At 41.2% G+C, this 71,654-nt stretch overlaps 1 protein-coding gene across 2 annotated transcripts; it reads left to right on the top strand.

The window, feature by feature from the left end:
• The first annotated feature begins 12,243 nt into the window (after window positions 1-12,243).
• Window positions 12,244-45,400, top strand: SPAG9 (sperm associated antigen 9). 2 transcript variants are annotated; one of them, XM_010184880.1, is made up of 27 exons: window positions 12,244-12,542; window positions 16,170-16,323; window positions 19,923-20,133; window positions 20,638-20,737; window positions 21,844-21,965; window positions 25,072-25,129; window positions 25,687-25,839; window positions 25,922-25,973; window positions 26,407-26,537; window positions 27,793-27,849; window positions 28,719-28,892; window positions 29,584-29,713; window positions 29,981-30,073; window positions 30,339-30,506; window positions 31,197-31,368; window positions 32,329-32,553; window positions 33,316-33,511; window positions 34,282-34,404; window positions 34,948-35,028; window positions 35,529-35,596; window positions 36,801-36,949; window positions 38,116-38,287; window positions 39,242-39,355; window positions 41,115-41,153; window positions 42,017-42,193; window positions 42,839-42,976; window positions 44,796-45,400. In XM_010184880.1, exons 1-27 carry the CDS (start codon window positions 12,382-12,384, stop codon window positions 44,909-44,911), a joined length of 3,534 nt encoding a protein of 1,177 aa, XP_010183182.1. In that variant the 5' UTR covers window positions 12,244-12,381; the 3' UTR covers window positions 44,912-45,400. The 2 variants fall into 2 exon arrangements, with proteins under 2 accessions (XP_010183182.1, XP_010183184.1); XM_010184882.1 differs by lacking the exon at window positions 41,115-41,153.
• Window positions 45,401-71,654: the final 26,254 nt, after the last annotated feature.

Here is a 71,654-nt window from a genome sequence, read left to right as displayed (position 1 = left end):
GGCTTCCACTCTTTGTGTGCTGGTGGAATAAATTGGAACTGGCAACAATTCAGCTTTAAATGTACTTCTGGGTGCCAGTAGAAGGCTTTTATTTTTGTCTCCTATTTAGTTTCCTGTTACTGCTGATGGGAACATACTTTTAATTGTGACTTAATGAGTTTCTCCAAGGTTTTGGGGCAAGGATCTAGTGGTCTTCTGGCTCTTCTTCACTAGGTTCAAGCATCATCTGTGTTTAAGTATGTGGTGATCTCTGATCCCCAGGGAATGTCTCCTCTCTTTTATGGTGTTTAATTGGAAAAGGGAAGCGTGTTCTGATGGTTGTTTTGTCAAGGTCTTGTATTTGATGTGAGGCTTGTTTGGGGTAGAATAGATTTCCAATGCTGAGTATCATCCTGCTGATATTGGAAAAGCCTTTTTTGAGGGCTGTTAATGTGGTTTCTGTTGTATAAATTAAGTGTACACTTGCTTATGACTGAAACTTCCAGCTCTAGGACTGTAACGTGTTCACAGCTGGAAGTGACTCCAGAAGAAAATGGTCAATCTCAATTGCAATGTCTTTTGGGGCCTTCATTTTTTTTTAACCTTTGCATGTAACTAAAATAGTTATCAGATTTAATGGAGATATCCTCCCTGACTATGCAGTACCCATATCTATGTGTGTTTGTCTTCTGTGACTTGATTTAAGGACCTATTTAAAATTGTGCCATAGAAGGAGAAAATAGTGTGCTTTGTTATGGAACCTCAACTGCTGTGAGAGTGTTTGTTGTATCCGTAACAGTGAGAAACACTTCTGTGGATTTCATGAAGGAAGGTTACGAAGAAGAGTGTTTGTAACACCTAATGTGGTGTTAATCTTCATGAAATGCACTGTGTCAAGTACTTTTCCCAGATAAAATTAACCTCTAGGAACTGGTGTTGGCTGCACTATGTAGACACAAGCATACCATACAACCTCGGGGTGCATCTCAGTGGTTTCTGTGCAAGTTCCTGGTGAGGCCATCTTGAACTTCACTGTCTGATGTGAAGCAGCGGTGTTTTGCAGGAGGCAGCGTGGATGCTCGCCTCTTGTGGGGCACTTGGACACTGTTGCTATGAGAGGGAGCTGGCTCCACAAAACATGAAGCCAATTAGTCATGCAGTTTGCACTTTCTGATTTGCAGGCTATTTGTCTGTCCTAGAGCAGGCTTAGCACAGTGGAAAGGTTACCAGGCCCTTGGTGAGAGATGCTGGGAGCTGATGGAAAGCCCAGTGATGGTGGATTCACAAGCGAGTGCAGCCATCGCTGAATGGGGTGTGGGCAGCTGAAGCTGCTGAGCCCTGCCTTGCCCACTGGTTACTGCTGGGATGTCCCTGATGGTCCCCTGTTGTAAAATGTTATTATTTCTGACTAGAATGCTGGTCAGTCTAAGATAGTGTCTAAATTTGGTTTGTCACGTCAAGCTTTGTAACTGTAAATTCTGACACTTGTTTCTGCAGGCACTTACCACAAGCTTCCATATAACCTCCCTTTAAATGCATGAGGAGACTTAAAACTTCTGTTGCCTAAAAATAATAAACTAAAATCTTCCATTCATTAGATTTTGTGTCCTGTATTGCATCTCAAAAATACAGTTATCTATGTTTAATGCTGTAAAATATATCTATGTTGTGCTGTAAACACTTGTACATCTCTTCCTCCTGTTTGACCCAAAGAGCTTTTGTTCAGTTTGATTACAGAAGTGTCCAGTTAGTATATGTAAAATTGGATGTAATGCTTTTGTTCCGATATTTTTAGGTGGAGTGCAAAGGTGGTGTCAAGGAACTTAATGTTCTTCTAAGAACAAGATTAGATTAGGAGTTACGAATGCTTACACAGATTTGGGAGAACAGACAATTATGTGTTTTGGTTCCAGCATTTGACTCCAACAGAGTTGTTTTGGATGGAAACACACATACAATAAAATACTGTGCCAAAATACAGAGGTACGGAACAAAATGAAATGGTATATTGAGAATTAACCGTCAAAAGACCCAGTTGGCAATATGAAAATGTGCAAATGGCAGAAGAGATGCTGGCATTTGGCTGCAGATTAATGTATGTTTGGCAATGACTCTCTGGAGATGGGTAACCGTAAATTTGATGTTTCCCAGGGGTATTTAAACATGGCAAGTGGAATAAGAGAAGCTCAGTTACAGAACTTGAAACACGTGTGTATGTCACGTAAATATTGTGCTCAAAAATACCTGAACAAAAAGGTGGGATTAACACCTAAGCAACAAAAGATATTTTCTGTTTGAATGGAAGAAGTTGTGTGAAGAAATTTATGAATTCTTTTAGTTTTTCTGCAAATTAATTACACAGGGATATCACAGTTTGTTCCTGCTCATCTCCTCTTAGTATGAATTGTCTAAAGTTCTTCTAAATCTGCTTGATGTCTTCTTAATTTCTTGGAATACCTACAGAAATATTCAAATGCTTTTCTTTCCCTGAATCTATTGCCTTAATACTCAGTGGGATATGAGTGAATACCAGCAGAAGGCTTAATTTCTCTACCACAATAAATGACTTGAAGCTATTTTAAAACATGCCTTATTTATGTTTGTCCAGGTTAAACACTTCTGGAGGTGGTGTGGTTATGTTCTAGAAAACCCATGTAGAGCCTGAATTGGAGCTCACAGCTCTCGTGCAAGGCTCAGTCTAGCGATGTGATGTGGCTTCTGCCTCTTCCTGCAGTTTCCATGTGCACGTGTGAAACCATCTGGATTGGTGTGAGCAGTCAGCTGTCTGGGAACATAAAAATCCCCTCTCAGTGGACTAGCAGTCAGCTAGGGAAAATACCACTTGGTCTTTTTATGAGGACTGCAAATTGTAGGATTGTGCTGCTGTTGGTGTACTTGGGAAGCTCAAGTGATGAGAGTTTAACAACACTGACATACTTTTTATCCTGCTCTTTGCTATTCACTACTAAGAATACTCTCATCTCTGATCTGATTGCCTAGTCCTAGGCAAGTCAGTCTCATTTACTAGAACTCTGAATTTAATTTTAATTCTTTTTTTCTTGCAGTTAGCAGACTTGAGGAGAGGGAGGCAGAGCTCAAGAAAGAATACAATGCACTTCATTCAAGACACACAGAGGTAGGTCGTTATGTCGAGATGAACTCAGGGTATCTGTAAAAAATGTAGATCTATGCAAAACTCTGTGGTGAGCAATTGGGAAAATCATTGGATGTTTTGATTTGTTCACTGCTGCTTGGATGTTTGTATTGCTAATGTAAGTTGTAACCAGGCTTTGTTGGGCTATGTAGATTTTCTCATCACGTCTAAACTTCATCATATTCAGAAGTTTTAAAAAGCAGGAGTTTGCTTTTTCAAAGTTCAAAGGCAATTCTTCAAAGCATGCTAACAAACTTCAAAGAAATAAAAATGAAATTGCAATTGCAGTGCTCTTCCCAGCAGTTTTCTATGTTGGTTTTACGTGTACCAATGAAGGAATACCTTCAAGAACTGGCTCATTACTGAGATGCGTGATTAAGAGAAGTCCCAGCCATACTTATTGATAGCTATTAGAAACAGTATTTGCTAATGGAGATGGGACAGGTTTGACTTTGTCAAATTAAACAAACAAGAGCCATTCTTCTAAAGTTGATTCTAAAGCATGAAAGGACTTGGAATGCTTTGGTTTTTAGTAGCAGGTTGTCTTACACGTGCAGGGATGCTTGCTGCTTACTAGTTTACTTATTGTAGTGAGGAAATCACTAGATTCTCTGAATAATTCTGATTAATCTGACATCCTGATATTAAGCGCAGTTCTCCTTGTGTTGCCTTTCTTTGAAAGGTCAGATAGCTGATTTCAGGTCATCAGTAACAAAGAGAGGAATGAAATACCCACTGTTCCTAGCCCAAAATACCACATGTGGGGAAAGGGAAAACAAATGCAGATGTCAGATTTGGTTACCCTTAGTACTTTCTTAGCCATCTTTAGATGTGTATGTTATACTGACAGCAGCTGAAAGTGGCTTGGAACCACAACCAGCGAGTGGCTCTTGAGCATCGCATGGCAAGACTTGTGCAGCTCTGAAATAAAAATCTTCATATGTCTACTGAAATCCTAATGTATTTAAGATGCTGTTTGTTACTAAATAGTCACTTTAGAATGCTGCACCTGCTGAAAACTGGAAATTTAACTAAAATGAGAAGTGACAAACCTTAATGTTGCCCACTTAAATTTTACATCGTTTTGAACTGGAAGTACTTCAGAGTACTTGCAAAGTTCTTGTTTATTTTAGTTAGAACCTATGGGTACTATCACAACAGAAATGGCACAGATTTTTATTGATTCCTGTTTTGCAGAATTCAAGATAACTAAATGTGTTGGGCACCATTTAATCAATCAAATGCTAATGAAATGTTCTGAATGTCTTTCTACGTAGGTTTTTCTCCAAAATGGACAACAACCTCTGCTGGTTTGATTCCAATTTATTAAATGCTTTTATATCTTAAATTCACTTTCTTTGGTGTAGGGAGAGGTGTTTCTTTGGGCTTTATTATTACTGAGATGACTGTCCTTTCTTCGTAAAGAAATAAGCAGTAATGTAACACAGTATATTCATACCTCTGTGCTCCTAAAATCACGTTGTGGGCTTTCTATGCCCCTTCCTTTCAGCATGTTTACTTCCTCCTTTCTTTGTTTCCCAGTCTCAGCGTTTTTGGTTGGTTTTTTTTTTTTTGAATGTTTCACCTCTCTCCCTTTGTTTCTAAAACAAAAAAACCTTTACCTTAGGTTATTTCTGATTTTGTCTATGAAGATTTTGATCTGTCTTTAGGTGATTAGTGTGTGTACACATTACTAGAGGCACCCAAAATTCTCGGACCACCAGCTAGCAGCTGCTGAAATACAACAGTATATTCAAGATAGGACATGGAGAGCTGATGGGGTAATGGTTTTGTGGGCTGTGAAAGCTCAGCTCTGGGCTGGAAAATAAGGGCAAAGACCAGATACCAGCAAGGTTGTTTATAGAAGGTTGGGAGCCTTTTTAACAACTGTGTGACTAACCTCAGGAAGTTAACTAGATACTCCTTATCTTCATTTGCAAGGGCATTTTTGAGCACAATTAGAGAGACCATTGTCAACCTTGCAAAGTACCAACTTCCTGACGAGCCTGGCTGTAGTCATAGACTGTCTCAGCAGGTCGGCCTTTTAGCACTGATGTCTGGTGGGTGTTTAAGACTCAGGGACTGAAATCTCTGGGACTGGAATGGACTGTCTGATAATAGTTCCCATCTTCCCATGGCCGCCTTGTGATTTCCTTCCCTCTCTCCCCCAACAAATTCTGGTGTTTTAGGTCTGTATAGTAGCTTTTTTCTATTAATGCAAGATATTTGGGCAAATATCCAACCTACTTTAAGCATTAAGTTATCACGTTTGTTGGCTTAAATGCTTCCATCACAGTACTTACTTCTGCAACCTTTCTTCCGTGTTTTTTCTAGGAGGATATACTATGACATCTGTTTTTCTTTCAATTGACCAAATACTGAACAGAGCATTTTTGTTCTTTTTCTGTAAGATGTTGGCAGTGATTACTTTGACAGATGTCTCATTAAAGATGTGACTTGACAGCATTTTCTGCAATCTTAATTTCTATCAATTTTTCTCTATTTTGTCTGTCTGGTATTTGCTTCCCTCTATTCCTCCCTTTATTTTTTAAGTGACAGCTCAGTATTTCAGCCTCAGATGGCTTTCTCTTCCAACTCCTGCCTTCACTGAGGCTCTATAACCACATCTTTCAGCACTACCCCTACCTGCCTGTGGCTTCCTCTTGGCTGGAGCTCACTTCTCAGCAGCTCATGGGAATTTGACTTCAACAGTTACAGTCAAAATGGACCGAGACCTGCTTAAACTGGTTAAGTCGTGGGAAGTTATGCCCATGATGTGAAACAAAGAACTGAATCCCTCACCTGCGGTGTGCGTTGTGATGAGTGCTCCTTGGAGCTCAGCCTGCCAGAGACAGGGCTCTGCATTGCAGCTCCAGGGTACCAGCCTGCCCTAGCAACAAAGTGTCTGCAGCTGCAGAGACAGCAGGGCTGCTTTGGCTTCTTAAAGCTCTGGGAAGAAGCTTTAGCCTTCTTCACCCTTCTGTTAAATTAGCTTCTGCCTTTCTTGCTGCTCTCTGTAGAGTGGGAGATGAGCTAATGGGTGTGAGTGGAATATATCCCCTTAAGCTTCCTCCCCCTGTAGTCCGTGCGTGAGCTAACCGGCTTGATTTTAAATGGATTAGGGTATGATAACCTGAGCAATTAAGGTGGCAGATTGGAAGGTGGAGTGTAGCTGGTCACTGGTAGCAGGTAGTGACAAGGATAAACTGTTCAGTCAGAACTGAATGTGTGAGCACAGCCTCAGCATGTTCTGACAACCATGTCACCATTCCCTGCTTCGTTGACATGCTCTAGTCCCTTATCTTTCCTCTACTTGCAGTGTATTTTGATCTTGTACTGATGCTCAGAACAGATAAGCAATAAAGCAGGATGCTGGAGTTCCTGAACCTCTGCAGTCTAACTGTGCAAAGTCTTGTTTCCATCTTTCTCTAGCTGTGCAGGATGCAGAGGTAATCATACAGCTGCAGCATGCTAGAAAGTGGAGTGGTTGACAGTGGTCTAATCCAAAAATCTTCAGACCTTTGCTCTGTGGACTTAAAAAGGAATTTTGTTACTCAGTTATACCTTTTATATCAAATGTTCTGTTGAGTAGAAAATTGTCCTGTTATATTGGCTGTATAAAAGCAGTCCTGTCTTCTATACCTACCTGTTGGTGCTTTTTTGCCTTTGCTGCCAACGGATGATGCACTGTTAGTGACTCTATCAGAACAAACCCCCAGAGTAGAAGGTAAGGAGTCTTACTTTCTTTTTCTGCATAGTTAATTGAGCATACTTCATAACTATGGCACTGGCTTCTAAAAGGCTTGGCCAAAGGCTGTTATACGTATAAACTCAGTTGGGAAACTGAGACAAAGTGGCACTTAGTCATCTACTTGAGAGTTGACCAACACCTCTGGCACTTCTTTACACATATTTAAAAAAAAAATCCACTTTTTTTTTTCCTGTTTAAGGAAGTGCTTCTTTTTATCCTTTAGGAAGCACAGGGCTAAGATGGTTCAATATATCTTTCCCTGACACACAGAATATGGGCTTAGTTTAATGAAGCATAATTGGGCCATGGCAGTTTCTCAGTGTGGTGCGCTGATACAATGTGACAGAACAGCGAGCCTGTCTCTGGCATTGGGAATGTACTTTGTCAGGTTCATTTGGATAAACAGATATCCCCAGCAAGTCTCTGTATAGGAAAAAGGAAGAGAAGGCGAAGTGGAGATGTCTAGTGACAACTGTGGCTAGGCATGAGTACCAGCCACAGTGTTTTTGGAGTTAGACTTTAGATATCTGTTCAATCAAATAGTCTTTTTAAAGCCTTATGCTAAACTTTAAGGGCTTGATGTATAAAGCTTGGATTTTACATCTTTACATACCATTGTATCTGCCAGCCGCAGAATCATCTATGTGGATAAAGATGGGTCAAGCTCACCGGTGGGAATGATGCTTTTACTTAGGTGACAAGCTAAGGTGAAAGGTAGTTACATGGAAGTATATTTAGGACTTCTGTACTGAATCAAGGAGATTCTAGAAATGTCTGTTACCTTAATAAATCTAGATTATTTGGGACACAGAGATCTATATAGGCAGAGTTGGTTGCGCATTCCCAATGGGGGAGGATCTGCTTGTGCCAAGCCTGATTGGATCTGCAGGATGAACAGTGAGGGCTGCAGCACAGAGCCTGGTCTGACAGCAAAAGAATTACAAAAACCTGTCCTGGGGGAGCTAAAGCATTGACACAAAAAGGAAAGAGGAGTGAAAGAGAAAGGAAGGTATAAAGGAGATGCTCTCAACCTGGTTAAGCAAAAGGTGCAGGTAACAATAACCACAACATGGTATATGCACATTTGTTTGTGACACAGGAACTATAAGGCTTGTGTACATCGGGAGTGGTTGTATTTGTAAGGGTAGGAGTAGACACGAATGACAGGATGTTCATTGTCTTTCACTGAATGCTGAAGTTTAAGATGTAGAAAAACCTGTAACACTTTCTGCAGTTGTAGAATTTGTCACGTGCTGTATAAAGAAACAGATCTGAGGATTTTTGAGATGGAAAGGCATTGCGTTGCTGCCACTTGCATTCAAAGGGAATGACTTTCATAGTCATGCTGTAATGTCTTTGAAAGCTCATTATAGTCAGTTTTTACATGTAGTGTCCTAAAATGAGCTAACGCATGAATTGTGAAACGCTGTTAACTACATAAGATAATTCTTCAAGTTCTGAGCTTATCTCTAATCCCCTCAACTAATGGTAATTGAGCAATGTATTTAATTACAGCAGTGGTGAAGACTTGTCAGTATTTATGATGTCTTCCTTGAAACAACTGGTCATATTCACAATACTTGTGGACTTCAGGGGCAGCAAGGGGAGCTGCCAGTAGTCAAAGGTTATGGATGATTAAATACTGACTGTAACTCTTATTAAAGAGAAGGGTAGTAGATGTAGTCCTCTATTTATCATCTGTCCTTTAGTGTAATTTCAGGAATAATTGTGCTGAGTAGAGAGCAATTATTTCATTTATGTCTATTTTTCAATTTTTTTTCTTTGGATAGCTGACTAATCTCAAACCAGCAAACCTGATCAGATTTTGGGCGCTTGAGATTTTTAGTGTGTTAATCCATTAGACTTTTGTGGAGCAGGATGGCACTTTGAGGGTATGCTGAGACTTGGAGTAACTTAGATTGGAAAGATCTCTGGAGGTCATCTGGTTCAAATTCCAGTGGTTTTGGATGGAGTCTTCAAAACTCTGTTGTAGATGAGCAGTTAGTAAGCTAACTTCCTGAGTTACAGCTTTTAACAGTATTTGGTAATATAAACAATTATTTATGTCAGTGTTTCAAGAAATGATGAACTGATTTCTAGAAGCTGAGAATCCATGTGCTGTATCTCATGACTGCAGCACCAGCTGTGTAGTGCCCCTGTCCCCTGGGGAGGGAGGGAGGGTGGCTGAGGAACTTTACTGCTTGTAGACAATACTCCAGTATTGTCAGCTTTTATCCTTGGGACCCTGCATTGAGGCAGTGTGGACTTCGCATGGTGGTACTGCTGTTTTACTGATTTTTTTGGAGCACTGCTGGCGTGTATAGCCTGGATCTGTGGACAAATTGCCATGCTGCAATGCACATGGACATGATGCACACATTTGGTTTTTCATTGTATTTTTGTGTTCCTATGGCTTATGCACTTTATGCTGCAGTATGTGACCTTCAGTTTTGCTTATTTTACCATCAGCATTATTTTTATCTGCAGGACAATACTAAACTACGTAGTCCTTTGAATTGTCCTGCCCTCTAGCCTCTCTATGAGTAACAAATATGATGAGACATTTCAGTAAACAAAATAGACTGAGGGGAGGGAAGGATGTGGGTTAAACCCTGTATCTTGCAAATCATGAAAGCTGTGCAGGTTTTACTGACCCTACTTCCCCCCCCCCCCACGTGTTAGTTGTTCCCTAGAAAGGTACTCGTTACTCAGCTTCTGCTCACTAGCTAAAAAGCACCATAGATGTTCTGCTTCAAATTTTACTCAGAGAAACCAGTTGCTGAATTCTGTTCAGTAATGGCTTCCTCCCATGATGAGGGGATACATGAATAGGATACAGAACGGTCTAATGTGCATTTCAAAGTTATGCATTTTTCCCCTGGATTTTTCTAAATTACGTTAGATTGTAATAAACTTTGTTGTGTAAAACTATGCACAGGAGCCCTTGGAACACCTAATTTTGGTTGCCTGCTGGAAACAGAAAAACCAAGAAATGTGGTTAGTTGAAGATGGAGCTTTCAATTCTTTTGATTGCTTCTGTGTATGAGCAAGCATTAAATAATTCAGAAAGCAAGTGAGGTGGTCCTAGTAGAGTGCTGCATTTATATCATTTTGTTGGAGGATAAATTTTGTAAGCTTTCCACAGCAGTTAAAGTCTATTACATAATGTTTCTCTAAAAATAGCGAGATTTTTTTTCGTAGTCTGACTTGTATTAATGAGTTCAAGTGAATGCTGGGAAAACCAGGATCTGTGCATAACCAGTACTTACCATGTAAGTTACTCACTTATAGAATGTCCATCAGTCACGATACCTTAAACCAGTTCACTCTAACAAAAAACTCTCATATTAATAATACAGATATTAATATTAGTATAATGCTGGCAAGCAGTGTTTGTGGAGAAGCTGATATTCGCTGAAGTCAGTGGCATCTGAAGGTCGAGCTCACCAGCCTTGGACACGTCAGCACTGACTTGAAAGTACCACATAGATGGAGGTTTCTGAGTCCTGCTGAATTCAGTCCTAATGTATGCAACTGCCCTCAAAGTAAAAGGTTATGTTATATTGGTTGTACAAATGCCTGTTAATAACACTTTTCTAAAAGTCTGTGTATGCCCTTTCTAGAATAGCAGAAGAAATTACAGTTTTACAAAACAGGTATTTTTTTCTAGAGGAAGCCTTTGAGATGCGACCTGAATATGTCTCAGGAAAAAAAGTACACGGAATTCTTCTGCAGTACACCTATGATTTTTCTTTCTTTCTTTTATTTTTCTTGTTCCGAGTGCCCTATTCATCAGTGAATGTGAGTGTAGAAATGCTAAAAATACCAAATGTCATGTAGGCTTCTCTTCAGGCTTCCCCAGTTTTCATTTCAAAGAGGTATGTCCACATTAACCTTTAGGAGCGATGCAGCAATACCTGTTACTTCTCCACATGCATGTCCCAGATCAGTTACCTGCTGAGTAGCATCATCCTTTGGCTGATTGGCATCGGGGTTCGTTAAATAAGTAATGACTGCAGGCGTCAACGTGTTGGCCTGTGGCTGTCTCTCTTAAAAGAGAGCAAGTGAGCAAAGCCCTTCTTGAGTCCTAAAAATCTACAGGCACTCGGTCATTTTTATGAGATGTTAGTCTGGATAATTTAAAACCAGACTTCACTTCTAGAAAATCCAGAAAGTTAAAAATTATTTGAATGTTAAAAAAAAAAAGGGGGGGAGGGGGGGAAGGGATGCTGACTTCATATTTCTGACTACAGAAATAATCTGTTTGTTTGTGGTTTCATAATGTTTAATATTTGAGGTGCACGTTGTTTGACCTTCATGGTACTTTGGGGTTAGGCTGCAGTGAAATGTATTGTGTCACATAATACATTTTAATATTTATTGGATGTAGAGGTCTGAAACAGCCTCCAAAATGGATTTGAACATGATTCCTCTGTTCAAAACTCTTGTTTGTAGTACCACCTGCACTCTGTGTGGCTGTAGGATGTTTCCTGTGCACAAGTTTGTTCTCCAAGTGCTTTTATTTATTATGGGCTTCTCTTCTGCTTTGTGGTTTTACACACTGTATAATTTTGCTGCTTTCTTTATCTGTTTCTTTAATGTTTCTGAATGCTCTCGCTATTTTTAGCATTACAGGGGAATATTATATTGTATCGGTCAAGAATTACGCACTTGTAGTAAATGCTGTTAAGTATTTCTTGCTGTTTCTCTGTCATTTTAAACAGATGATTCACAATTATATGGAGCACTTGGAAAGAACCAAACTTCATCAGCTAACAGGGGGAGATCAGCTAGAATCCACAACACACAGTAGAATTAGGTAAGGTATTTATTATGCTCTCACCCTGAAAAAAAAATCCCATTCATTTGTGTTTGCAAGACTTTGTTCTTTAATCCTACAACAACGGTTCGGCTGAATCGGAAAGATTTGTTGCATGATTGGAATGCGGTAAGAGAATAGTGTAGAAATCGGTAGAAAGAGGCTTTTGCTGTTGTACTGCTAAACATTGAGATATACTTTGTATGGTAGCCTTAAACGATTTCAGCTTTTTTGAGTGTTTGCATTTGGGCAGGCAGGGAAAAACGTCAGCAGTTGTCCCAAAATAATTGATATCTTGCTACGGCTTTGTGTACGGGTTGATGAAGGTGCGTGTCTCGGTACCCATTTGTTCCGAGGGCTCGATGTGAATAGATTATGCAGATTTGGAAGCTTTCTAGCCTATGAACTCGGCGTGGCAGGAGGGGAGGATAACTCCGGGGCTGGCCGTGGCTCTGCGTTGCTGCATCGATGCTGCGAGGAGCCCGGCGGCCGCCGGCGCGAGGGGGAGGAGAGCGGTGATGTCATCGCTGTGGAGCTGCTGCAGAAGAGTGCAAAGCTGCTGCTGATGGCATTGTTTTTGTGGCGGCGGCTGAATGACAGACTTTGCCTACAAAGATACCCCCTCGGCCCCTCTGTAGCCTTCTCGGTTCCGGCGTTTCACCATGCCAGCACAGCGCCATGAATCCTGGATGCATGCTGCTATTTGTGTTTGGCTTCGTTGGCGGGGCGGTGGTCATTAATTCAGCTATCTTGGTGTCTCTCTCCGTTTTGCTGCTCGTGCACTTTTCTATTTCCACTGGTGTGCCAGCTCTGACGCAGAACCTACCAAGGATACTCAGGTACTCTGACCTACTGAACCTTGGCTTCCCGTGCTCGCTCTTCTTCCCTGCTTTCTGTTCTCCTTTCAAACAAAGAACAAGGATAAATTAGATGTAAATTATGTATACGTTTCAAATTCTTTTGTAAACCTTCAAGGACTGGGATATGGCAATCTATTTTTCATACACTCAAATTTCATTGCCTTTTATTTTAGCAAGTACAAGGTCAGTTTATATATATATATATTTTTAGAAAGCTATTACCTTGGTTTACTGTAACCTGCAAAAAAAGCTGTGATAATAATGTGAATAAAGCTCACATTCAGTGTATTGTCAGGTACTTGGCTGATCTTGTGTAGCCATAAATGTATGCAGTCTGAGGCTTTGTACTACTACATCTCACTTTTTTTAATCAAAAGAATTGTATCAGATCGGTTAATTGATGATCTGCTCAAAACCACAGTAATTAGTTGATCACATTATTTAAAAAACATCTGGTTATTGGTTGGTGGGAAAAATCTTTCATTATTTAAGTATTAGAGGTCTTAAAGCCTATTCACTATTGTTTAGCCAAATGTTATCCTCTCCTCTTTTTCTGTACTTGTATGGCAAGCGGCCAGCTCTGTCTGTCCCCCCCTCAAGTTATGTTCTGCTTGCTGCTGCCCTGGGCAACTAGGACAGAGATGCATTAGAATATTGTGACCAAAAGTAATCTTGATGTGTTTTAGTGCTACAATTAAAAATGGAAAATAGTTGGAAAAGTTTTAAAATGTAGCTTTCTGACCCCAAAACTTGACATACTTTAACTGTAGTCGTAAAGTGAATAGTATACTTACTTTAAAGAGGGAAAAATGGTGGAAGTAGCGTGCTCTGGAAGAAGTGTGTGACTTTTTCCCTTAATGTAAAGTGTAACTCTACAGACTGATCTAGTTAGTAAGGCTGCCCTTGTTTAAAAGGGAAAAAAATCAAAACCAAAACAAATAATCACCACCTCTAAAAAAACCCCAGCAAACTCAAAACAAAGCAAAATATTGACCTTCATGTTCAATAACTTTTATTAGACTTTCTATATTTAAGCAATTAAGTGGTTGAATAAATATATATATATTTTTTTTTTGGTCATTTGCTTTTGGTTCCCTGGAGAACATTTAATGGTTTTGAGGGGTATGGGGAAGCTGTGCTTTTTCACGCCCCAGTAATTTGTTGGTTTAGGAATTAGAGGAATTGGAACTGAGTTCCTTCATCTCTTATTCATTTTTAAAAGATAAAAAAATAGAGGATGAAGGAATCTAATTGTAGAAGAATTATTTCTATTTTTTAACTCTAGTCGGATTTTAGAACAGAGCATCTGGTTCCTTATCCTAAAGGTTCCTGTAAATGCTTCGATACATCACTTCAGAATATTAGTTCAGGCTTTTAAAACACGCGCCCACCTTCTGCTCACTGTTGTCTTTTCAGATGTTTCTTGGACGCTGTGGGAGTAGAAGGGGTTCTTTGCTTTCTGGTCAGCAACCACTGAAATAAGATGAAATTGCTTCAGTCTAATCAGAGGATTTCTTTTAGTGCAGGCATGCATATAATAGCCTTCATTTCCAAAATAAGCCCCCTTTTCAGCTTTCATTTACTATGTAGTCTTGCAATGCACCTGAGCTGTGTTTTAGCACATGAAAACAGGTTGATAACGAACTATTCCGCAAAAAAAAACCCCAGATGTCAGTTGTGAACTTTTTTTAGTACCCATTTTGTTTAAATTCTCTCTCCTGAAGCCTGCAGAGAAGATAAGCTTTGTGGCATAACCTGCAGTAAGCATATCTGTCAGCTCTGGGAGGCCTTTTCTGAAGCAAAGGGCCCTTCACAATGCAGGCTTTATCACAGCTTGCTTCTCCACTGAAGGGCTGCCTTTTTCCCCCCTTTTTTTTGTTGCTGGACTTCTTAACCAATGAAATGGCCTCAGTCCGTCTTTCAACATAAGCTTAGCTTATGTGGCGTGTCCTTTGTTCCCCACGCACATGGGAGTTGTGGGAAAGCTAAAGAAAAGCAGAACCTGTTACAATAGCAGGAATCGTTGAAATTGAATTCAGTTTAGTTCTGAGGCTATATTTCATGAAGACTTTTCAGCACAGTTTGCAGATACAGGAACAGTACCTGATGCTTTTTATTTAACCCTGACTGACTTTGCTGTACTTGCTTTGCTGCCTGCTTTGCTCTGTTAAACCACTTCTGAATTAGCGACCTAACTTGGAATAATATTTATGGAAGGCCAGTATACATGTAATGTGAGGATTAGTTGCAATGGTTTTTGTGATAGGGAGCATCTTTTGTACACCTGTGCTGGAAAGGTTTATATCAATTAAAAATGTTTGCTCTTTGAATGTTGTTTTTTTGACAGTGTAAAACTTGCCATTATTACCTACCTGCAGGTGCTAATTCTGCATAGAATTCTGCCCAGGTGATGTTTAATTTGTGAAAAGCCTTGCAAAAGAAAGTATACATGGTTATGATTTGACTTTTTATAATGCTAAAACTTAATATCTCTCAAATGGTAATATTTTGTCTGGATTGTCTCTGCAGGGGTACTTACAGGCCATGCGTTCTCTCAAGAGGCATAATTTTCTGCCATCATTTGTGCATGCTTTTATCTTCTGTCTTTTAAAGCTGGGCTAATTGATTACAGTCTTTTCTTCTGTATTTCATTGTTCTAACTGAACAAATGCTTTGCTTTATCTCAGTGCTATGCCTGGCTGATATTTTTCCTTTTCAGGGCTGGCTGTAGCATCCGATGAATTGTGTTCTAGACAATGTTTTTGTCTCTTCCTAGCAAGAAGAATTAATCTTTTTTTGTTCACAGATCACACTGCCGATGGCAAGATTGACTTGGGGATTTTTTTATTTTTCAAGGGTCAATATATGAAGCGTTGGAATTTCCAGATGTTGTTTGCCATAGGGAAGTGATAAATATAGCAGAGGTGGTGAAGAGCTGGCATGGAGTTATTTGCCTTATTGGTACAAACTTTTGTACAACTTTAGGGTAAATTAATGTTGAACTGATCTTGGTTAAAACTATGCAATTTTTGGCTGGGCTGGTTTTTAACATCAGTAATTCCTTGACCCAGTTTTTTTCAGTTATACAAATCCATGTAATTCCTGTGATCTTCAGAAGAAAAATACCATACATTCTGAGAAGAGTGGGACTTTAAGCTGGTTGTTTACAACTTCTGCAAATGCTTCAGTTAATGATTTAGCTGTTTTAGAAGTTATGTGGTACTGTATCTGGTAAAAAACGGAGCATAATGGTGTTTTTAAGAGTGGATGCTGAAAACTGTAATTTAGTCTGAAATAAGGAAATATTTTAATCTCAGACTCCTGTTTGTATTCCATTTCTGTAAAACTTTTGTTTACTATAGATTAGCTACAGTGCAATCAATAAAGCCATGGAATAGACTATTCGCAATCAAATATTGTGAAATGAGGAATCGTTAGGTGCTATAATACAGACTGTGTATGCTGCATTGTGTATTTAGTAGAGCATAGCGTATGAATGTTTCAACCTATAATTTTACCACTTCCTGGCTGATTTCAGAGGCGTACAGGAAAATAAATCGTGTGACATCTGAAATGGCTGATGAATCCTGTTTCTCTTTCAAACAGAAAGGAGCGTCCGATATCACTGGGCATCTTCCCATTACCTCCAGGAGATGCACTGCTTACGCCTGAAGCCCAGCGAGAAGCGGGGGAGACGCCTGGGTCAGAGCACTGGAAGTTCCACGAGCTGAGCCAGCCGCGGTCCCACACAAGCCTAAAGGTGAGCACTCGGCTTGGCTGCCTCGTGTGTCAGGAGAAACTCCCAGAAATGGCTTATGGACCCTTGGTGGGGAGAAAAAGCAAATTGAAGAGGAGGGAAAACACGAAACTATCTTTGTGTAACCCAAGTATGTTGCGCAAATGAGCTTTGAGGGAATGTATTTACTGGAAGAAATAGAGTTCGGATTGTGTTTTCCGAATGAGTGGCACGGGAGTGGGTTTTTTCTTTCTGAGGACCCTTTCCAAAGGTCATTCACTTGTTCTTTACACTCTGGGTATGTAACTAGGCAGTGTAAACAGGTCCTGCTGGTTTACTATCCTTTTAGAAGGAAAGCTTTGATTACTACACAGGCAGTACTCTTAATACAGCCTCTGCCTACTGTCAGGCGTATAGCGTAGGTATACCACAGAGTTGAGAATGACCTAACTTTCCGAAATTAGCCTGTGATGATGATTTCCCTTACGTGTAGCTTGGCTGTAATTGCTGCAATTGTTCTGTGTTCCAACAGTGAGAGGGTGGCACAGAACAAGCGGCAGAAATGGAAAAAGGGGGGAGTGGCGTTGGTGTGTGATGAATCTGGCAGTCGAGACCAGGGTGCACTGACAACACAGCGGGAGGAGATGTCTGCAGGGTGAAGAGCTCCAGAATGTGTGAAGCCTCCCTGTATCTTTATGTAGATGAGGTTTTTTGGAAGGCTATGAATGTACTGTTATTTCTGAAAAGGAATACAGATGAGGGAGTTTTCCTCCTAAGCATGCTTAATACCTAGCAGGGGAATATTAAACTAATAATAAATAAAAAGCTCTCCAGAAATAATTGGAACCCAGACTTTTTTATTTTCCTAGAGGTCATATGGAGATAATGGAAAGTGTAAGTAATGGTTAATTATAAACATATCAAAGTGACAACAAGAGTTTGGATGTAAAAATTTTCTGTTAACAAACTCTTGGCTAGGACCATCTTTGGATCTTAAATTTGTCCTATTCCCATTGTCCTATGCCAATTAACATCAATAAATTGACAGAGTTTACCAGAGCTGAATGAAATACACCTTGAAGTTATGACTAAGAGTAAGTGGAGATGAGGTATAAAGGGATGTCTCTGATTCCATCTTGTCCTCTCAGAAAATTATATTGGTTACTGTATATTGTCACAATAGGCTTCTTGGTATAGTTCTGAAAATAATGCACTGCTAAAAGAGAATTTACAAAACAGCACGAACTGTAGTTTTTCAAACCTAGTAAGTCAGGGTAAGTTCTTTAGGTCCAAAGGAGCATCTTTGCTTTTTAGCTGTGCATGTGAAGCACTTCTGAAGTGAACCTGTTGAAGTCAACTGGATTTTGAAACTTTATCTAATACTTTCATTTCCTCTAAATACTTTTATCATCAAGTCCAAGACACAAGCAAGATCCTGCTGCTTTCAGGCATCTGTGTTCCATTCATGCATGCACATTTCATTAATGGTCAGTGTTTCCTCTAAAAGTATCACAAAGAGCAAGTGTCGGAGAGAATCCCAGTCTGAAATGACAGGGTGTCCTGTGTAGTGGTGGCACTGCTGGATGTCATTGTAAGACAACATACCGTGATGTACCATTCACTCTCTTCTGCTTATTTCTGCAAGGCGTTGCAGATGAGCTACTGCTTCAGATTTCATTATCTATTTTTTTTCAAACTATTTTTTCCTTTTTCAGGAAAAGTCTTTAAGCATCATTGCCAAAAAAAGTCAAATTTGCTAAGTCAACTCAGCATTGACTTTGACTCTCAAATGCTTAGGCTGTGAGATGTTCTGATTAATTCATTGTCACTTAATGGAATTGCATTTCATTTTCGTTAGCTCTAGAACAAACATTCATGGTAGTTTAATCAGTGTAGTTTCTGAGAGTTAGCTAAAAAAAGAGAATTAAATAAAATCAGAAATGTAAAATAGATGGGATTTTTTGAAATTCCTTTAAGTAAAGGACCGTTCTCTTCACTGTTTTCTCTTGTGCTGTCAAGCTGCTTTTCTTGAGCTCTGTGTGTGGAAGTCAGCAATCAGTCTGTGCTGCATCAGTTAGTGGATGCTTTTGGAATACAAAGAAGTAGAAATGCTTGAACAGAGCCAACAGCTTTGTTGGGGTTTTATTCCCTGTTTGTGTGAACTCTGGATTCCCTTGGTAAGGGGTACCATTTCCTCCCTTCTGTATCTGCTTGCTGAAGGATGAATCATTATCCAGTGGCTGAACTTCATCAGTTCAAAAGGCAGTTGGGTAAATTGTGAAGCTTTTCTTCTTTTGATGGACACAATATGTCATATAACACTAATATGTCAGTTTTGCCTTGTATTGCTATAAGTAAGTGTACATGGTTTATTCCTTCAGAGGTATCTGTTAGTTGACTGTGTTTCTGAATAATTTTGTCAGAATATGAAATATTAATAACTAGTTATTTTGGAATTTGCTAGAAAAGGATGAAAACTGACAGTAATTGATAGGGAGGTCTGGAAAGTGCTGAAGTTTTGTTAAAGGCTTACAAATTCCACATGGGGATGTAACTATGGGATGCAAGCTTTTCGTTTATACTGATACACACAAATGTGTGCTTTCCTCCCTGACCCCACAAATGAAAATCTTATTCTGCCAGGAAGTTCTGAAAGAAAAAAACCTTAGAAATTACAGTTCTTGGTAATCTTATAGTAAGTAAAAACTAAGTATGTGTCTGTATGCAGGTCTTTGTTTTCTTTTTTTTAATGACCTTAAAATTCAGTTTCAGTTCCTTCTCAAAAAGGAATGCTAACCGTACAGTGAACTGACGCTTCACAAAATCTAAACTTGCTTCATTCTTGTCAAGTTTTGGTTTCCTGAGCTAACAGATTGTCTTCTTTAAATGTGTGCCTGATGCAGCCCTGTCTGAGCAATGATCTTAACCTTGACTCCAGCAGCTGGATTCATATCCACAGTTCTGGTTCCTCATGCAGTGTCACTGTTTGGTAAACTGTTGCTAGACATGAACTTCATTTACTGATGCTTCATAGTTGATCTGAAATGTAACTGGACAGGCAGTCACTGCAGTTCAGTGTCTCGTTCCCAATGTCTTCCAGTTAAGACTAGAAAGTGTGTAAAAACAGTCCAAGTTGCTTGCAAATAATACGGTTTTATACCAGTTTAATCCATGTTCTGCATCAGTGCTTCAATGTTTGCTTTTTAAGAAATTGTGTGTATTTAGAACAATTAAAAATTTAGAATAGCTTTGGGAAGACTCAGCAATTCATTGTGCAGCTGGAAGAATTATTAACATGAGAATGCTGCCTGTTGTCTTGAAGTCTGAACAGAAAACCATCCTAAGGTTGTGACTGTACTTGATCAACTGAGATCAAACATTAGTATTAAAAATAAGAGGATATTTATGTAGCTATAACCTCCTTAGCAGAAGTGAAACCATAGCTATAGTCTAAAGGTGAATTTGACAGTACTGGCTTAAAGTATTCTTTCCATGTCTGCTTATTTGCATCTTCCTCAGTAAAATACGGTAATTTTGGTGTTTGTTCTTCAGTTTATGTGCCTGACTCTTCTAATAAAACTTCAATTTGTCTTCTTTTTTTTAACGGTAATGTCCCATTTTAGGATGAGCTCTCTGATGTTAGCCAAGCAGGTTCTAAGTCTACTACTCCAGCATCCACAGCTGCTTCAGATGTACCTGTACTGCCTGCTGAAACTCCTCAAAAAGAAGATGTTGAAGGACTTGCTAAGGGCACAGATATGCCAAATGAGAAGCTGGACGCAGGCAAGAATATTGAAGTACAGGTAGCTCAAGAGACAAGAAATGTGTCTACCGGTGAGCTGCCTTAACTTTATTTAGTATATGCTTTCTCATATTTTATCTGTTATGACATTAATTGTTGTGCCACAAGTGAGAGATGTCTTTTTTTACTAAATATTTTTAGGAATACAGAATATTGGTAAGAGGTACAAGTCTGCTATTTATAAGTGGCTTTAGTCCTTATTTTTGTAGAATCGTGATTATTTCTGACTTTTTTTGTAAACAATAGAAGTGGCTCTCGTCTAGACAGTCATGAGATGAGATAGACGTCTACTTGGAAAAGTAGAAGTGATGAAGAATAATTACTGTTGGATAACTTCAGTTAAATTCAGGAGAGACCTACTTAGAAATTCCGGTGTCTGCACTAGAGTATCAAAATCCATAGGGTGTCTCATTTTATTGCCTTGATAAGTCTTTGAGCAGAAGTCGGCTAAGTTGGTGACTGATTAATAACAGCTACATGTAGGCAGTGTCTCAGTGATTTTGTTTTATGGAGATGTGCCACTTGCTTTTCCTTAGGTGGAAATGAAAACGAAGAAAAATCTGAAGTTCAGGCAATCATTGAGTCAACTCCAGAGTTGGATATGGATAAAGATCTCAGTGGGTATAAGGGTTCCAGGTAAGTTGTGTGTTGTGATTTGAGTGGGAAGACCAATTTTGGAAAGTTCCAGACTTCAGTTTTGACCTCACGACTTGTGTAGAAATTTTACCAGACTGAGATCGTGCATTATACAACAAACCTACTACTACTGTGACCTTACATCCTCAAAATCCTCAGTACTTAAATGCAACAGCTGTTCTTTGTTCTGTTGCTACAACTGATGAATGTTCAGGGTACTTTATATTACAACTGACTTAAAAATGCTTAAATATTCTTCCCATATTTCAGGCGAAGGGTCTATACCAAGAGGCCTTTTCTCCCTAGATCTGGGTTTCAAGGTACTGGCATTTTCCAAGCTGGGCCCTTGGGTTTCCACCTATATCTCTAAAATTTGGACTTAGGACTGACTTTGCAAGTGTTCCTGCATTCATTTATCGGATTCAGGTGGTAGAATTCCTGGTGTTGGCAGAATGCTTTTGCCTGAATCTGGTTCCTTGTGGGCTTTTTCTTGTGAAGGATAACATTTCTTTGAAAAGCTCTAAAGCCCTGTAAAAGATCAGTGCTGTGTTAGTAGCAGGGGTGGAGGGCTGATATTTTAAGCCAGCCCTGAACAACTTAGGGTCTTCAAATGTGTTCTGTGTCTGTTTCATTCATGTGATGAGATGGAAAAAATGACCTTGTATAGTGAATGTTAATGGCATACAGTCTGTGTGTGAAGCTCCTTTTCTGGCCAGAGGAATATTTTGATCTCTGACTTTCTGGTTCTCTTGCGTTCTTGTTATATTAAATGACTTCCAGTTTGGCTGAGCTGTCTGTTCTTCAGGCATTTGGGCTGACTTAAGTCCTGACGGGGCTGAATTTCTATATGCCAAAACTTGATATGCTTTAATTTATTAATCCTCACCAGCTCAATATCAGCAGCTACCAGCTTGGGATATCGATGCCAGAGTAGTTTTTGAAAGTAGAATCTAGGACTCTAAGCCAACTGAAAACTTCTGAGAATTTTACTTTTGGGACTTTTTTGGGTAATAAATGAACTGCTGGTAAAAACACAGAAAACTTTTATCATTGTAAGAATGTTTTCTCTTTGCCTTTTTGTGTCTTGTTTTAATTCTTTTGAATAGCACTCCTACCAAAGGCATAGAGAACAAAGCATTTGACCGTAATACAGAGTCACTCTTTGAAGAGCTGTCATCTGCTGGTTCTGGCCTAATTGGAGATGTGGATGAAGGTGCCGATTTACTGGGTAAGAAAGTTTAAAGACACCATTTACAAGAATTTTCCTTGTTAGTGGAGTGCTTAATTATCCTTCCTGGATTTGTTGTTGGGATTCATTTGCATTAATTTGTTTTGAGTATCATCCTAAGGTACTCATTGGAATGCGAAAACAGGAGAAAGTGTTTGTTGTCTCTTTCAGTATGATATCAGCTTTAATCTTTTGGGACATTTCTTACACTATTATCTATTTCACTTTTCCGTTTATGTTCTCTGACACAGGAGTTTTTATCTTGAACTAGTTTCAGGTAGTTTAATTCAGATTGGGCACAGTCCGTAATGGCCTGGCTTTATCACCTCTCTGTGGAATTCAACTTGTAAGAGAGAATTACAGCAGAATGCAGTGGTGGTAATTTGAGAATCAAACCACTAATTGAAAGGGGAGAGGGAACCCACGTGTCTTGTCCCCTAAGCAGCTTGCTGCTACTTGTGTGCTGACTGATCAAAATGTAGGTTTTGAGAATGAGTTGATCAGGAGCAAAAAGGTCGTTAAAGGAAGGATCTTTCTATAAACAACATAAAATATTTTTCTCCATATCAGTGTTCAGGCCTCAGTTTGAAATCATGAAAGCTGTTACAATGGAATGTATAAAATGTAGATGTAACTCTCGTGTATGTTTTAGAAATGTGTTGTATATAGAAAACCAGCAGTTTGCTTCTGTTGTGCAACCCTGCAGAAATACAGCTTGTTAGTAGTGGTATTTAAAACTGTTGTGTGCGCAGTCTGGATTTGTGGTTGTTCAGTGTTCCACCAGATACTTATTTTACATCAAGTGGGTGACGTTTCTGCAAAGTATTACTCCCTGGGAGTAATGGGCCGATCTCCAGTCTGAGAGATGGGTTTTTGTTGTTGTCACTCCCCATGGCTTTGAATTCTGAGCAGTGAGGACTGCCCAATCCTTGCTGGCACATACTCCTCCAAAACTGTCAGACCCTGTTGTCACGGGGACAACTAATGACACATTCTGCATGCAGAAGTATAGATACTGAAGAATTATTAATGTATGGCAACTTTCATCCCTTAGCTAAGTGATAAATAGTTTAAAGAAATCAAATTGCTATCAGGACTTCCTGATAATAGATGCTTTGTTTTCCATGGGCAAAAATAATACACTTTTTATTATAACATATCAAAAGTTTGTCACTGACTTCATCAGCATCTTCCATAAAACTATTGCTAGAGACACTGGTGTGTGCAAAAAGAACACATTGTTATAACTGCATTTATTATGCAGAATGTGTTGGTCTAAAAGTTTTGCTATATATTCCTCATTTGCGCACAACCATAGTCCAAATTACTCTGTGTTACTTAAAAGCCAGATCTGCATCTAAGATAGTGTGTTTTAAGCATTTGGATCTGTTCTAAGTGAGCATTAAGTTTGAGTTTGGAGTTCTGTAAAAGTAGTTAATTGGGATTCTCTAATCTGTTTTCTCTTGGGCTGCATACCCAGGGGAATATTCTGGTGTGTATGCTTCTTTTTTTAAAAAAATCTTTGAAATCTGTTGCTTTTACAGTTAGGCGTTCTTGGCTGCTGCTCTCATAAAGTACATTCTCTGCATTTTTCCCCTGCTTGGTAACATTTTTTTTTTTTTGCCTTTGCACCCTTGGCTTTCTAGTTTTTGTTCTTGCGTTATAAAGGATCCTGAAACCTGTTGGAAGTGATCCTAGGTACTTTTATTTGAGAATACCGAAAAAAAATCAAGAAGCAATAGCCACTTGAATAAAAGCTCTGTATGACTGGAAGGTAGAAGATTTCTTGAGATATAATAACAGCTGATCTAAGTTCTTTCACTATTAAATGTCATTTACTTGTAATACAAAACCCTGAGAGAGAAATTCCAAAAGATGGAACTTCAACTTGCATGTCTATTTTTTTATACCTTTTTTATTGCTATTCAAATATCTTTTAAGTCTTCGGTTACTGAAGTTGCTTAGAAGATTGCATTCATAGAGGACTTTAAAAGGGCTCTACCATGAAGATACCTTTTTCATTTGTTGTGTTAATCTTGAATTGGCATAATTTCTGCCATTATCAGTGTGATCTTTATTTTGCAGGATGTCAAATAATTATTTTCTGCTCGAAGGTTTATATCTTTAAAGTCTTGCAAAAACTGTATTATTTTAGGCATGCAGATAATAGGGTGAGAAATGACTTCCAGAATTTTAAATAGTGTTGAAGTAGTTACATGAAGAGTTAAGTTCACTTTTTTCCACACTGGCACATTAGTTTGAGACTTTCACTGAATGGCTTAGCATTTCGTCCAAGTACTGTGCATCTAAATTATTTCACAGAAAACAAGATAGATTTTAAGCTACTGATTTTTATAAGAGGTCTAATGAATAGAAATGGTTGTGACAAACTTAACTTTTTTAACATCTGTCTTTCATATAAATCCTGCTTCTAATCACATCACATTCCATGTCAAATTTTTGGTGATGGCTTTGTTTTAATTCACTCTTACTTCATAAGTCTAAATATTTTATTGCTCTTCACTCATACTACACCTTACATGAAATGTCTCTTGTTCTTGTTTTTGCTCTACATGGAATGCATGGCCTTTAAAGACCATAATTTCTTTGGTAAGGTATCATTTGCTCTGGGGAGATCTGCAGGGCCTTTGCAATCTGAGCTTTGAAATTCAGCATGTCTTGTGTCTATAACCGATAACTTTTAACTTGGTATAAAAGGCAGTCCAGCATTTTAAACTTAACTTTTTGTGGACTAATACTTCCCCAGTAATTAACTCTATCCCGGCTAAAACCAGCACAGCCGTGTTTGGTTTTTGACTTAGTGGTGGTATTGTAACCTCTCCAAAATGTGTAGAATAAGTGGAGGTAGCAGTAGCCTGTAGTGAACCAGGGTTGCCTTTAGGCTTTAGTTAAAGGCAAGTCGGGAAAAAAGTGGAGGGGAGAGCTAATTGTAGAAGGTAGATTCTGAAACTTCAGATAGCTCACAGTTTTTTCTGACAAGCTTGTAATGCTTGAAATTCAGCTGTTTTTAGACAATGGCAAAGCGTAGGTTTTGTGAAAACAACCATTTCATATGCTAATTTCATGTGTTTTTTCCTTTGGAAAGGAATGGGTCGTGAGGTTGAAAACCTTATTTTGGAAAACACGCAGCTGTTAGAGACAAAGTAAGTGTGAATTTGTATGTAAAAAAATAAATGCCTACCCTCCTCCATTATTTTGTTATATCTTCATACACAGAAGGTTGAAATTATACAAATATGCTTTCAGTTTTAAAAGCAGTGGTGGTGTATTTTGAATTTGTAGGTATATTTGGCTAAAAATATAGCTTAGTTGGTATTCTAGAAATTAAGGATCTAAGAAGCAAAGCTGCTTTTATCCTTGTAAGGCTACAAGAAATGCAGAGCTGTGTCCTAATGAGATCAACTCCCTGCCTTTTCTGTTAGAAATAAAGCTGTAACTGCAGAAGCTGATCCATTGGAGCACTGGTGAGGAATGCAAACTGTTCTGATTTATCAGTACTCTTTTCTCATACAGAGCTGTGAATGTATTTGAGCATTTGAGGTTTGGAGGGAGAGGGTTTGACCTGCTTTAGAAAGCTGTATCGTTTTACAGCAGCTCTATGTAAGAATAGGTCTTCAAGTTCAAGAGTAAAATCAGGCTAAAGCTAAACCGTAAGACCACAGTCATCCTTGTAAATGACGTATTTTAAATTTTTGTGTAGAAATGCACTGAATGTAGTCAAGAATGACTTGATAGCAAAGGTGGATGAATTGACCTGTGAGAAGGATGTACTACAAGGTGAATTAGAGGCTGTTAAACAAGCAAAACAAAAGCTTGAAGAGAAGAATAAGGAACTGGAAGAAGAGCTGAGAAAGTAAGTTTGCTTCCATGGTTGCGAAAAAAACTAAAAACCTCACTGTGGCATCTAATGCAGCTATTCTTTGTTTTGTGTTTAGAGCTCGTGCAGAAGCAGAGGAAGCAAGACAGAAAGCTAAAGAGGATGATGATGTAGGTGTATGTGTGTATGTGTATTTTTGTGTGTGTAATTCACAGTGGGACTTTGGAAGTTCACGTGTGTTTAGTGAGTGCTACTCAACTTTTCTGCTCAATAAGTAGTGGTAAACTTTCTCCATGTGTAGTAAAAATAGATCTAAAGAGCACAAGTAAACTAATTACTGACCATGTCTAGTTTTTCTTTCCTCTCTGCCCATTATTGTGTGTCGCATTCTTTTTGGAGAACTTGGGGTTTTTATTTGGATTATGCTACATGCAAAGGATGGGAGGAGAGGAAGGTAGAATTGAGTTAGTTTTACAAAGCCTCAAATTATTTGGAATCTGGAATTGTGCCCTAAACTGACTCTTGTCGGAAGGCAGAGGCTGACTCTGCAAGGCCCTACTGTGCTCTTTTGTTAGTCCTATGTTTGCTTTTTTGTGTGTTCAGAGTGATGTCCCCACTGCTCAGCGGAAGCGTTTTACGCGTGTTGAAATGGCCCGTGTTCTGATGGAAAGAAATCAGTATAAAGAGAGGTTGATGGAGCTCCAGGAAGCTGTCCGATGGACTGAGATGATAAGGTAAAAGACTCGTAAAATCTTTCATAGAGCTCCTTGGATTTTGCAAGCTTTTTATTTGTAGTTGCAGAGTGATCTGGCCAGTAGGTTACATTATGAGGCCTTTCTTGCCCTTCTGCTTGTTTCCCTACAATACGCCCATGAATAACTTTGTTTTTAAGTTATGGGCATGTAACTTACCTTTTCAAAATGGATTCTTGGTGAGAACTCAGTGAAGATGTTACTTCATGTGATGTGATATAAGCATCCCCTGAAGAAACGTGTGTATTTTGAAACGGTTACACACAGTCATTTTTCCTGCCCACCAAATTAATGTTATTTACAATTACCAAATTTTGTATGTGTGCACATACCTTAAAGCAGTGGGCCCAGGTGTCAACAGAGATGTCAAAACAGGAATACCCTACAGTCTTCAGATGGAGACTAATCCATGGGTAAGGACTTGGGTTGATCAGGAGAAAACACAAATTTAAAGCTGTGAAGAGTCTGTCAAATATAAGTAATAGAGATGGTGATCTGGTTTAATTTACATTCTGAATACTGAGTTGTGTGGAAGGTATAATTTTAAAAACAAAAGTCTTTGCCTCAGATGTCAGCCCAGCTCGTTTCTGTCCCATCTCCCCGGCTGTGTCCATGTCCAGAGGTAACAGTGTCATTTGGTGCCGTCTGCTGGTCAGGTATAACAACGGCAGCTGAGTTCTTCTGTTGTCCTCAGTAGCTGTGAGCCATTTCGACTCCCAAGTCATGAGAAGAAAAACACACATTTCCAAGCAGCCGTGCCTTGCTTTTCTATAGCTATTGTCTCCTGTAGAAATCCTCTCCTATCTCTGTTAATACATCTATGGCTTCAAGAATAATCGCTTTATTGTTTGTTTATTGATGTGCTGAAGAGCTTTTAAATTTAAAAACCAACGGTTAGAATATCTTAAAAATGGAAGCAGAAGAATTTAAAATTATTTGCGGCTTTCCTCTAGCTGCTTTCATTGCAAAGTGTTACACAGATTTGTCTCTTCTCTCTGAAAAGCACTTGCCAGTTGTGTTGGTGATGCAAATAAATGTGGATGATGTAACTTCAGTTCATCTAGTGAGAATTTCAGTATTGTACTCTGATCTGAAAAGCAGTGGCAGTGTGAAGAAACAGGCTTTGATACTTTTGATATACTATTCTGGTTTTTGTAATAGAAGTTAAGCACTGTTCCATTCTATTCCTTTTTTTAATTAATGCTTACTCAGTAAACTTGGAACTCATTTCTTGTAGAGCATCAAGAGAAAATCCAGCCATGCAAGAAAAGAAGAGATCAAGCATTTGGCAGTTGTAAGTATTGAAACACAACTTGCTGGCAAAAATAAATAAAAGACCCTGACCAATTAGCTGGCGTATTTTTGTATGTTAGCTAATTATCTTTTGGCAGATGAAGATGTCTAAACTGTTCTCCTCTTGTTACCTAGTTTGCCAGCTCGGTAAGACTGTTCTTGAAGACAAAATGTATCGTAAGCTGCATCACGTAGTGAATGGCTGTGCACTTTGTGAAGTTAAATGCCAAAGTGCTCTAATTTTTTTAGCTGAATTTGCACCAGGACTCCTGTTCTGAACATTTTTCTGGATTCTTTTTAATGATGAGAAATAGAAATGTGAATAGCTTGTGTGGATTGCATTTATTTCAGCTTCCTTTTCCTCTGTGAAGTACGGCTTACTGATTGTCAGATTTTCCTTTCTAACTTCAAGCTCTTTAAATCTAAAACAGTGTTACTCACAGCAAGATATTTGTCAAATAATCCTTTTGATCTTATGGTTTGCTGATAACTGTTCTGTCCTTTAGCCTAGAAAATGGTGGGTTTTTTCAAGTGCTCTGTGCATGAACTAATATGCTTCATAAAGCTCTCTTCCAGGTGTGATGTTCACATCCTAATTTTGTTGGCTTCCTGTAGAGGATCATTCAGATGAAGATCCCATTGAATTTGATAAACAAATGGGATAATAACTCTTTAAGAATTTTTCTTACTGGCATGAGTTTCTGTGTTTGAGAGTGTTGCGGAGTGTGTGGTGGCTGCTGCTATATTGACTCCAGTTTTTTAGTCTAACTGGCTTGAGCAGGCTAACAGATACAGTGTTTGCCTGCATAGTCAAATTTGGATCTATCTTACAAAACTTAACTCTCTTTTTTTTTTTCTCCCTTTTTCTAGTTTTAGCAGGCTCTTCAGTTCATCTAGCAATACAGCTAAGAAACCAGAACCTCCTGTCAATGTTAAATATAATGCTCCAACCTCGCATATTACTCCATCAGTCAAGAAAAGAAGCAGCACCTTATCGCAACTACCGAGTGACAAATCTAAAGCCTTTGAATTCCTCAGTGAAGAGTAAGGCATTTTGTTTTTATAATACTAGATATGCTCTATCAAGTATTAACTCTGTTAATCCTCTGAGATACACTTCACACGGCAGCATGCTATTTTAATGTTCTCCTGAACTGAATGTTGATTCATAAGAAATCAACATAGTAGAGACTGAAAAGCGCAGCAGTGGATGAGTGCTCTGGGAACCTGGCAGTTCTATTCTGATAGATATCACTGCCTTTCATAAACATGCATTTATGCACAGGAGACAGTGTTTGGTATGTTTTTGTATGCAAACCTTGTAGCTAAGCAATAACTGTACAGATACTTTCACTTTAAGTTCGATGGAAAAACAGAACAGCATGAGTCAGTCTAACAAGTATCTGTATTTTTTTTTCCTCCTGCTTATTTTTGGCAGTATATACTTTTGGCTTACAACTTTTAAAACTTGTAGTAGGTGTACATAACCCAAGTTAATTTTCTTCAAGGAGACTGACAATGGTCTTTCTGGTTTTGCCGATCTTTCACAGGTCCCTTAGAAAAAGCCCACAGGAAACCTGGTGTTCTGTAGAGGATACGTGAAAAACTAGCAATCTCTTTAGTAACCCAATGCTTCTACAGAGATCTTGTCTATTGAGTTTAATAGGAACTCCCATCACTCAAAGAATTCTAAAGAGTATAAATAACAGGTTCTTTCATAACGATTCTTCCCTAGAACTGAAGCCAGTTTAGCCTCACGCAGGGAGCAGAAGAGAGAGCAGTATCGCCAAGTGAAAGCACATGTTCAGAAAGAGGATGGTAGAGTGCAAGCATTTGGCTGGAGTCTACCTCAAAAGTACAAACAGGTATTATGCTTAAGTTTTCAAATGTAGTGGTAACAACTTCATGCTTTGTGAAATTTGAATAAAGTATAATTTCACAGCTTGTGTTTGAGTGATTCCAGCATTTTTTTTTTTAACTTTTGCAGTTAAAAGAATATTTCCAAGGAAAAAGACAATGCAGAACTCTTACTTGTGTTTAACAAAGTCTGATCAACTGATTCCAAAGACTGTAAATCTCTTTCAAAGGAGCAAGCTTTCCTGTTTGTGTTTTTGTTTTTGTTTTTCACTTAGGTGGCAAATGGTGGCCAGGGTGAAAATAAGATGAAGAACTTGCCTGTACCTGTTTACCTGAGACCTTTAGATGAGAAGGATACCTCTATGAAGGTAGGATATTTACAGTGATGATAGAGACTTGGACAAACTATAGCTTGAATATTTTTGTTTTAGACTCTATTTTCTTTTTGAAATAGTTTTTTTAATGCCTAGACAAACCAGAATTTAAGCTTCAGTAGAAATGTACATTACTTTTATCTTAATGAATTCCTTAAAATGGACTGCAGGTGTAGTTTTGATACTACTTAGCATATTTAACAATAAGTGTGTATCTCTTAGTTTAACACTTAAGTGAAGTATTTCTTTTTCTTCCAAGCTGTGGTGTGCTGTAGGGGTAAACCTATCGGGAGGGAAAACACGAGACGGCGGGTCTGTGGTTGGTGCCAGTGTATTCTACAATGACGTGACTGGTATGGATGCGGATGGCAACAAGCAGCAAACAGGATCTCAAAGCAGCTTAGATAGACTAGACCAAGAGCTCAAGGTAAGGTAATATTTTATAATTAGATTTATTGGTAACGAATAGATTTTTCTTGGGTGGTCATCAGCCCAAGATATTTGGGTTATTGAATCCAACTACAAAAATAATGTGATTCTTTCTTGTGTGCGAGGTTTTTGACAAATCTGAGGTGCAAATCAATTTTACATCAAAATGATGCACTGCCTGCTTCAAAAAACATCTGTGACAGAATTGTCATGTTCTGAGTGCTATTTAAAAAAGTTTTTGTAGGTGTGTGTGCTATTATTTAAATGTGTTGGTATTCATGTTTTCATGAAGCAGTGAATGGAATTCAGATTAAGGGCATGAAAACAAGCTTAGTTTTGAAGTGCTTTGAGACTTGATATTAATTTGTGGCAATACAGAGTATGGTAGCTAGCACATAAATAGTGGTATTATGTAGCTTTATACTTGTCTAGCTGTACAATTGTGCAGTATAATTTTCTATAGTTTTTTACACAAGTAGGAAATCTGAGGGGGTTTTTTTGTATTCCAAATACATAAAGAACGAGTAACTACATGTAATTTTACAATGGCATTAAATATATTTAACTTAACTACAGCAAATACAAATAAATATGTGATAATGTAAGAACATACAAGATCAAAGGTAATAGTTCTATTCTTGTACCCCTTCCTGTTGTTCACTTCTCTTCTGCCTTTGTTCTCCTTCAGGACCAGCAGAAGGAGCTGAAACATCAGGAAGAATTATCCAGTCTAGTCTGGATTTGTACTAGCACACATTCTGCTACAAAAGTTATCATTATTGATGCTAATCAACCAGGAAATATTCTGGACAGTTTCATTGTTTGCAATTCTCATGTGCTTTGTATTGCTAGCGTACCAGGTAACGACTTGTGATGTTCTAGCTCCTTTTTTTTTTTTTTAAACTGTATCTTATTCAGATTTTTCTTACGCTAGGAAAACCCAAAGGTTTGTTAATTAGCATGAAAACATTACTGTAACACAGCAATGAAGAGTGTTTAGTTGTAAGGAAATCTATCAGATTTCTACTCTACTGTTCCACTCTTCAGTTGGTTCTTTACTTAAATTAACTCGGAAAAAGATGTCGGTAAACAAGACTAAGTATTTTGTATGCTGTGTTATAAATTGTGCTATAGTGTCAGCGTTTTATGAACTGTGAACATCACAAAAGAAAAATATGTTGGCTTTTTTGACCTCTTCAGCTTCTTGAAGATAAGTAGCAAGTCTTGGAGCTTCCTGTAGAGGGAATCCTTGTTACATTGAGAGTTTATATGGATAGTGCACTCAGGGAAGTTTAACAGGAGGATGTTGTGATACTGGAGAAGAACTAATTTTGCTTTTGGATTTCTTGTTTCTTGGCTTACAGTTACAGAAGTCTGTAGCAATAGTTCCAGTGAAGTTGTTTTGTTTAATAAGCTCAGAAGAAATCTTGTTCCAGTGAAGTCTGAGGTTTTGCTCCATTGGAACTATGTATAACTTGTGAAATCAAAACAGCATAAAATATAGTAAAATAAGATAAAAATTTCAGGATACCAAGAACAATATTTTAAGTCTTAAAAGTATTTGAGAGGGTTGTACAAGAGCGAAACAGCTTTTCTTCCAGAACAAATGATATATTGCAGTTATATTTTTCATAAAGATGTAGATAGGTATCCCTGCCTATGTGCACTGTTATGAAATGTTATTTCATAAGCTTGTAGGCAGGTATCCACATGTTAAATCTCAGTTGCTGGAGAGTTCATTCAGTTGGAAAGCATAGCTTGTTGTTAGAAAAGTGATTCACCTTTATCTCCACAAGAAACGTGAGTTTAATCTCTTTCAGGAGCAAGGGAAACAGACTATCCTGCGGGAGAAGAAGGGTCTCAAGAAGCAGATCCCAGTCAAGTGGACAAGTCGTCTCTGTGTGGAAGTATGACAAGCAACAGCTCTGCAGAAACTGATAGCTTGCTAGGAGGAATAACAGTGGTTGGCTGTACTGCGGAGGGTGTCACAGGAGCACCTGTACCTCATGATGCAAACGGTAGCTCACCAATGACAGATAAGTCAGGTATGAAAATAACCATAGTCAGGTATGAAAATCTTACAGGTGTGCCAGGGATGGCCACATACCATTAGGTATAATTGAAAAGTGATTGGTGTAAGTGTTTAATGTAATAGCTTGTCTGCAAGTGGTGATAACACAAAATGAGTACTCCGTGGGAAATGGCTTATGAGTCTGATATACTTGCACTGTGTAATTGTAGCTGAAAAATTTGTGGAGGTGATATTAAATGGGTATAGACAATTGCTGCTTTCAAATACTTTTGAGAGAACTCTGTATTCTGCAAGAGAGCTTTTAAGTTGCTCAGTATTTGAAATGTGGATCTTGCCAACAAATGACTAGAAAGAATGCGGATATATGCCTTAAATCTTATAAAGTCTTAATATTAAAGTGAAGCTGCTTACTTTAATAGTTATTCTTAATATTTTCTGTCGTATGTCCTTTGGAGCTGTATGGTGATATGATTCTTAATGGGTATCTGGGTGTTGGACTTGTTCACTAATATTCTGGTTAATCACTTAAAGGACAGTCTGTGCCATCAGTCACAGATACTTGAAGTGCATTTGGCACTTGTTGATACAGTGCAACCTACTTAAGTTTGGGTGTTTCTAATCTGATTTTTCTTTAGGTGAAATACAAAATCTGGATTGTGACCGTGTGGTTATTTCGGCTATTCACCTAAGTTTTAACTAGCAAGTTCTGGCTGTTTTAAATAACAAAGAATTCTCGTACAGTTCTTAAAATTTTTTCAAATTTTTTGTTCTATAGATACTGCAACTGAAAGTAATTCAGTAGATGAGAGCATTCCCACAGCAGAGGAGGCAACAGAAGCAACAGAAGTCAATGCAGGCACAGGAGAAGACACAGCTGATATTGCACAAACTGGAGTCTACACAGAGCATGTCTTCACAGATCCTCTGGGAGTGCAGAATACAACGGAGGCGTCTCCAGTGTACCAGCCTAGGTACATAGTCTCAGTCCTCATACCTCTTAAAATGTATTTAAAAAGAAAAGTATTATGTTTGTAGGAGCACAACCCGAGGATGAAATGGCTACTTTTTTCCTTGTTAAGTGTATTGAGGTTTATAGAAGTAGTCATGGTAAGAGACACTACACTTCCCTTGGGTGAGAGGGCTCTCTGTGTATGAAGAGCCTGTCTGTGAAGTCGTATCCCTTGAGTACAGACACCTCCAGAATGGAGTAGTGAGCGTTTACCAGTCTTCTTTCATACAACGTGAATGGCACTGATCTAGAGATGCCTGTTTAAATTCCTTGTTTTGATGTCAAAATAAGTCAGAATTACACTCCCTTTTTGTCCAATCAACTGATGGTTCAACTTTTCTCAAGAATAGTCAATATGTGAGTAGTTACAGAGGTGGAGAAAAAGCTTGAAAGTAATGGGTATTTAAAATCTTCACTCTCCACATGCAGGCACAAAAGTATCATACAGCTTTTTATAAGTGTTTCTCCTCACATGTCCCTCTGATGCTGCAACTCTCTTATGCCATTCCCCAGAGATTTCCTTGTATAAGTAAATGTCTACTTGAAGAAATTGTTATTGAGGTTTTCATCTGTTAAATTGTATTTTCATGCACACTTATTTTAAAATAATACCTTACATACTTTAAAAGCCAGTATAGAAACTAGCAGCAATGAAGGTAAAAACCTGGGTTATGAGTAATCTATGCACTTTATTCAATGTATTTTAACTCGGGTTTGTTGGGTTTTTTTTAGTACTGAGTCAGAGTTATATAAAGACATAGCAGTTTTGCCAAATGAGCAAGATCTAGTGAGAGAAGAAGCACAGAAAATGAGTAGCCTTTTACCGACAATGTGGCTTGGAGCACAGAATGGATGGTAAGAAAATACTAATCTTGTTAAATCTATTTGGAAAAGCTATTTTAAACTTGCTTCTTGTGCCTACAGGCTGCTGACTGTCTCGAGTCAAGATTCAGTGCAAGAAGCCCTCAAGAGAGCCTGAACTTGTGCACTTTGCTACATTTAGGCGTTACAGAATTAAAGTATTGTAGGTGATTAGCAAGCTCTTTCTGGCAAATAACATTTTTTATCTGTGGCAAAGTTGTTTGGGTTTTTTTTGTAGTGAAAGAAATCGGTATGGTCTGACAATTCCATAACTTTCAGTATTTTATTATGCTAGAAAAATGTATTGCCCTTTTTACTGCAGATGTATCTGCAAAGGAGTTGGTTATGTTTTAGGAGACTGAAAACCAATTCTGCCTCCTCATGTGGTTTGTTCTTAGTCTGTACGTGGTTTTCAGTGAAAGATGAAAACCTATTTTCCCTTCAATTGTGGATTTCAGTTATAGGGGGTTTGCCTGTTTTTTCCTGTCTGGTAGACTTGTTTTAGTGCTTTTAATCCCTCCTGATTTGTCTTTGCAGCCTGTATGTTCATTCGTCTGTGGCGCAGTGGAGGAAATGTGTTCATGCCATTAAACTTAAAGATTCTATTCTCAGTATTGTGTAAGTCCTGAAAGAATGTCATGTGAATCGTGATGACTTTTTGTTAAAATACTTGCAAAGTAGTTTTGTATTTCCTCCTCAGATATTGGGAATTTCAGTTGCCATAAATGCATGCATATTCCTTGAGGGGCAGTGGAAATCCTTTGGGAATTAAGGAAAATAAAAGGAATCTTTTGATAGTGTATCAGTAGTAGCTGTTAAAGATACTATAGCTCAAATCATGAGCTGTAGCAGCGTACTTGGTACTCTTGGAAGTTGTATACTCAAAACAGTTACAGGTTGTTATCCATGATGTTTTCTTCAGGCATTGCAGCTAGATATATTTAAGCTTTCTGAACTGGATTTTGATGCCTTGTTACTGTCCCTTCTCTTGAGCTATATGGTAGAAATCGGAACTCTAGAGCTAATGCTAATATAAAATGTTTATACCTTGCTTTAAACTTGCAGTTTGAGAAATGCGGTCTAACAGTTTACATTGTTGTCCCTCCTTTTTTTCCCAGACATGTAAAAGGAATAGTATTAGTTGCACTAGCTGATGGAACACTAGCAATATTTCACCGAGGAGTTGGTAAGTGTTCTATCAGATCTTTGTGAATTTGTAACAGTATTTAAGAAAGAAATGTGCCATTTATAAATTGTGTTTTGAAAGCGTATTCCCCAATGGTGTTTTTACAGGTTGTCTTGAGAAATCTTTCTAGTATTTCATTTTTACACTGTCCTGGGGCATTCCTGGGCTTTTTACTTATTCTGAGAAGGAGGGGAGTCGGATCTGTCTGAGCAAAATGGCAAAAAGCCAGTTGATGAAGTTGGCTTTGATCATCATCTCTTGCCTTTTTCATCATGCTCTGTAGTCACAGCTTCTATTTTTTTATTAGTGTTAATAATTGTCTGTGGCCAAATCCTTCAATGTGAATTTTGTAAGCATCCCTTCAGAATTTCTGTCCGAACCACTCTTGGACAGGCTTCATTCTCCAACCTCCAGAATTAAGGACCTAAATGGGAAGGTCTTACTATGAGTAACTGGAACTTATCTGTTGTCTTGTTTCCACAAACTTCCTATTAATTTGTTCTTTTCCTTCTGGAGTTTAAATCCCTGTGCTCAGCATTTAGAAGAATTAAAGAGGTTGCACAGCACTAATGCAAGTACTGGGAAAGATGCATCTAGGATAAAGCTGTTTTATTTTTAGTGTAGTGGTTTTTTGTTTGCTTATCTCAAATGCTAGTGGCTTACAGTCCTTAAGGATCTCAAGTAAATGACAGTGGTGATCTGTGTCTTAGCTCAGTCTATAGAAGAATTTTACTTGGTGTCGAATGGCCCAATTTAGTATGCTTTTAGTAGATTTCAGGTGCCTTTCTCAAGATCTTGCAGCTTGTTTAAAAAAAACCTTGATACACTGGCCAACACTTCTACGTTCAGTCAAGCAGCAAGTGCCCAGTGCTGTGTGGGTAGTTGCTTGTTGTAATGTACACTGGTGCCTATCCAAGTAAAGCATTAGCACTAGGTAACTTGCTGTTTTTATAAATGTTTTGGTGTGTTTTGAACATGAGTCACTGTACAGCCTTATATAGAATCAAAGTACCATTTGGGATGTTGGTAGTTGCTGGTTTTTAATGAGGACCTTAGCCATAAATTTGTATTGACTTACCCAGATTATTACACTGCTTTTGAAAAATTAGACTGTTAAGTTATTTGCCTGTACTTAAAAATTATTTTTAAACTCATGGGAACCTATGTTTTGCTTTGTTTTTTTCTTTTCTGTCTGTTTTTAAAGATGGTCAGTGGGATTTGACAAACTACCACCTCTTAGACCTAGGCCGGCCGCATCATTCAATAAGGTGCATGACAGTGGTACATGACAAAGTCTGGTGTGGCTACAGGAACAAAATCTATGTTGTTCAACCAAAGGCCATGAAAATAGAGGCAAGTTAAAATGATGTTTAAAATAATTGAGTAATTATTAAATATTAAATATAATTAAAATAATTAAATAATGTTTTGTTTTAAGGCTATCTCATGCTACGGCTCAAAGTCCAGAGTAACTAGAAAGAACAGTAATTTTACATCAGTACAGAAACAAGCATAAATAAATTTCTCCTGGGAGATACTATTACATTTTCTTAAGATGTTTTAATTGTTTTGTAAAACTTTAAGTCACAATGAGACAGTTCTTATTTATTGAAACCAGTTTTTGAGGGGTTTAGTTTTCTACTTCTAGCTGGCCAGGATGTGGAGAGTGTCCTTGCCCCAGGTTTCTAAGGCCAGCTCCCAGCAAATTCTCTACATGCATGCCTCGTTACGTTCTCCACCCACTTGTAACCTTCTCTATTAAGTCTTTGCATACTTTAGAGGTTTGTAAGTGTTGATCTTGAATGTACTCTCCCTGCAGTTATAGAATAGTTTGTTTATATAAGGTGTGTTAGCTGGTGTTTCCACAGAGTTGTATGTGTACCTGACATCTCTCCAGTGCAGGAAGGGGATAAGGTTTCAAAAAACCATTAGCAGTATGAGTACTTCAGGTTCTGCTAGTTGATGTGGGCCAGACCTTTCGAGGGTGACTGCTCAGCTTTTCTGAAAATACCAAGCACCAAGTTAATAATCTCTTCCTGTGAAGGAGACTCCATATATGGGAAAATGGAACTGAAGGAAGTCATATAACAGTGAAGTTGTTTTGGTGGTGGATAGTGTGTGTTTTGCACAGGTATGTTTGTATGCTAGAGCAGGGCTTGACAGAACTAGGAAGAAAACCACTTTTTTGGATATACATATCTTGTGCTGTGTCTGGAGGACCTCATACCAAAAAGGCTCCATGGTAAAATAGAGACACCAGCCAGAGTAGGCTGGGATATGATACGTAAATAAAGACACAGCAGGAAACTATGGCTTTGAGATCATACTTTAGGAAGGAAAATCAGCATCATATGGTATCTGTAACTAAAATAAACACTATCTGGTAGTGATCTTGCAAACCAGAGGGTAGTAGATGACTTTAAGAAATTGCCAGTTTTGTCAGTGTAAGAGTAACAGAGAAGTCTCATCTAACCCTTTCCTTTGTTTCATCTTCTAATTTGAAATCCAATCTTTCGTAGAAGTCATTTGATGCACACCCAAGAAGAGAAAGCCAAGTGAGGCAGCTGGCATGGGTGGGTGATGGGGTATGGGTGTCTATTCGCTTGGACTCCACCCTGCGTCTCTATCACGCGCACACGTATCAGCATCTACAAGATGTGGACATTGAACCTTATGTAAGCAAAATGCTAGGTAAGTTGATAAGAAAAATTGCTGTATTCTTAAACCTCTTTGTCTGGAGCTTTCCTGTCATGGATCAGGTCACTGCAAGCTAGGGGGAAGGGTGGGTGGAAGGGTTGTCAAATCCTGTTTGTTAGAACTGGCATCTGAAAGTAGAAGTCTAAGTCAGTCTGTGAAGCATAACGGGGATGATAGGTCTCCTGAAACAGTCTGTTGATCCTATCTTATGTGTAAGATGTCCCTAAGAACTCAGGCATGATGAGGAAAATGGTGGTTGGGTTGGGCAGAAATCAATAGACACACTAAGATCTTCTTTTTTACTGCCTCTTTTTAACTCTAAGAGTAGGAAGAATCCCGTTACTTGCCTGGAAGAATTGCCTCTTGTTCAAGAAAATTCAAATGCAAAGTAGCAAATTTTATTGCTATTGAAGCTAATAAACTTTCTGATTTTTTTCATTAATGTTTATATGAGAGCAGTTTGACCACCTACATAACACAACAAATACAGGTAATCGGGCCATGGGAAATCCTTCACAAGTAACTACCTTCCCATTATGCTTAGCTGGTCAGCTGCCTTCTGCTCCCTTTCATAGTCCTGATGGAGGAGGAATTAACTTCAGTAGATGAGAAACCATTATCTTACATCTTTAAATTCACCTCTTTTTTTTGTTTTGTTTTGAAAAGTTGCCCTGGTGCTGTAAGCTCCAAAAGACTTTATTGTGCAGCATTACGGAGCTGTTGCACTTGTGCTTTCTCACAGTTCACGTTAGTCTCTTTCTGCATAGGTTCACAACTTAATTGAGTTCCTTTTAGATTATCTTCTTAAATGTGCTCCTCTGGCTTGTTTCTGTTTGAACTGGGAGGGAATTGTTCGTGTGATTTGGGAGTTGGAATTGAGATTTTCTGTTTTGGAACTATAAATATTCTTGCTCATAATTTTTGATGAAAAGCATCTTTTGTTTTTAGGTACTGGTAAACTGGGATTCTCATTTGTGAGAATCACAGCTCTTATGGTGTCTTGTAATCGTTTATGGGTAGGAACAGGAAATGGTGTCATCATCTCCATTCCATTAACAGAAAGTAAGTAAAATATAAATGAATAGCACTGTGCAATATGCTATGGACGCAAAAAGAATATTTAAGCACCATTTAGATGCTTGCTAATGGATAGAAAGCTTTACTGCCAGGTCTGAATCTTTCAGGTTTTTAACAGATTGGGCCTGTGTGATGGTCAGCACCTGATTGTGTACATGGTTACAGTTACTCTGAGCAAAAAAGCCCATATCCAAAATCTCCTGTACTTCAGTTTGAGCAGAATTGCTATGGCTTGAATGAAAGTGATGCTTTGAAGCCTTAGAAGTGTTAAGACCATTAGCAGCATTTATAGAAGTTTATTGCTTGTAAGAGATGGCTTTAGTTTTCTAATTAATGTTACCTTTGATTGCCATATCATCACCAAAGTAGATTTTTGTTTGATTTGAGCAAGTTGGTATTGTTGCTAATGCAATTCGTTTGGCTTTAATTCTTGAGATTTCATCACAAAGCTGGTATAAAGGACTGGAACAGCAGTAGTACCAACTGCTTTAAAGGACATGCTCAAAGTTACAGGTGTTTGTAAACATGTTCTACAAATAGGGCACTAATTCCTGTGTAAAATTCCAATAATGCAAATCCATCTATCTGCTTAAAAACAGACCCCAAATTTGTCATCGGCTGAAACTATCTGGGGGTGGGAGGGGAAGCATTCAGACATGGGCACTTGAACCTCGGTAGAGGGGAGTGGCCCAGTTCAAGAGCAAAACAAAGTTTAAGTAGGTAAAGCTTGGAAAGAATCTGTGTGTAAATTGGTTGCATTTAAAGCAACAGAAGAAAACCCCAACATTTGTGCCTGAGACTAACTTTAAAATACATGGACAGAAGTTGCAGAAAATCAAATACAGAGTTTTGATAGTCCTAATTGTACTGTTATATAGAAAGTAGTACAGGCTGACAGGAAATTTAGGGTAATTTAATAGTAAAAACTCTTCATGTTGTATCTGCTTTGTTGAACAGCACATACATGCATTGTTTCTCATACTGTTCCATTACATTGTACATCCATTCAGCAAATGTCTTTTTTTGCATTGCATGAGTGTACTAAGGAAGGACAGACTTCCTGTCATGAGTTTGAAATAGTTTAAATCCATGCTTTCAAAAATTATAGCTCATAATTTGCATCCAGCCTAATTTAATGCTTCCAGAGGAGTTTGTTTTTGCAACAGCAGTGAACATGAAAAAGTCCCTATTAAAGCTATTCAGTTTGATTTTGGTTTTGTTAGTTGTTTGTGAATCAGAACAACCATTTGTGGGTAGCCTGGTAGTGGGGTTGAGAACCCTGTTACAAATATTCATGGATTTCAAAGACAGTCACATCCTTGCGTCAGCAATTGCGTATCTCAGTTCCCTGGGTCTCAATAGCAGGGCATCTTCCGGGTCTGCAGATACCGTTTCGAAAGGACACTTGAAAACATAAGTTGTTATATATTATTTTTGGTAGCCTCCTGCCAGGGAAAGAGAGAAAGGGGAAACATCGCTAATCAATAATAAACTTTATAGTGATAAACCACATGAAAGTGGCAGTGCCTTCATTGCCCAATTCGTACTGAAATTTTTGTAACAAGATGCTGTTCTTTGTGACTTTTTATTGAATCTTCTGTAATTAGATATTTACTGTTTTTAGGAGCTAAATTTTAAGTTCTGCCTTGTCAAAAACCAGAATACAAGAGTGGTGGGTTCTCATTAATCCTTCTCCTCTACTGTCATACCTATCCATTTCCCCTTTCCTCCTTTCTCACTTTAGCTGTAATCCTCCACCAGGGACGTTTACTGGGGCTGAGGGGTAAGTGCAGATCCTGAACGAAAAAATCTATTTTCAGGCTTCTAATAGCCACTTCGAGGCTGTTTCCCACTCCTTATAGATTTACCCTTTGTATGTTCCTAAATGTTTTTCCACTTGCAGTTACTGCATTGCAGCAGTTTTATGTTTGCTAAATGGCCACCAGTCTGCTCAGCAGTTTAGTATATCATCCTGTGTTGCAGCTGAACTTTCATACAGACTTTGTTTTTCTTCCAGCCAGTGTGATACCATATCTTATAACTTTGTCATTAATCCACATCATTTACTGTCTTGTTACAAATCACTGTTTCTTTCACTACTTTTATAGTCTTTGGAATGGAGATGGCTTGTATGTCTAGCATGAGTACTTCTGTGTTTAATGGATTTTAAAACTTCTCAGTAAAAACTAGATGTAGAATTTATAATAGGGTAGCTCCTTCGTGCCCACAAGTGGCTATTTCTAGAGAATTTTTGCTGGCAAGGGGATACCCTATGATTGATGAGTTGGAACTGTGTTTACTTATGTTTAACTACATTGAATTTGCTCACACTGAAACATATTAGTGCTATTTATTTTCTATAAAAGATACAGTCCTTTCACAAATTTTTTTCCAAAAGTAGGACATTAAAATCTGGTGTTTATGCTAGACTAATAAGAATCCTGCTCCATTTTCTGATGTACTTAAAATAACGAAGCATGCAATCTTTTTTCTTTCCAGCTCTGTCTTGAATTGGCATTGCTGCCCTCCTGTTTCATTTTTATCTAAGTTGGCTTTAGCTTTTAGATGGTACCATAAGGTTTCTTAACAAATAACTGTTTCTGCAATTTATATTTTCAACTAGAAAACACTTCTCTTCTTTCACAGCTAATAAAGCAGCAGCAGGCTCTGGAAACCGTCCTGGGAGTGTAATACGTGTATATGGTGATGAAAACAGCGACAAAGTGACTCCAGGAACATTCATACCGTATTGTTCCATGGCACATGCGCAGCTTTGCTTCCACGGGCACCGGGATGCTGTTAAATTTTTCGTTGCAGTACCTGGTGAGGTTTTATTACCATTCTTCAACTGAAGTTTCTTTCGCCTTCATTTGCTTGTTTAAATGTAGTGTTGAGGCAAAGATAGAAGTGTGTGAGATTAGACATTCAGAAATTAATTATTATATTTTATTTATGAGACTTGTGTGATTCCTAAGTGCAGTATTGTTTAATGGAAGGGAAGGGGTTTGGTCACAAAGGAAGAAGTGCTTTGCTTCCATCTAGGAAAAGGGTACTGTGGGCAGCGAGTACTTGCCTATTAAGAAGGCAGTCAACTGGTAATTCATGTAATGTCTAGTTTAAGAGTCTGACATCCTGCAGGAAGGATGAGCTACTAAGGGAGAAGTGCCAAAGGAAAATCTGAGTTGAAAAGCTGAGTTTCCAAGAAACTGCAGTGCTGTTTGAATCTCTGAAATCTCTCAAGAAGCACTTAATTCTCAGTTTTCTATGGAACTGACCTAAACAGATTCATTATCTCTTTAGAGAGATGAAATCGGAGCAAAGCTTGCTTTCTGTTCCTCACTGAAGAGATAGTAGAATCCAAAGTTTAGTTTGTGTCATTAGGCATTGCATATGTCATCCAGTGACCAAATACAGATGATAGTGTTCTGTGAGGTGTGGCATAAAAAATGTGTTCTGTCTTTGATCCAGGTCAGGTTGTTTGCCCGCAGAGTAGTGGTGGAACAGAGCTTACAGCTGATAAACCAGCCCAGGAGTCCTTCAACCAGAGTCCCTTAAAATCGATGTTGGTGATAAGTGGTGGAGAAGGATATATTGACTTCAGAATGGGTAAGAAAATTGAACTTAAAATCATTTGTAAACTCTTCATACAGAGAGGTCATTAACCATGTAACAACTTCTGTTGTGATTGCATTTGTGTGGTCAGTCAGTATACTGTTTTCACTAAGTGTCAGGATAGAAGTGCGTTTATTCTCTGACCCCCACACACACCTTCAGCTTCCTCTGGTCTCTGAGATGACTCTGTAAAATGGTTTAGTTGACTCTGCTTTGGAGTCATGTACCACCTTCCCATTTATGCTTTCAGTCTGACTTTGACAGATTGGTCTTCTGTCTCAAACTGCTGGAAAACATCTCTGTAGTTACTTAAATACGTGGTCTGACTATAAAAAAGTCATGTATTATGTGAGGAACACTCAAACTAAAATTTACTCATTTTTGAGTGAAAGGGTTGAAAGCAGTTCACTTATCTTTGCATGCCCTTCTTATTTTCATCAGTTGCTTTTCTTGGAGAGCACGTTTGCATGATCCAGGCCATAAATTATTTCTTGTGTAAACTTTGATTTTATTGAAGCTTTTGGAGAAATATAACAAAATGAGAATGATTGTGGTTCTAAGCTTAGAATCTGCAGCTGGAGACCTTGGGGGAAAAAGTGCATAAAAATGAGTCAAAACTTGTAGACCTGCTTTTGACCTTTTGCCTAAATCTGTTTGTAGTGTTTTTAAAAACAAACAAACAACAGCAAAAACCACTACAAAGAAAATCCCATGAAGGCCAGCCCAAATTCTGTCATCCCACTAGTCAATGAAGAACAAGTTCCTGCTGGTATCCCCAGTGGAGTTACGCAGCAGGCAGGACTTGAGGCAGTTCTGTGCCACACTGTAATGAGTATTAAAAACTCTGCCCTTGCCGCAGGCAGCTGGTCCAGCTGCGTACCAAATGAGCGTTGTGCTGTCCTTGTGGCACAATGCAAAGCCATGAACTCCTATGTCAGCGCTGTAGCAGTGTTACCTCAGCTATTACCACAGCACAGCAAACTGGCTTAAGAGCAGGTTCAGCTTATTCTGTGTTGAGGTTCCTCAGACCTCCAGAGCAGTCTGACCAGCAGCCACAGTGACTTGAAACCTTCCTGACGTTGTAGGTCAGCTCCCGTTTCACCCGATTAAACTGACGTTGTTTGTACCACAAGACTGCCTCTTTATTGATGTTTATTACCATCTACGTGCAGTTTTGTTTAGAGGCTGGTCTGTCACCTTTGATCCAAGTCAGCTCATGTCACCAAGAGTTTAGATGCAGTTACAAAACTGCTTTACTCTTTTGAAGAGCAATAAGAGAGAATTGGGCTTAAGGCTGGCTTGTGCCAGTGTGTGCAGAGTTGTGACAAGCAGAAAGAAGAAAGTTCTCCACAGACATGAATGTTGCATTGTCTCGCTTGTGTGCATTTCCTGCTCTTATTTCCAGAGCACTTTATATGGTTTTTGTGTTTATGCCGCTTTTCTCATAGCATAACCATCTCCATTTCTGCCTGGGAGGTACTGCAAGTTTGCAAATAAGGTTGTTGTTTCTCTGCCTCAGAGAGTTATAAGTAATGAAATGTGTATGATATGAATATTTAAAAAGCTGCAGTTAATTTTTGGGACTAGAACTGAAGAATATGACCATCAGAATACTTGGCTCCAAAATAATTATGCCACAGACTCTTTTCAGTTTGTAATGTATATATTCATAATCCTGAATATGCTTTTATATAAGCACATGGCAACTACTGTCTTTTGTAGTATTTTTCTTGTAAACATAGATGTCACTTGTCTTGCTGCATTTGGTGTTAATATTTTATTGTCTGCCTGAATCAAAGCTGTTGTTTTTCAGGTGATGAAGGTGGAGAATCTGAACTCCTTGGAGAAGCTCTACAACTTGAACCTTCTGTAGCCAAAGCTGAGAGGAGTCACTTGATAGTGTGGCAAGTGATGTGTGGCAGTGAGTGAGGCTGTAAAATGCAGCTGGAGACCTTAAAAAAAAGAAAGAGAAAAAAAAAGGCAAAAAAAAAAGCTTCTGCATGTTTTTTTATTTTGTGAAACCTGTTTCACTACATGATGTTGAAGCATTTCTTTGCTGTTTAACTTTATATTGCAAATCTGTCATACCTTTAACTATACAGGAATTAGCTTGTGCTGTTTTACTGCGCCCGTGTTACATGGAACAGTATAATGAAATCAGATCTTAAAACTGGTGTGCACACCATAGTAAGCAACTGAGACATTAGTTTTACTGTGCCACAGCAATCTAATGTAGTTCACTTCTTTGGTAGTCTCACTTGAGTTCAGCTTTATTACAACTGAGCTTCATTTCACTGTATAATGCATTGAGTAAAACAGCAAAGTTATTCCCAGATGATTAAAAAATTGACAAATTATAAGATGGATTATTAAGACTCATCCAAATATTCAGTGAGGGCTAAAGGAAACTGTAAATTTCAGCTTTTGTTTTCAAACCTGGAAAATCTTGCTTACCTAGTGTATACGGTCTAATTTGTTACATTCGTCAGAATTTCTGGGGGGAAAGGGGAATTGTATAGGAATTAAGATGACAATATTTAAATAAAATTACATGTTTTCACTATTGAACCTTAAAGTTTGAGAGCTGCTGCCCTCAGTAATGAGCAATTTTGAGCATAGTGTTTTTCCATTTCCCTGACATGGAATAATTCGGTTTTCAAAGGGTATTCTTAGGATGATTTAAATTAGAAAATAACTGTAAAATTCTTGAACAGGGGATATGTTTTATTCTTTTTTTGTCTTAACTCCTTATGTCCTAAGCACTAGAATGATCTTCTCTGCCTAGCTGGTCAAACTCATGAGGCACTACAGGTGTGAAGGTTAGAGACCTCGATTAGAGCATGAGAAAAGACTGAGAGTGTACAGGAAAAACGCGTTCTGCCCAAGTGAGATTGTAAAGGAACTTTAGTGCCAGATAATTAGGTACAAAGTGTATTTTTTTTGTAGTTGCACACCCCAATTTAGTAAAAAAATAAAAATAAAAAAAATGTTTAGAGACAATGTGTAGCAGGTAACACTGAGTAAATTGAGGAAAGTCAGGAGACTAATGCTAGGCTGACATTCTGTCTACTCACCATCTATTTTTTTAACCATAAATGTGAGTTGAAGACTGTCTTCCTTTTACATGGAATTTCCTACATTAATGTCAGACCTTAGTTAAAGACTTCATAATTTCTGTCCCTCAGAATATTTTAAAACCTGGATTTGCTCTTTCATTTAGTCTCTGGAAAGTAAAAGTTTTGAGGGGTTTTAATAAACCTCCAGCATTTATCCCCAGAAGGTTGGGACTGTTCTGTTCAGATTAGCAGAGAAGTTTAGTAACTTGATTGTGTGAGAGAACGGAACAGTTTCAGAGGAGTAAATGTAGAAACACTTTTGTAAAACTGCCTAAACATTTTTATGCAATAGGAGCAGTTCTGGTCTATCAGGCAAACATGTGTTTATATATTTTCTTAATTTTTTAAATGAACACATTTAGCTGAGGTCTATTGTGTAAATATATATTTAGGCAGCTTTTTCAAATGCATATCATAGCTGATAAACCAGAAAAACTACATTCAGGTCTATTGGTTAGATTTATATGTATAAATACTTTTTAAGCGACATATTTTGTACACAGCTGTTCCTCTCGTAAATATGTATTTAGGACATGAACTATGTAGTAAAAATCCTTATTAAAGATGTCTAATATCTTGGTAGTATTTTTCTCTTCAGAATGCCAAAAGTGATGAGAGCATGTTGTTCATAATTTGCTTTCCAAATTCATCTTTAAAGTCACTCCTAAAGTACTTTGGCTTAAATATAAAGTCTGGGAGCTTTTAAAAAACTATACAAATACAGAAAGTTAAACTGACTAAACACTCTTACAAAGACCTATTTAAAACTTAGACACGTATGCTGAACCTGAAGCGCATCTAAATTAACTTACAAAATCTGATGTCTAAGAAAAATGCTGTCTAAACTTTTACTGTTGTGCAGAATCTTCACCGTGGGTGGTGCAGTTTCATTGCTTCTCCTGCCACTTTCTTAAATTTTTGTTTTTTCTCTTTGGAAAGCGCAGTCTCCAAAGCTTTTACTCACTGGTTGATTGTCACATTCTCATATTCTCAGAAAAAAAAGCGCACAATTCTGTTCCTTAGTTCTTGTGTAGCATTTTCTTTGTAATCAGTGATGAGCTGTTTTCTCTGAATGGCTTTACTGCTTTTAATTAGAGCAGTTCAATCTGGCAAGTGTGTACCTGGTCTTTTGCCAAATGTATCTGGTCCACCGTGCCATTTTCGTCACCTCAGTGGGCCAACTCTTGCAAATTTTTAAGAGAATGATTGTTTCTGTCCAAAAGTGGAAGGGTTTTGAAGAAAACAGTAGGTTAACTGTGTACCACTGTGGGTGTAGATAAAAGGCATGTGCACTTCTCTCTGTTTCTCATTTGAAAACTTTATCCCCTGTCCTAAGGTACAGTAGATTAAATGGGTCCCTGTTGTCATCGCAGTGCACTGGAATTTATAAACCCTACTTAAGGTCGCTTTGAATGGTGGATAAAGCACGTAAAGCCCCAGGCATTGAGATGACAATACACTCCTACAAATCCGTCTCAAGAATGTGTTTATGCATACACTCATGTGATTTAAAGCATCATATATATAGGAGCTAATCTCTTGATAGCTACAGCTTGTTAATAGTTTGGGAACATTTCGAGCACAAAATATGCAGCACATTACTTGCCTGGGTAAGGGTGTTTGCATGGTAAAGGTGAAATGCATTGTGTAAGCTGCTGCATCGTCTGTTTCTTGTAAAGGTCTTCCTGCGTTGGATCAGATAGAGCTGGCAGAGCGTAGACACTTTATCATAGGCTGCCTTAGTAACAAACAAATGTTAAATCTGTTTTATTATACTAACTGTTCTAAAGAACGTGTGTCTTTTAAAATGCTGTGTAACTGAATATTTATTTCCATGTGAGTATTAAGAAAGTTACCAAAGGATTAAATCTGACTTAGCACTCTTGTACGTGACCCTGTTGAGACAGGGTCTTGTGAAGGCCCTGCTCTGTAAAACAAGACACGGTAAACTCAAGTACGGTTCTGTAGGGAAATTAAATGTTTTTTTTCTAACAGGGTTATGCCATATTGTAACAACCTATGTTGCACCTCAAAGCATTTTTCTATACACTAAATGTCTCTCCCGCCCTCTAACAAGATTAAGTTTCCTTTATTAATTTTGTTGATGCACATTTCTCAATCTTTTAAACATATATTTTAAACATTTTATGGTCTGTAATTTTTGAAAGTTTTGTCTGTTGGACACTTTACGCTGAATTTTACTTGCCTCTGTAATCCGAGATGGATACTACAGCGTTAAACTTGCTGTCTGTTAAAACTTGAGGCTTCTTTTCTGTGAGCAGAAAAGCTCATATAGCAGTGTAGTTATTTCAGTATTTATTTCTATTATTGAATCCATGGGGTTCAGAATGTAACTTTGTACATGAAATATATATAAATATGTATATGAAACATGCATCGGATTGGTGTGTTCTTTGTAGTCTCATGTTATGTTCAGAGGTGTTTGATAATAATTGGGTATTATACACTAGCAGCCAAGTACTGCCATCACCAATACAGGTAGTGTTGTGTTTGAGTGGAATGCTGCCTTCTCGTACTGGGCCTAAGCAAAAACTCTGAAGAGAAACTTGGTTGCTGCCTGGCTCTCAAACGATGCTGTGCTATCTTCACCCCTTACGTGGCCCACAGACCTGCTGATTCATAGATGAGAATCCAGAGGACATCCATTTAACTGAGCTCGGATGAAATAGGCACTGGCAATGGAATTTATTTTTCAAGTTTTCTTAACACCTTACCAAAGATTCATCTGAGCTCAAGCACTGACTTGTTACTTATCGCACAGCAAAGGAAATAGTGCATTTATAAGGCAGAAGATTGAGAACTTGGTGACGAGAGATTAATTTCTACTGCAGAAATCAAACACTGGGCTTACAACCAGGTTTTAATTTCTTCCTGGCTCATCTGCCACTTTCTGACCACATTTGTCCCTGCAGTGTATGTTGATGAGTGTGTCACACGTGGCCATGACACTGAAAATACTTGGTTAACCTTTGTTACCATGGATTGGGGTGGCCCCCTCCCCGTGCAGTGAGACCGCTGTCCCCTGGTGTGCTGGGACTTGAGCAGTCCAGTCCCTTGCTTAAAAATACAAAACCTTTATGTGCCTTCGCTGAAGTTTTCCCACAAGGTTTTTGCCTCTCCAGAACACAAATTTCCCTCTCCTCAACAATGTTTATTCTCGGGATGTGTCCATTCACATGTGTCACATCATGGCGCTCTGTTAAGATATGTGTGTGTGTGTATCAAATGGGAAGAAGAAGCATAAATCTGTACTCTGGAAATAAAATTTAAGCTCTTCTGGCAGCCCTGACAGCACCTCAGGTCTGTGGGTAAGTAACTTCATTTTTCAGATGCCGTATCGAGAGGAGTGCTAATAGAATTGTGAACTAAGTAAGGTGTTAGAAATGCTACTTGGAGTCTGAAGGTTTAAGCCGTTATAAAATACCCAGACCCTTCAGCAAGTAAGATGATGGTAATAGAAAAAGCATTCAGGGTTTCTGTAGCAGGTTTTTATAAGTTACCTCAGTTGCATCAGTCTCCTGTAAAAAGAAATGTTCAAATCAGAATATGTAAACTATTAATACAGGATGTGTAAATGTTTCAATGTGAATGCTTTTTATTGGAAAATACTTGTTTGTGGGAAACTAAACCTCAAATGAGAGAGACTGAGATAACTTCCTTTTTTCTACAATGAAGTAGCAAACCAAAACGAGGGATTCTTTTTGCCATAACCTCCCTTTTTCCTATCCTGTAATCTATTTGAAAGCTGTTTGAGCAATACAGTCTGTAAATGTTATTTATTATGATTGCTGATGTGCAAGTGCCTCTTCATTCTGCAAGAAGCTTCGAGGGGGCCATTTTGCCTTGGACCACACTCCAATTCATGGCATGGCCTTCAGGACCAGTTGCAATTTTGCATGGTTATACTTAAAAAGCTATTTTGAGATGACAAACCCAAGTATAAGAATTGTTTTCCTGCTTTTTGAACCACTCTGTGAAGTGATGGTGAGAACAGAGCTGTCAAAGTGATGTGAATTGTTCCTTGTCATTATCTGCTTGTGCTTCCAGGACCGGGCACAGTCCGTGTTGCGTTTAGACACAAGATGGTGCTCTTACAATTCAAAGATGACATGGAGGCCCAGAGGGAAAACTCATTATGCTGGAGTATTCTCTTCTCCCTGCCTTTCAGCATCCAAGTTTCAGGTTTCTTCTAACAGCTCTTCAAGGTGAAGCTGTTGTGTCCACGGTCAAAGAAAGGAAAGGAGAATCCAAGCGTGTGATCATCAAAGGGTTCAGAAGTTGGCTCTCCCTTGCCTTCGCCTCTCTGCAGTGGTTAAGTCGTGTTGTGGGGATTTGTCTGCCTCCAGAGCTGGGACCTCTTCAGCCCATTGCATCTAATGCTTAGGAAAATGAAAAGAAAAGGGTTTCCTTCTTTTAAAAAGATGATGCCAGGCAGCCCCTGTGTCCCAGCCCACAGGAAGGAGCCAGGCAGGGTGGGTGCTGCCTGCAACACCCCCTGACTGCAGCTTCTCCAGCTTCAGGGAAGCCCTGCTCCAGTTTGCAGGTGGGACATTAACAAACCCCTTACCTCATACCCTGCCTGGAGAGGAGCCGTTTAAAAGGGGGCTGGTGCTTCTCACATCTGGCCGTGGACCTTTCCCTTCTCTCCTGCACCCCAGAGGCTTTGGGACATGCAGGTGGCTTCTGCAGTGGAAGGGAGGGTTGCTACATCACCCACTGCTGCTGCACAAAGTGTCACTGTGCTCAGGGCCTCCTGTGTTTTAGGCTGTGTCAGGTCTGGAGCTTAAGAGAGGAGAAAAAAAGAAGGGAAAAAACCCAAGCAAACAAAAGAACGCCCATGTTGGAAACCTTCCCCAACTCTACATCTGCTTTTCACTTCCACCTTGCAGCAGGTGGGGCTGAGATGGGGAGCACAATGCGGTGGTGGTGGCAGTGCTTCGTTATGGTGTCGTCGTCGTGCTATCCCATGGCCTGGTTTGCAGACACAGTTCCCAGGATCTCCCTTTATAACAAAATTAGGCCAATGCCTTGAGTTTAAGGAGAAAGCAGCTGACAGGTGCTGCCCTGGGTCACACCATGCATCCTGGTGTCCTCTGATGGTGGCAGAAAGCAAGCGCCTGGAGGAGAGAGCAAGAACAGGGCAGACTCACAGGTCACCCCACAGCCTGCTGTGCCTTCAGGCTTGAGAACTGCTGCTTCCTTGTGGAGACAACTGGATTGATGGAAAACAGCTTGTTGGTTTGCAAAAGTGGCAGGAGTATCTCTGGATACTCCTCTAGATGTGGTAAATACAGAGGATGAGGTGAAGCTTTACATTGCTGCCACCACTTAATTTCTTGTGCCCCTTTACATGCACTTCTGGTAAAAGCTGCTATAGGGATGCGGGTGCCAGGCACAGCTCTGTCCCTGCTTGCTTGGGGCTTTAGATTTCTGCTCCCCGGGATGGCAGAGGCACATCTGTGACGAGAAGTGTGTAGATCAGGTGTGAAGTTTGTCTTTCAGGGCAGACCTGGGAGCAGTTTGGAGTGGGTAATTGCACTGGGAAATAGTGCTAAAGGCTGATGGGGGAGCCTGAATCCAGGAGAGAAAAGATGCTGAGGACTTTTTTTGGCTGCTAATTGATGTGTTCAATGAGAGAACAGCAGGATGTGTGCGTGGGCAGGGAAAATTACATTCTTGTCACAATTGCCCAAAAGGTAATGAAAATCCCTGAACTGAGAGAGGTGAATTGTGCGGCATCCATAAAACCATTAGAGTCCGGTTGAGTCACTGGCAAATAAACACTGTGTGGGTGCTTGCTGGCGAAAAAGCTCCTCTGCCCTTTGCGGATGTGCCTGTGTCTCATTCCTCCTGGGAAGGGCGGCTGCTGCAGCCGCAGTCTCTGTGCCCAGCCAGACCTCAGAGGTGCAGGGGGAGCAGGATCGGCCCCTAGCAGTGGCACTGTGAACTCAGCACCAGCCACGAGGTCCCCATCCTTGCCTTGCTGCAGGGGGCTGTGGTTTTCCATGTGGAGGAAGACGAAATCAGAAAAGATATCTCAAGAAGGGGAGGCGGCACCAGGAGCATCCCCGGCAATGTCCAACTGGCAGGACCATTGCTATGAAACACCAGGACAGAGTAAAGGCTTCATGAAACGGGCAAGGAAGCAGTTTTGCTGCCTTTTGGGTGATGACATGCTGTTAAAGTGACCTGCCATCAGCTTCACACAGCAAGTCAGAGGACTGGCTTTTGCAAGCTTTTTTAAGAGCCATTCCTCAGCCAAACCTCTGAAGTTTCCAGGGTGCTCAGAAGGTCATTTCACCATAGCAACCCACATCTGCAGTAAAGCCCAAAATGTCAACTTTGGGCCAAAGCCATGGTTGAACTGCTGCATGAGCTGGGAATGGAGAGGTGGGTGGGTCGTGCGTGCCATCATCTCTGAGGGGTTGGTCAAGGGGTTAGAGGATTGGGAAAGTTACGGCTCTTTGGACCTTTCCGGTCTGGGCTCTGCTGTGGTCCCAGTTTGCAAAAAGCTTAGGGCTCTGATGGCCAAATGCCACTTATGTGCCATCAGGAAGGCAAAACGCCTGCAACTGGCCCATTCTCTTGAAAAGGAGTGGCTGTGACTGCTGTGGGGCTCATTGGAGAGGCTGGAGCCATCCACACCCTTCTCGTGCCGTGGCAGCAGAGAGCATTGGAGCTGTGGTTCATCACCTTACCACGTTCCCAAAGGAGATGAGGGCAGCCAGCTTTGTCCTGAGCCTACCTGTGCTTGTCATTCAGCCCAGAAATCACACAAATGGGTCAGAAACGGTGCAAAATGAAGAATGGCAGAAACTTTTTGGATTAATTGAGAGGCTTTAACGAAGCTCTGCCTGAGCCAGCAGCAGTGTTCTGGGCTGACAGCAGCACTGGGGTGTTGAAAGTGCTCCCGCTTTGTCAGCTGGGTTTTGCAAGCACCATGAGGTGTGATCTTAAATGAGACAAAGGAAGGAGAAGTAAATCAGAGCAGGTCTTGAGGAGTGTTTCAGTTAGTGAAGAGGAAGGCCAGCAGCACCGGCTTGGCTCGCACTGCTGATGAGGTGACCATTTGTTTCTGTGGATCTCTCATGGTTAAAGCAGACTTTGCTCAGTGCCTTCAGCAGCCTGGCTGCATGATCCCAAGCTGGACCGTGATTCTTACTGCTTGCTCAGTGTTGCTTTAGGCTACACACCATGAAATATAGGTCTATTCTCAGGCTGATCCCCAAAAGAGAAAATCTCTGCAGCTGCCGCAGCTTGCCCTTTTGTTTGTACAAATTCTGGTTTTTAAGTGTATCTCACACCCACTATGTACTGAACTTGGGCAGCTCTCATCGCTTCTCATCAAAAACTAAGCAAATCTGGGCAAACTCTGGGCAGATGGAGAAACACTCCACGGGTTGGAGCCACCAGCACTGGCTGTAATCAAGGACCATTGCTCATTAAAGGAAGAATGTGTTGGCACAGGACGAGGAGTGAATCCACAGGGAGGCCTCCAAGGTGATGCTGGCGTCAGAGGGGCTTGCAATGGGAGATGTGCTGGGGTCATCCTTGCAGCTCGGGCATTGCAGCAAAACATGGTAAAGCCCAATTTCACCTGGTCATCTTTAACAGAGCTCAAATAACAAAACGCTGCAGAATTAACTTAGTGAGGCGCTGGAATGGGAGCCGTATCCAAGACCTGTAGTAAATAAAGTTACATAAGCCAGTAGGCCGTAGCTCTAACTAAGCCTTTTATAGGCCATAAATCCACATTTCCTGGATTTTATAGCTTCTGGTTAAAAATATAAAAAACCCTATGTGATTGGAATAAGCCAGTTGATCATCTCTTAACACAAATACCGTGGTGGGGAAAGCTCCTCATCCTGTGAGCAGACGGGTGCACTCTGCGGGAAGCCTGGGGGTGCTCCGAGAGGAAAGCTGGATGCTAGCAAAAAAGGAGCCAGTGCCATCTACGTAGTGTAATCGAGGGACTTGGCCAGCGCCACATCGCCATATGGTGACACGATGTTGTGCCCTCCCTTTAAATAGCGTCAGCATCCGGCATCTTTATTTCCACAGGTTTTATGGCTGTGGAGGGTGCAAGAACCTACTGGCTTTTAATAGCTTGGAGTTATTTAGAGATGTTATTTGTCTGACAGCACTGGGCTTTCTGGGATGCTTTAGGAAGTGTAGTAATTAAATGTTTTTATCAAACATAGCCACTTGGGGAACGTTAAACATTTTCTACTGGTATCTGCATTTCAGTGACTGTCCTGGTCCCCTTGGGGCTGTGATGAGCACTGGAGATGAGCAAAATGCCAAGGGCTGAGCTGGTGGCCTGGAGATGGGCATTGAGCTTCTTGGAGCAGGCTTCAAATTCAATGAACCTGCTAAATGAGCGGCTTTGAAACCAGGGTCTGGGTACGCTTACTGTGTTTGGGGCATCAGGGACGCTTCTCCCAAATATGACCCCTGGGCTCCACAATCCTCCAAACTTCTAAGCACGCACGTGAAGTCGCAGCACTTGGCTTCAGTGAGGCTGTCCGTGTGCCCACGGGAAGCCTCCGCTTCACTTCTTGTGTGATTAAGAATGCTGCAAGCCTTAAATTGAGGGTGTGAGAAGGGAGAAGAGAAATCAGGTTTGCCCAGAAAACACCATTAGCTCCTTTATTACCATGGTGGAAGGATCAGGGAGGCAATGACAACTTCAGACTTCAGGACCTTTGGCAAATGGGGGAAATGCCGTCTTCCTTTCCTCCTTTTCTGTGAAATGACTTATTCAGAAGCCAGCACTTGCTCTAGATTTGCTCTTTGCCGTGGCACGTGGGCCTGCTGGGCTGGGTCCCTGCCCTGACCAGGAGCGAGGGGCAGCACCCAGCACCGTGCCCCTCTCGGCAAATGCCAAGGTTATCTGTGAGGTTTCTAAGCCATTTTCTCTGCTGCCACTTGGTTATCGTCTTGGTTTGCTATTTTCTCCTCTCAATTGGCATCTGTGCAAACTCTGAGCCATCTGCTGCCTCATGTTAGCCCGTCCATGGTCTGATCGATCCATCTAACATTTGGCGTTTTTGCATTTCTTCTGTTCCCCGTTTTTTTTCATGAAGTTTTTGTGCTTCCTCAGGCCAGTGCCGTGCTCTGTGCTGCCCTGTACCTCCTGCAATTAAACTGCATTACAGCACTCCATGATTGAGCATCTGAAGATTATCAAGAACAGTCTTTAAACTGGTCAAGCAGAATGAATGTATGTTTTGAACGTATGTTTTCTATAGCTCAGGCTCTTGGGTTCTTCTCTGACAAAGTCAATGAATAACTGTGATCGTTAACTTGGATCACTGATTTGGAAGATGTGAGTGTATCCTCCTCCGTAACCCCATTTCTCAGCTTTTTGGTTCCTTCCTTGCACTGGTTGCTCTCCCCCAGCATCAGGTCCTGGCTTCCCTTCCCCAGGGTTTGGCTTGGGTCGGTTCACCACAGCACCAGCAGAGATGTTAAAAGCAGCAGCAGGTGGCAGAAAGGCCTCAGTGTCTCTGCTGGAGGAGAATTAAACTGGAAGAGGGACCCGCAGCGGCTCTGGAGGGATCCGTGTTATGCCTGGGGCAGGTCAGCTTTTTCCACCATTGATCTGGCAGTAGATTCAGATGTCACAGATAAGGCATCCCTTCATCTGAGGCTCCTCAGGAGGTCGCACAAAGCAAGTCAGGACAGTCTTACCCTTTTCACAATGTATGTACAAACCAATTTTATTCCCTTCTTATTTGTGTGTTAACACATCTGCCTTGGTGTTCCATTGACTGCAAACCCTGCTTATTTCACTCAACCTGTATTTTCTGACCATTTCCATCCCTCTCTGGTTTTTGCCTCCTTGGTTCAGCCTGAGCAGAGCACACCTAACGTGTGACAGTCCCCATGGGGTTTCCTAAACTGTGCAGCACAGGGGAGCCTGTGGAGCCTGCGATCCTCTCTTGCTCCCTGGTTTTTTCCTGAGGATCTCCTGCCTGTCTGATTTCTCCTTGGCTGCTATTTTTGCTGAGAGGTTTTTATGCTGCATTTGTGCTAACTTTCAGCTCATGATGTACTTTGACTCATTTTAATATTGTTACTATCTCAAACCTACTCCTTGTCACATATTTGGGGAGTAGGCAGGAGACATCCAAGAATCTGAAGCCAAAAATAGGGAGAATGAGAGAAAATAAAAAATTACTTTCAAGCTCTTCTGACTCAAACCCAGTCTGGCTCTGCAGCCGCAGTGGGGCTCCAGGGCTCCCATTGGGATGCACCCTTGGCCATAGCCATCAGTCTCCTCTTCCCAGTGCCAGTGCTGTGCTTGTGCTGGTCAGGACCATGCTGGCTGTGCCATGAAATCCAAAGTTGTCCTAAATCTCAGCCCCAGAGGGCTGCGATGCCTCTCACTCTGCTTACGTACCCTATCCATGCTGTGCAGGAGCAGCACCAGGACCTGGGGGCAGGGAGAAGGAGTCATAAGAGCAAGATGCGTACTTGCTGATCAGAAAGTGTTGAGTTGTTCACACCCAAGATAAATCAGTTGCAGATCCATCCCCCTGTGTAGCTACAGCTGCTCGCGCCCAGCTGTCCGCCCTCTTCCCTTTGGATGGCTGGCCCCTGCGGCCGGCCCTTCTCACCCCGCATCGAGTACGTCTGGTCTGTACCGTGTAACGTTACCCCCAGGAACGTACAGGACACGCGCATCTGCTGGGCCAGGCGTGGACCCCCGGGGCCAGCCGCACGGGAGGTAAGAGAGGCTCCGCATGGGGTTTAGAGCAGGCTCTTGGGGGGGGATGTGAGCTGGGGAACAGGCAGCTGACTGGGTACCCAAGTGAGCCGAAATGTGCTTTTGTAAGGGTGTTGGTGCTGGCGTCTCCTGCTGGCTTCAGCACTTATGGGCAGGTTTGGTAGAACTAGATTTCGGGCTGTTTCCATACAGCTCAGCTTTGGTTGTGCCATGAGGGGCTGTTCCCAGCACATAGATTACAGCAGATTTCTTCACGTATAATAAGGAACACCAAAACCCACCATGTGTTTTATGTTTTGTAGCTGCTTTAACTTAGGATCATGATTAAGTCATGTATTTGCTTTTAAAATCCTTACCTATTTCATTCTGGTTTTAACCACCACCTAATCTTAGAGCTGAATTTGTTTTAAATATCCTTCTCCTAGTCTGAGCTTTCTCGGTCCCAGAAAAGCAAATGGATTAGCTGGGGACTGTTGTGTTGGTGTTGAATTTCTCCTCCTCTGTCACAATGTCGTGATGTTTGAGTCAAATGTTTCCAGGGAATAGCAGCTCAGTTAAATAATTCTGTTTCCAGAGGAATTAAAGAAACCTTCCACTTGATCTCATACTTGATATCCTGTATTTACAGAAACTAAATATAAGCCATTGACTGACTTGAGTGGTGCCTTTTAACTGACGGCAATATTTGGTTCTGCTGGATCCACCCTTGTGACCATTGCAACTTGTCACCAGGTACGTGCAGTTGGACGAACCCTGGGCCTGCAGGGCTTTGGGATGGGCATGGCAGCAGGGTCGAGAGCCGAACCCTCCCTGTGAGTCCACATTATCACACTTGCTTCTCGCAAGCTCCTCCTGTACAAACCTCGCTGCAGCTCGTTGGTATAAAACCACTTTTTCCCTGGCAAAATGGGGCATCCTGAGGAACGGGCGGTCCCTCTTGGCTGGGGGAACGTTGCTGGCCTCTGCACAACGTGACCATTTTGGGAGAGCTGGAGCTGGCGTGTGAGCGTGGCTCAAGGGGCTTGGCTGAGGGCACATCCAGGCCTCTCGCCTTGATAATTTCAATCCCTTGGGCACCAAGTAGCGTTTGGAGAAAAGCCTGGATTGCGACCAAGCCACCCACCAGGCTCCCTGTGAGCATCTCCTGCAGTTTGTCCATGCACCCATATCCCAGCAGCTCTTGGGAATATGGCAGCGGGTGGTGATGCCCCATGGCTGGCGCCTGCCCGCTCCTCCCTGGCCTTTACTCACCCTGCAAGTGTGGGTGCCTTCCCCCTGGAAAACCCTGCATCTCCACGGAGGGGGTGAAAGGAGCGTGGTGGTCCCCAGCATGGGCAGAGGGGGGTTATGCCCCACCTGTGCCTGACATCAGCCGGCCAGAGGACTGTCCATACATCTGCTATTTTGGTGGTGGCACGCCGGGAGCCCAGGACACGCTGTCTCGGCTGTTAAACCCGTGTGAGTTTCCTATTGCTAGAGAGGCACCCGCTTGATGCCCAAAGACACCCAAGTGGTTAATTATGACCTATAGCTCTGATGGATCATATCACCACTATTTTTAGCACTCTCACTTCTGGTGCAAGCCCTGTATCTTTCTCTTTTGTGGCCTTTTATTTTCAGTTTCTTATTGCCGTTTCCTAAACTTGACTCCGGCACCAGGTGGGCAGCAGCTGGGGGGGTATTTTTGTCTCTGCGCGGCACAAGGAGACGGCTTGGAGGATGCGGGGGGTGGGCATCACTCCACTGGGCCGGCAGCTGAAACCCAGCTGGGCTCACAGAGGGTGTGCAGCAGCTGAGCCCAAAATCAGAGCTCAAGGCAGCCTCTGTGCCCCTCCGGCTGCCCCCAGCATGGCTTTGCTGCAGCCGTCACAGAGATGGGCACATCGCCTGCTCAAAACAGAGACTGTGTTGGGTCTGTCTTTGCTGTTCTCAAACACAAGTGATGATACAGGAATGAGGTGTTGTGTTGTTTTGGGGGTGTTTTGGGTTTTGCACAGCTGAGGTGCGAGTTTGGGATGGTGTTGGCCAGGCAAATGCAACGTTGGGGTGGTCCTCCTAGCATAAACGCAGAGGGATCGTGCAGAGAGGAGGGAGCAGAGGGGAGACAAGGGCACAAGTCGGAGTCCCTCCCCTGTCCCTCCCTACTCCGGCTGGGGCTGTGTCAGCCCTCTCTTGGCAGCAGGACTCTGGCAGGGACCCAGCGAGCTGGATGGGACGGGAGGAGGAAACCTGGCCCTGGGGGCAAGAGCAGGGCCAGGAAAGGAACACCCCATCGCTCCTGGCTGCTGATGGGGTATGGAAATAGCCGGTGCCCAGTTCCCTGGAGAGTGGGCACACATCATGAACATAGAGAGTAAAACCCTCCCCCGGAGCAAGCATTCTTCTGTGTGAGCTGGAGGGCGACCCTAGGTATCATCTGGCTTCCAGTAGCACCACTTCTCCCCTCTCCTCCCCATCATCTCCAGGCTTCCCAGCACCACTCCATCCCCTCCACATGATCCAGGAGTTCCTCTGAATGCCCTCAGAGAGATTTAAGGTTGTGGCAGAGGAATTAAATGTTTTTTGCAGAGACCTAAACCAGCCCTACCGCTCCGTGCAAGCTCCTGGTCTGAAGATACCTGGCCCTGACTGGCAGGCTGGCATCTCCTGCAACATTTTACAGAATAACAAGGCTTTCTTGTAAAGCAGCAAACTAGAAATGCCATTTTCACAGCTTGTTGTTGGCTGTCTGTGCTGTGGGCACACAGCTAAATTCTGATTTAATGCATGCAGCTCCTGCGACTGTGTTCTCTGAATATAGCTGTATTACTGCCCATCCACCACTGAGTTACCCGGCAAACATCCAGAAGTAAACACACAAATTAACAATGCAGATTCAGTGTACAAACACGCAAGCACACTGGTCTGACTATAATAAATCAAACACACAGCCCTGAAGCAACAGGAAGGGAAGTCACAGCTTAAGTGTATCTGTAGGCAATTAGGATGTGCACAGGTGATGAGCGTCAGGAATTGGGTCCTCTCCAAACCCACAGCAGCACCCTGAAGCCTTGAAGGATGCGTTCCTGGGAGGATGCTTCCCCTCATAGGGTAGCGAAGCCTGGCTGCTCTGTGGTGAGGCAGGGGCTGCCCCTGGCCCCCGCTGCCATTGGTGCCGCTCCTCCGCAGGCAGTGATCTTCCCTTTGCTAATTAATGTGTGGGAAATACATCCAAGGTGGTGCGAGACACCTGGTTACCTCGAAATGAATTTTCCAAACTTAATTATATTTCTCCTCCTGCAACATATGCTCAGGTGAGGATGAGGACGGGACCAATGATAGATGAAACAAGCAGATGTAGCAACAACAGGGGTGGGTTGGGGCAGGGGGGAAAGCAGAATCTCAAATCTTGCTGGTATTTGTGGAATCTGTAACTGACAGGAACATCTCAGGCTATGAATATGAGCTGACGTATGCATGTATGTGCAAGCAGTAATCCTGCTAGGACAGGACATGCCGATCACCTTCAGGAGAGGGAATTTTAGGTGATCTTTTCCATACGAAATCCTTTCATGTCAGGGTTCATTGTTGCCATGCATTTTTCCTTTTTACTGTCCCTGCTTTTTATGGCTTTTTGTATCAGCCTTGGTGCTGAGATTGGGTTTATTTAGTGTGCTTTTTATGACCTGGCTGCTGCTGCAGCCGCTCCAGGCAGGGGGGAGGCCAAGCCTAGGGTTTCTCTGTGGGATGGTACCTGCTGGGGGCTCCCATCAGGCTTTCTGGACACAGACTCAGGGTTTAGTAGCAAAGAGCGGATGGCTGCGATCCTGTTGGGAATATCAGAAAGGACCACGGGGGTCTCCATGATTGACAGATCACAGCACATGGACTGCCACGGCATTTCTGCTCATTTGCGTGGAGTGCAGGCTGGTGATGTGCAGCACTCGCACACATGGATCTGCCTGCAATGGCAAGGGGAGGTGCAGGCTCTGAGCACACCGACTCCTGTGTGAGGGATTTACATTGAACCAGGTGGTGTGGGAGGGCCAGATGCACAGCAAAGTGATGGGGACCGAACTTAGACCCTTTAAAAGCTTCTTTGTCTCCACTAGCCCTTATGTGAACAGGGCGATTCATCTTTTGGACTGCTAAGTATGATTTAATGCATACAATGTGTCTTTCCACCCATTAATTTGGGTGGCAATGGCAAAGTCTTTCTATTTGTATTCAGTTAGGAGGTTCATCAGACCCCTGGACTGTCTAAGGGTTACCAGTAAGATCATCCCTGTATCTCTGAATATTCAAACTGGGTAGGAAAACCAGGCTCAAGCAGGCAGGTGAGACAACCTGGAGCTGTGCAGCAGAGAGCACTGATTCGATGTTGCTCTTCTAGCTTGGAAACGCAACTTCAGCTTTTGCTCATGCAAAACCAAAATAAGGATGTGAAAAGCGTTCAGTAAGAGTTATGTTAATGATGGACCTCGCCTGAGCTGTGGCTGGCTGGCTAGCAGCAGCCAGGTTCTTCTGGCTTGGTTTCTCCTCCTGTCGCACCAGCAACTTAAATTTTCCAGACTTGGTCTGGTCTCCAGCTCTTTGAGATGAACACAAAGCTCACCTGACCCCATGCTACTGAAGCAGATGTGAAAATCAAGCAAGTTGATTATTTTTGATCAATGAGTAAAATCAAAACACATGTGTCCTGAAAGGAGACAGGTACTGCTGCATCAGCCTGTCACTAGGACAGAGAGGGTGACAAGGGCATCCGCTGTAGCACCCATCTCTAGAAAAACGGCACCCAGACTCCCTAACAGGCGTGTGTACACACAGACCTTCATGCTTCACTAGGGCATCTGGATAACGATGTTGCTTTTATTGCCTTTTTTCACATGCTACCTCTTTTGTTTTAGAGTATGGCTAAAACAGATGAAGGAGTAAAATTCCTGAGTACTGAGGAAGAGGGACAAGAACCTGGACTCACCACTCCTCCAGCCTGATCATTATCAGCCTGCTCCTAAGAAAGACAGCAGCAGGTTTGGATACTGAAGACGATGTTTTAGCAAGGGCAGGTAAAACCAAAACCAGCAACCAACTGGCTTGCTGATGTTTTGATTTTTAAGTGGTTTATGAGGGATCTGTCTCATAAGGATCCTCCATGCTCTCAGCTCCAGCAGCTACCAGGTGTTTAGCTGAGGTACTTGGGCAGACTGTTTTTTCAGGCATGTGCCCATTGGAATGGCATCCAAAAACGGCTCAGAAACTTGCTTTCATTTGGGAAATACCCCAGCTCAGTAGGCAAGTTTAACTGGAAAAGAATTTCAGTGCTGAGGAGTAGGATGGAGTTTTCTGCAATGTAATTTTATCTGTGCTAAGACTTGCAGTAATTTTTTTTTCTAAATCTGCCTCCTGGCATTGTGTGACTAAAGGAAAATCTGGGGTTTGGATTTATAGTTTCTTACCATTGTTGTAATGAAAACAGTTCTCAAACATTAATATTAAAAGGTCAATTAAAAGGCAGGGAGCAGGTTACACTTCAGCAGCATTCAAAAAATACAGAGCATTTCTACCCACAACATCTGAACAGTCAGGACGGGGCTGATGGAGAAAAGAAATCCAGTTGCTCTTTTCCTTCAGCTGCAAAGGCCAGTTTGTATTTGTATCCGTGCAGTGAAACGAGGGATCAGGGGGAGAATTCGGTCTGCGGCGGGGGCCGGCTGCTGTGTCAGTGCGGGAGCATCCAGCCCATGCGACGGGGAATCTTTGCCCCTGCCAAGCGCCGCTCCCTGCCCTTTTGCAGACGCAGCAGCGATGCCTGTCGGGGCTTGCTGCTGGGTCAGCTGCGATTCCTCGGATCAAATAGCACCATCCGTGTCCCTCCTGCGCCCTGAGCAGCTGTGCTGGGGTCACCCGAACCAGAGACTGAAGCCCTTTGGGCTGGTTGACAGCCCAGGAAACACTTGCAGCTTTCCGAAAAGCCTGGGATGGGGGCTTGCTGCCCCCCCGAGACAGCAGCTACTTGGGAAGCCCAGGGTGCAAATCCTGGGGGTGCAGCTCAGTGCTCAAAATACTACGCTCAGGTGCAGTTTTCTTCTCCACAGCAGGTCTTCCCTCATGTATTTATTTACTGTTAGTAATAGCAATACATTTTTACCTAAACGCTTCTGTTGTACTGCTTCAATATGAATTTTGCAGCTCAGACCATGGGCTTTTGTGAAGATAAGCTGGAAGCAGACTGGTCCCTGGCCTGAGTTTGGATCTGGGTTTACTCAGCTTTGCTTGCCTTTCTTTATCATCAGCCAAACCAAAACCTTGGATCCAGCTCCCCGTGAATGGTGGTAAACTTTGGATCTGAGCTCCTGTAATAAGCAGTTGTGTGCCCTGGCTGGCAGCTTAAGACTCTGTAGAAAGAACTATTTCTAGGTATTATTTCTAAACAGCGAATGACAGCTGAAAGAAGAACCTTGTCCAGCCAACTCCTGCATCCACCTCTTCATCTTTCCAAGGAAAATGCGTAACCAGAATGAGACAATGAATGAGATAAATAACATTTAACTGGTATTGTAATGAACCTCGAGCAGTCTGCCTCTGTGGATAACCTGCAAATTATCTCCACTGCTGTTCTGTGAGCTTTTAAAAGAGGCTGTGAGTTATTCGCCAAATCCCCTGAAACACAATTGGAATTGAGCAACAGATTCCCAGCGGTCTCATTTGAAAATCCCAGCCATATCCCTATAGGGAGGTAGAGCTCCAGGTTAAATACACCATAAAAAGGCTTGGATTTCCTTGTGTGGGATGGCAGCATAGAGAAGGAGGATGATTATGTTGCATGGCATTAAGAGACCATCGAGCCCGTGAAGCCGTGAGGTTTTGTTTCCAGTTCCTGGATAGCTGGGAGATTAATCTGGCCACAAAAGCAGAGCTTCACACTCTGTGCTGCCTGACTGCTGCTGCGAGTACTGGCAACGGCAGGCTGAGATGGGCGGAAAAAAAGAATTATAGAGCCACAGACTCATTTGGTGGGGAAAGATCATCAAGTCCAACCATAACCTGGGGGTTGAAATAGAAAGCACACCAAAAAGTTAGCAGCTTTTCCAAAACTGCTTTTGAATTAACTGTTGGGGGATTTGGCTTAGGTAAAGCTTATGAAGAAATTCTCCTCATCTTGGTCTCTGTGCAACCTTCCGGCTGCTTGAAATTTTAGGAGGAGTGGAAAGAGGGAGAGATCTGGAGCTTTCCTGCCATCTTACTGTCTTAGTCTGGATATAAAATATCAGTCTTCTGGCTGTACATATTCTCAAAGTGCAGCCAACGGTGCAGTGGAGGCGTAAAGCAGGGATGGGTGTTCCCTGGGCAGCAAGGACCTCTGCACGTCTGCTTTTACATCTGCCCAGCCCTTGGGAAGCAGGAAACAGGAGCTGCTCGATCCCTCCCCTCCGTTCAGTGTGCGCACACCCAGATGTGCAACCAAAACAGAAACTGGGCTACAGCAAAGGGTGTGCCAGAGGCACAGGACACCCCATATATGTTTATTTTCAAGATTATCTCTTCATCCTTTCTTCATTAAAAAGCAAATGACATTTCACATCTCATAAGCTCTCACTTGGCAGTTCTCTAGCAACCCTTCCAAGTGTTAATGAGATGATCTTCATTATTTCCTTATGAGCTGGGTAGGCTACACAATCCCTGCTTTTAAGGTAAAGATAAACCATGAAGGCAAAACACCGCTCACTCTCCGACGAGGTTGAGCCTGACTGCCCAACTGGCCCTGCATGGCACAGGACGTGGTGCTGGCATCGGCGGCGCAGAGCTGGTGCAGTGGCTCATCGGAAAAAGCAGCGCACACCTAACACTCATCTGCTCCTCTAGTTCACACCTTGGTAGATGACGGTGAGGGGATCAGCAGGGATGCAATTTAATAATTGCCTTACAGGTGTTTTCAGAGGAAAGCAGGAAGGGAGGGACCTATTGATGGCTCCCCTCTAGTTGAAAACCCAATCCCTGATGCCTGATGTGTGTGTGATGCTGTGGAGGACCAGCTGCCAAGCACAGCCATCACCATTGCTTTTGGCTGAACCAAGGTGGGTGAAAAGGAAGAGGGATGAGACGGTGAAGTTACTGCCACAGAGTCAAGGGGACATTTCCACAGCTTCTGCATGTACCTGCGAGTTTGTAAGGGGTAGACTGAAACACATTTGCAAATATTTGGTATTTGTCAGCCAACTGTGATTTCTTACCCATTCAGGAGGAGGAAAAAAGGGCCAAAAAAGTCTTTTCTTGTATGCAGAATAACAGAGTTTCCATCTGCTACGTCAGATATTGCATGTCTAGGGTTTGTGAAGAGTAATTATTTTTATGCCCTACAGTAGAGTTTTCCCAGCTCACCCTGGATTTCCAGGAAGAGAGGCATTTCCTAAGGCACCATGCAGGGCTCAGAGCAGCCCGGTAAATAACCTGATGACTCCCTTGGCTCTGCTCCTTGGGGCATTTCTTAAAGTGCAGTCTTGGAGCACACTGTTCTTAAATCACAGCATAAAAATAACCAAAAGAGTATCAAGTGAATTTTAGGAGCTGGCAGAATGGTGGTAATAAACAAAGTTAAATTAGTCTGATAACAATATCCTGTTACCGGAGGAGAATAAGCAATACTCTGTAATGGTAAAATATAAAAACTTTCTTGTGACAAGGCATCGATTTTCCCAAAAAGGAAAGGGAGAACAAACTGCAGCCATAATGCAGCGTGTGTGTGCACCAAGAGGGTATAACGATGACAACACTGAGTATCTCATTGCCAAAAGCTCGGGCTGCATGACCTTTAGCGGCGTTCAGGATTGTGTGTCTGTTTAGGATGTCATTAAACAAGACAGGCTTCCTCCAGCTGAATAGCGTGTAGAAGTGCTTGGAGCAGATTTGAAGGGCTGGATTCCAGACTAGCTGGTTAATGAACCTGGAAAAGCTGCACGTCAGTAAGAAACCCAGCACAAAAATTGGTTTTGGACAGTAGCACTTTGCTCGGTGTTCAAGTCAGTTGCCTGGCTTCCGTAGTACAGGTCCCACTGCTTGTTGTGCTACAGAATGGGGTGTGGATGTCTCTAAGGCAAATTTAGATCAACTGGAATAGTCCTTAGGATTGTGGTAGCTAGGCTCATGGTGAGGGGATGGCTACGTGATCACTGACAGCTTTGCAGATCTGTGGGAGGGATTACAGGGAACCACTGGTGCTCAACCCAAGGTTTAGTACTCAAAAGCTAAGGGTGGTGCTATGAACATGTTTCTCATGGCCGGGTTAGTTGTGAGTGGCATTTGAAAGACACTCTATAGAGTAGGATAAAGAGAGTGGAGAAGTGTAAGGTAGCTTGTAGACTGACATTAATTACCCACTAATTTTCTAGCTGTGATCCATGAAATACTTGTTGCTGATCCCCAGACAGATGGCTAGTCACATAGGACGGGCTTCTCCTCTTTATTTCCATCTGCTATATTTCATTAAGACAGCTAAAAATAAAAATATCTTTAATGTTATTTCTCCATGTAAGTTACTGATACAGTGATTTGTGAATAGAAGAGTTTCCAAGCGACGAGATTTTCTTAATTAATTTGTGATCCTTGGCATGAAAAGTGACTGCAAACCCCTACACTAGACTCGTCATGAGCACTACACTTACTTCTAAGTGCTATTTATCTAGAAGAGTCAGTTCAAAACAATTTTTTTCTGGTACAAGGGGAGAAAAGAGGCTGCTGTCTCTTCTGAGCAGAAGTAGTTGCCATTTTTAGGTTCTAACCAGTTGTAGATGGCACCTATGAAATGGAGATGTAGTCACGAAGATCCTTTAGTCACAAAGTCTTCTTTCCCTCTCTGTAGTAGGAATATCTCCAGAAACAGCTTTCCTGCGCAGCTCCAAGCCTCCTTTCAGCCAGCACAGTGCCCAAAGCCTCCCTGGGGGGAGTGGGTTATTTTTGGGAGGTTGTTTGGTGCTGTCTTTCTCAGATTTTGTGGCTCTATCTAATGTGTTTTTGAGTGTGGTGAAGCTGGGTTCTCACACACGCAGCTCTATCAATTTCAGCATTAAGCTCCTGATGTATTAAAATGTTCTCCAGGAAAGCTAAGGTCTCCTCTCTTGAATGTACTTATTTTTCAGAAGGGACAAAAGCCTGAACTATTTAAGTGTTGATAATCTTTTCTAGTCCTTCCATGCCTTTCCCACAAATTCTTTCAGAAGGACAGAAACTCTCCCTTATTTCACAATGAAGAAGTTTTAGCATTTAGAGGTGGCCCAAACACCCTAGAGTAAGTGCAGAAACAGGGGGCAGACAGCCCAGCAGAAGCAGTGTGGTGTGATGAGGAGCTCTGAGGATTTAGCAGAGTCTCCAGAACTTTAAAATGAAACCTGGGATTGATATCTTAGACCTTGGCTATTTTTATTCTTGACTACACAAACTATTGCCACAGACCTGAATGGCGATCACAGATGCTTATGAGAGATGAACTCTTACTTTACCCTACTTGTAAAAGTCTAAAGGAAGCATGCTATTTTAAACACCACAACTCAAAGCACCACTATGACTTAGCACCACTGCCCACAACACAGGCGAGAACCTTTGTTCTCACCCCTCCTTATCGGTTGTTTCTGCTTAGAAAAACAGGGAATTTCCTCACCCTCCTGGCGACATTCCCACGAGGAAATTCCTCCTCGCAGCCACAGCCACTGAGGCAGTCACACAACCCCTCCTCCTCTCGGATCACGCCGTGTTCCCATGTGCCCAGGCTCCGGCTGCTCACTCAAGGAGCACCTTTAGCTCCGTTTTTCCTCCTCCAAGAGCAGTTATTTGAGCTCCGCCCTAAGAGCACATTGACTTAGGCCCCAGTTTAGCCAGCAATTTTATCACGTTAAGTGTAATTGACTTGGACCTTCAGTCTGTTTTTAGCTTATCAGAAGCATGGGTGGGTAACGCCACCATCCTCTTACGCACTCTTGGCTCTTGTAGAGGTTGACCATGGGTGAGCAAAGGGGGCATGTGCATAAAATTGGGCAGGAACTCAGGTAAGGAGGACTCCATCCAGCATGGTGGCATGGCTTTTAAGGCCTAATTATCTTTACACAACACTGCAGAGGTGTCTGCTCCATGGCTGTGACACACCGCAGGTTACTGGGTACTTCTACCCCAACTCACCACCACTGCAGCGTAATTCAATTTTGGGTAGTCTGTGCCTTACTCAAACTTTGCCTCGGATATGAGGAGCCCTTCAGGATTAATTCTTAAACTTAGGAGCAGAGAATGTGGCTAACATTGGCAAAAAGCAGCAATTGCTTCCAGTCAAAAAAAACCCTTTAAATCCAGTAATACTAGATATAGTGTTTCATTCTGTTTAAACCACAGTGAAGTTGGACGCAGCAGCACCTCATTTTCCTGCAGGGCCTCATCAGATCAGTACAAAGCTTAATGACAATAGTTAAAGAAAAAGAAAGGCGCCATGGATTTCGCTTAGCCGCTTACAACATTTACCTTCAAAGTCTGGCATATTTAATTCAGACCATATAAAAATTCCAGTGGTGATGGGTGGACAAGACTGAATGTTGAATGAAGACTTTTGTTTTCCTGAACAGAGCTGAAATGAAGAAGCAGCCAGGTTGTGACGATCACATTTCTCTTATAGGTCAGAAGTTCAACGTCTCATCGGGTTTCATGTCATGGGGCTGCTCTGTTCCTAATTGCAACCAGCCAGGAGTCCACACATCAGTGAGCTTTTACTCTGGGCTCCTTCCATAAGATATATATTGTAGTCAAAGTAATGACTAAATAATTTAAAATGTATTTTTAAGAGTGAATCATTACCTTTCAATTCTACACCACAGCAGAAAATGAAATTAGGTGCTAGCTTACATTCATGTAAAATATAAAACCCTATACTTAATTGGATCATCGCTACAGCAAGTTTATTTTGCACAAATTTAGTACATGCATTAAGCCATGAACCTCTGGTAGCTATGTTCTCAGATTCAAAGGTACCTGGAGCCTCATGGTGATAGAGGAACCAAAACTCTCAGAAACCTGGTGCAAGGCCCAGGCCTGACCCCAAAGACAGCTGTGGACATGGATGAAATGCGGTTGAGCTGAGCTGTGGTCGTGCAGGAGGTGAGAGAGGATCTGTGTAACCAGCACTCTGCAGCGCAGGTCCCGCATGATCCCACTACACAACTCAATGAATTATTTATACATTTTGGGGGAGAGGCTATAGCCACATCTGAAGCTGAAATAAAAAAAGCAGCTTAGCACTTAGCCGATGACTGACTTTTTGAATAATTTAAATTTGTCAGAGACATCCGTGGTGGACTCATGTAACCTCCTATGGACACCCATTCACCTGCAGAATGAAATGAGACAGAGCACACATGCGAGCCAGATCACAACATGAAATTATGACAGAGGAACACAAGCTGTTACGCAAGGATGATGTGGGGCATTGACTGAAAATCAATTTGGGGTAACTCATGTTAATCCGATAGCTAATGAAGATTAACCTACCAATCCTAAAACAACTTTTCAATGTGTTTATCTTCTGCAGAGCCCCTCTCACCACACCTTTGCTTTAAGAAACGTCTCTCTCACGTGGCAACTAAGTCTTAGAGAGGTTTTCTCCTTCCTACATGCAGGACAGACCATCCTGTGACCTGCAACATATTCTCTCCTTAATAAAGCATCTTCTAAACATGAAAATGGGGCTTTCACAGGTTTCAGCGTACTCTGTTAGGAAGAATGAGGCTTTTGCGGGTGCTGCAGGACAGCTTTGAGATGCCGGCATTGCCTGGGGTTGCAGCACAGCGCCAGCCAAGAGGAGCAGGACTGCACAGAAGACACGACTGTGTTCCTCGGATGCTACGAATTTCTCTTAAAGCCAAGAAACCTGAAACTGCAGTGGCAAGGCAGACTTCCTCTCGAGATGGAGTCGAGGCAGGCTAATTTTAGTCACCATGCACTATGCAAATCGTCGCTCTGTAGCTGAGTTTATTTTTCAAAGTGCTGACTGCCAAACTCACTGCAGGGCACAGACTCTTCATAAGGGTCTTAAAGAGGTTTGAAAGCAGCTCTTCGGGTAGTGGTGCAACTTCTCAGATGCAGGGTGTGTGTGCTCAAAGGGGCCTGGGTAGAAAGTGCACTTTCAATAGGGAAGGTCTAGATGACCGGTTTAGATCATACATTGATTTTCTACCTGGCCAGAATTAGCTGTTAGTGGGTTTTTAAAAATATGTTTGGTTCTACATGTAATTTTTCTTTTGCCTTAAAAACTCGCCTGGTAAGCTGCACACTGTAGGCCCACAGGAGATGGGAGTGCCCAGTATCTGTTGATAAAGGAAGCAGATCGCTGCTGGTTTTTAAATTTATTCTCTAAATATTTGGCACACTCACAGAGTCCACCTTTAACTGGGATTGATCTGACTTCATACAAAAGAAGTAATTCTTTAAAAAACTCTTCTTAACTGTGATTCATGGCACTCACTTAAAAAACAGAAGCAGATACGAGTAATGCGGAGCAGCAGAAGCAAGGCAGGGTAGGCTTCCAGGAAGCCTGGATTTTAGCATGAACAGTAAATTGTTACATTTCTCTTGTGTTAAAAAGATTTAGCATGCAGACTTTCATCTGATAACTTTCATGATGTCTCTATCACGAGTTGTACTATGACTGAATTGCTCTTTGTATTTAAAAGAAATAATTCTCCATTATTTCATATCGACCTATCATAGATATCTTCAGAAAACTTCCTTTCTTAAATTTAAGAATAACCACTTCCAAGTTTGATACCTTACCCATAATCTTCAAGGCATTTATCCATCCAAGCAGGGCTGCCTGGAGCCAGGCTTGGAAAGGCACTTGGAATCTCAAACTCAGAAATGAGGCAGGAGATAGTTTTCAACTATGAAATTATTTTTAAAGGCACTGTTCAGTGGCTGATCTTGAATCTTTAATGTAAGTGCTTTGGATCTGGAGCTCTAACTCCAGTGAGTGGTCAGAATTTCTCCTTGAAATCTGCTGTGGGCTTTAGGGGAGACTTGGAGAAAAAAATGTGCATAGCAAAATCGAATTTAGTTATAAAGATTTTGTAATATCCAATTGCATTTAGGGCATGGAAAAGGACTGCCTCTGTATTTCTCCGAATGCAGGGAGCTGCTACATTGTGTATTTTTTACCATTTATGTGAACAATCTGACTATTTTGTAAGAGGCCAGCAACGCTCAAAGACACTACCAAGATTAAAATAAATAACTAGGACTTCATATATGATGTGTGGCAGCTCCCCAGCCATTGGAAGGGTGGGACTGAGAAAAAAATATCTTTTCCATAGTAAAAGCTCGGGATAATCCAAGTGGACTCCAGCTGCCCTCTTTTGGGGGAAGGCGAGGGAGCCGGGCGGCCGCTGGAGGTCAGTGGTCTGCAGCGGGGATGCTCGCAGGAGCGAGATGCTGGCAGGAGAGGGATGCTGGCAGGAGAGGGATGCTCGCAGGAGTGAGGTCTTTAGGGGAGCTGAAGGCCACGCAGATGAAAATGATTCACCTGTTTAATTCACAGCACCTTCCTAAAAATGTATCTCCCATGGATGTGGAGCCACATCCCAAATCTAAGCCTAGGGAGCAATAAAGAGCCTCTGTGGAGATGAATGGTGCATTTGTGCTGCTGGGTGTTTCACCCGGACGAGCAGACACGCTGCCTTTCAGCGTGGCTATGCTCTATTTTTGTACATTTTCTGTGTCATTTCATTGCCCCTCAGCTTCATATTAAATCTGACCTTTCTACGGCACTTGACTGGGGAAAGATAATTACCTACTTTGCTTT

This window comes from Mesitornis unicolor, unplaced genomic scaffold, assembly GCF_000695765.1.
Source record: "Mesitornis unicolor isolate BGI_N332 unplaced genomic scaffold, ASM69576v1 scaffold38035, whole genome shotgun sequence".
Taxonomy (NCBI): domain Eukaryota; kingdom Metazoa; phylum Chordata; class Aves; order Mesitornithiformes; family Mesitornithidae; genus Mesitornis; species Mesitornis unicolor.
Note: the sequence above shows the minus strand (reverse complement) of the source record. Positions and strands in the feature narration are given on the sequence as shown.

Bases quoted from the DNA above. Each gene is read 5' to 3' on its own strand.
- SPAG9 (XM_010184880.1), top strand. From the start codon at position 12,382: ATGAATCCTGGATGCATGCTGCTATTTGTGTTTGGCTTCGTTGGCGGG. The intron at 20,738-21,843 runs GTAAGTTGTGTG...TCTTTTGAATAG, and splicing joins AGTGGGTATAAGGGTTCCAG to CACTCCTACCAAAGGCATAG. The intron at 29,714-29,980 runs GTATTATGCTTA...TTTTTCACTTAG, and splicing joins TACCTCAAAAGTACAAACAG to GTGGCAAATGGTGGCCAGGG.